The 68,523-nt window shown below is 55.5% G+C and overlaps 6 protein-coding genes and 2 long non-coding RNA genes across 9 annotated transcripts in view; 4 read left to right on the top strand and 4 right to left on the bottom strand.

Moving 5' to 3' along the window:
- Positions 1–80, bottom strand: part of TRIM17 (tripartite motif containing 17) — an 8,733-nt gene extending 8,653 nt beyond the window's left edge. The window contains exon 1 of one of the 2 annotated variants that reach the window (XM_036119158.2): positions 1–80. This exon is cut by the window's left edge and continues 70 nt beyond it. The gene's annotated coding sequence lies outside the window, so the exon portion shown is untranslated. The other variant, XM_036119159.2, reaches the window with a different exon arrangement.
- A 10,676-nt stretch (positions 81–10,756) lies between these two features.
- LOC144380998 (uncharacterized) lies at positions 10,757–43,945 on the top strand. Its single transcript, XR_013445389.1, has 3 exons — positions 10,757–11,400; positions 43,075–43,223; positions 43,906–43,945. It is a non-coding gene; the product is annotated as an uncharacterized LOC144380998 (long non-coding RNA).
- H3-4 (H3.4 histone, cluster member) lies at positions 11,880–12,305 on the bottom strand. The gene has a single exon (XM_036119162.2). It carries the CDS (start codon positions 12,303–12,305, stop codon positions 11,895–11,897), a length of 411 nt encoding a protein of 136 aa, XP_035975055.1. The 3' UTR covers positions 11,880–11,894.
- H2AC25 (H2A clustered histone 25) lies at positions 30,227–30,762 on the bottom strand. The gene has a single exon (XM_036119163.2). The coding sequence runs from the start codon at positions 30,747–30,749 to the stop codon at positions 30,357–30,359; it is 393 nt and encodes a 130-aa protein (XP_035975056.1). The 5' UTR covers positions 30,750–30,762; the 3' UTR covers positions 30,227–30,356.
- LOC118552631 (histone H2B type 3-B) lies at positions 31,062–31,536 on the top strand. Its single transcript, XM_078067709.1, has one exon. The coding sequence runs from the start codon at positions 31,062–31,064 to the stop codon at positions 31,440–31,442; it is 381 nt and encodes a 126-aa protein (XP_077923835.1). The 3' UTR covers positions 31,443–31,536.
- On the bottom strand, positions 35,515–35,925 carry LOC144380997 (histone H2B type 1-F/J/L-like). Its single transcript, XM_078066431.1, has one exon. The coding sequence runs from the start codon at positions 35,922–35,924 to the stop codon at positions 35,544–35,546; it is 381 nt and encodes a 126-aa protein (XP_077922557.1). The 5' UTR covers position 35,925; the 3' UTR covers positions 35,515–35,543.
- Positions 43,946–52,542: 8,597 nt separating the features above from the next.
- LOC118537035 (uncharacterized) lies at positions 52,543–56,246 on the top strand. Its single transcript, XR_004917929.2, has 3 exons — positions 52,543–54,641; positions 55,560–55,717; positions 55,879–56,246. It is a non-coding gene; the product is annotated as an uncharacterized LOC118537035 (long non-coding RNA).
- Positions 56,247–62,279: 6,033 nt separating this feature from the next.
- RNF187 (ring finger protein 187) lies at positions 62,280–66,127 on the top strand. The gene is made up of 5 exons (XM_036094352.2): positions 62,280–62,359; positions 62,527–63,370; positions 64,727–64,819; positions 65,012–65,233; positions 65,819–66,127. The coding sequence occupies exons 1-5, from the start codon at positions 62,280–62,282 to the stop codon at positions 65,819–65,821; spliced, it is 1,242 nt and encodes a 413-aa protein (XP_035950245.1). The 3' UTR covers positions 65,822–66,127.
- Positions 66,128–68,523: the final 2,396 nt, after the last annotated feature.

Raw genomic sequence — 68,523 nt, 5'->3', positions numbered from 1 at the left:
CCTGCGTTTGCGCGCTGAAGACCATCGGAGCGATGGCCACGGGGGAGCAGGGCTTTGTGGCGTCAGCAGGGGCGGGGGCGGCCGCAGGGGCAGGGGCGGGGGCGGGGGTGTGAGTTGTCAGCAGCCTGAGGGTGGGGGCGGGAGCCTCTTGACAGGCGAGGGCGAGCGCTAGCGCAGAGTTGGCGGGGGTGGGGGTGGGGGGTGTAGAGGGTTCTGGCAGCGGGGGGGGGGGGGGGGAGTGGATGGTAGGGACTGGATGGGGAGAGGGCATAGGCCAGTCGGGAGGATATTTCTGAGAGGTAGGAGATAGCGGGGTGTGGGCCTGCGGGGCGGGGAGCCGGAGGTGGATCCCCAATGCGTAAGACTAGAGAGGAAGAGAGCAAGTCTGGGCGCCCCGTTGGGGGAGGTGAAGGGGTTGAAGAGGTCTCTGCAGGGGAGTGGGTAGATGAAGGGGGTCGCGGGGGTTGAGAGCAGGGTGGGTGCCCCGTTGGGGGAGATGAAGCAGTCGCTGGGCGGCGGGAGATGAAGGGAGGTCGCCCCGTTGGGGGAGATAAAGGGGTCTCTGGGGGGGGCAGATGAAGGGAGGTCACCCCATTGGGGAAGGTGAAGGGGTCGCTGGGTGGGGGGAAATGAACAGGGGTCGCCCCTTTGGGGGAGATGAAGGGGTCTCGGGGGGAGATGAAGGGAGGTCGTCACATTGGGGGAGGTGAAGGTGTCTCTGGGGGGCAGATGACGGGGGTCACCCCATTGGGGAAGGTGAAGGGGTCGCTAGGTGGGGGGAAATGAACAAGGGTCGCCCCGTTGGGGGAGGTGAAGGGGTCTCTGGGGGGGATGAAGGGGGGTCGCCCCGTTGGGGGAGATGAAGGGGTCTCTGGGGGGGAAATGAACGGGGGTCGCCCCGTTGGAGGAGATGAAGAGGTCTGGGGGGGGAGATGAACGGGGTCACCCCGTTGGGGAAGGTGAAGGGGTCGCTGGGTTGGGGGAAATGAACAGGGGTCGCCCCGTTGGGGGAGGTGAAGGGGTCTCTGGGGGGCAGATGAAGGGGGTCACCCCGTTGGGGAAGGTGAAGGGGTCGCTGTGTGGGGGGAAATAAACGGGGGTTGCCCCGTTGGGGGAGGTGAAGGGGTCTCTGGGGGGCAGATGAAGGGGGTCACCCCGTTGGGGAAGGTGAAGGGGTCTCTAGGGGGGAAATGAACGGGGGTCGCCCCGTTGGGGGAGATGAAGAGGTCTGGGGGGGAGATGAACGGGGTCACCCAGTTGGGGAAGGTGAAGGGATCACTGGGGGAGAAATGAACGGGGGTCGCCCTGGTGGGGGAAATGAAGAGGTCTCGGGGGGGAGATGAAGGGGGTCACCCCACTGGGGGAGGTGAAGGGGTCTGGGGGGAGATGAAGGGGGTCACCCCATTGGGGAAGGTGGAGGGGTCGCTGGGTTGGGGGAAATGAACAGGGGTCGCCCCGTTGGGGGAGGTGAAGGGGTCTCTGGGGGGCAGATGAAGGGGGTCGCCCCGTTGGGGAAGGTGAAGGGGTCGCTGGGGGAGAAATGAACAGGGGTCACCCCGTTGGGGGAGATGAAGAGGTCTCGGGGGGGGAGATGAAGGGGGTCACCCCATTGGGGGAGGTGAAGGGGTCTGGGGGGGAGATGAAGGGGGTCACCCCATTGGGGAAGGTGAAGGGGTCGGTGGGTTGGGGGAAATGAACAGGGGTCGCCCCATTGGGGGAGGTGAAGGGGTCTCTGGGGGGCAGATGAAGGGGGTCGCCCCGTTGGGGGAGGTGAAGGGGTCTCTGGGGGGCAGATGAAGGAGGTCGCCCCGTTGGGGGAGATGAAGGGGTCTCTGGGGGGCAGATGAAGGGGGTCGCCCCATTGGGGGAGGTGAAGGGGTCTCTGGGGGGCAGATGAAGGGGGTCGCCCCGTTGGGGGAGGTGAAGGGCTTCTCAGCCAGGCCTGCAGCAGCCCTACCTCTCTGGTGGTGGCTTCACTAGTGGTCAGCGCCGGGTAGAGGGGAGGGGGCGGCTTCCAGATCCCGGGGTAGGGAAGGAGGGGCCGACCGGAGGGGTGGGGGGGCTCCAGGCAGGGTCGACCCCTTGGGGTGTTGCCACCGCCGGAGGTGGCTTTGGCGGGTCGCTGCCCCCAACCCCGACCTAGCCCTGGCTGGTGGCTGCACACCCCCAAGTCCTGGGTCCTGGGGGAGCGGACAGATGAGGGAAGTGAGCCTGGGCCCCCACAGGAGGGCAGGAAAGCAGTTGTGCAGGTGTAGACGCACGCTGGGACAGTCTGGCCGCTCATCCCCGTGTGTGCACGCGCCTGGGCAGTGCAGGGGCGAGGGGCGACAACTTGCTGATTCTAATCTCCCCTCCAGGAGGCCCCAACCCCTCTGCTGTCCTTTCCACCAGAAGGGCGGAGGGTTTCTTTCATTTTAGGACATGGAGTCACAGAATGTTTAAAACTTTAATTAAAAATTTTAGGAAAACACAGGAAAGCAATGGATCCCATACTAACACCTTTTAGGGTGGTTGCTGTATCTGTCGTCCTGTCTTGTCTGGGAGGAAGAATGTTTGTGTTGTTTGAGCAAACCCCCGACACCCCTGCACTCACCTCCACCTGCTGCTTCCTGTAGGGCAGGAAATACCTGGAGCCTACCGGTTGCAGTGACAGCAGACCGAGTATCCGGAAAAAACACTGCGTGTATTTTGCATGCGTTGGGAGCCCGCCAAGGAACTAGCCGGCTTGTTAAATGGTAGAAGGCTTTTCGGAACATAAGGTGTACACCTGACTTAGTAGGGGAAACGGAGGGGAGCAATGGCCTCTATGGGTCCAACAAGCAGGTCCGTTTAGGAAAGGCAAGTGGGTTTTGAGGAGAACGGGAGGTAAGAAAGCTTGTGACCCTGTTTGTCTGTACGGCTATGAGTGGTCCATCTCCTTCGGGTGGGAAACCGCTCCCAGAGGGGTTTAGGGCAGCCTCATTTCCCAGACTTGCTTTTAGTCTAACAAGAAAGCTCCCAGGAGGCTTTCTTTTGCATCTGTTGAATCTTAAGTGTCTTTATCTTAAAATAATGTGGCTATTTTGGGGTCTGGAGTGGCCCCCGCACTTCCCACGCATCTCCAAAACTGTGTTTCTTGCATAACCACCACACAGAGTAACTCCTTGTTTTATCTGCCCTCTGGTCGTTACCCAGAGTCCACCTGTTATCTCAACAGTGGCTGTTAAAAAAGTTGGTTTGAATCAGGATCCAAACAAGGTGATGAGGTCTTTTAGGACTTTAGGTTGGTACTGTTCCTGTTCTTTTTCTTACATATTTTTCCTCGTCCTCCATCATCTAAATGCCAGTGACTGCAGGCCTCAGGGCAGGTGCCCTATGAGTCTGTTACCTTGCTTCTTTAGAGTGTTCCTGATGTTATCCCTCCATCCTGGGAATGCCTTGCCAAGGGAGGTTTGCTTTATTTTTTTAAAAGATTTTATTTATGTATTTGAGAGAGAACACGTGAGAAGAGGGGAGGTGCAGAGAGGAGAGGGAGAAGCAGACTCTGTTGAGCAAGGAGCCCGATGCGGGGCTCGATCCCAGGACTCTGGGATCACGACCTGAGCCGAAGGCAGACGCTTAACCAACTGAGCCACCCAGGTTCCCCTAGGGAGGTTTGCTTTAGAGCTGAGTTTTGCACCAGGGCTACACAGTAGGATCCCCCCCATCTTGCCCCGGGATTTTTTTTTAAGTAGACTCCATTCCCAGGGGCTCTAAATCATGACCCTGGGATCAAGACCCTAGCTGAGATCAAGACTCAGATGCTCAACCAACTGAGCCACCGAGGCGCCCCAGCCCCCGGGAAGCTTTAAACAACCCTGTGTGGGGGCAGCTCAGAATCTCTACGGAGGGGCCTGGCACCGCTATTTGTAAAGCTCTCAGAAAGCATCTCACTGTAAGAACAAACACAATGAAAAGTAAGAGGTTTAGGTCTCCTTGTGGAACATAAGAGACTCCCCCACCCTTCCCCTTCAGAATTTCTTTTTCTGTCCCTTGGAAATGCATGCAAATCTTTTCAATGGCTAAAGAAAGACCTGGGAGTGTCTCATGGGTGTTCTGGTTGGATGCTCATTCAACAACAAACTTGCTTTCTCCTTGCTTTTTGTGGAGACGTTTTCTGGGTTGGGAGCAGATTTCATTGTATGTCATTATATTTCTGCGGCAATAACGTGCCACCACAGTTGGAAGTAGGTTGGTTTTGGACGTGATCCGATTCACTCAAAGATTTGGATGTTTTGTTTGCCACTTTTAGTGAGAGGAACAGAAACACAAAATTAAAGTCTGAAAGGAAATATAAAGTTTCAATTGATGATTTTTGTGCATTCAGAGCATTTGTTCTTCTAAGGTGTAGGAAAGGGAAATCTTTCTCTCTACCCTCTTAGGTTCTAACCCTGAGGCCTGTGAATTAAACAGGCAAACCACAGAATAACAGAGGAAAAGCATATGCATTTTTACTTGATGTTAATTTTTTATGTGCCTGTGGGCTTCACAGTAAGATTTCCAAAACCCAAAGCAACAGACTCGGGGGCTTATGTACAATTTTAACAAAGGGTGATCTATTGTGCAGAACCGACAAGACAAAAGGGAGTTTGGGTGGTAAATTGTGGGTGGTAAATGTATGTGGGGAAACCAACTAAATCAGGGTTATTTAATAAGGTTGGCTTATGCAGACTCATCTGGGTGCTGCCTCCATCTCTGGTGATAGGGTTATTCTCCTTTTCCTGGTACAGGGATGGTGGAGACACCTTCACAAGGGGGATTTACGTCCTGTTTTAGGCAGGAGAAGGGCAGAAAGCTCATCCTGTGTCTGCTTTTTCTTACTTGCCTTCGGCTCAAAATCATCCTTATGCCAAACTGGCCTTTCCGGGGGTGACATGTTTTGATCCCCTTCAGAGGTTATAGTCAGAGGTAAACTGGGCACTAGGTAAAGGGGGTAAAGACAGTTTTTACTCAGCACCATTGCAAGAGCGCAAAGATGCACAGACTACAACAGAGCTGAGCTGCAAACACAGCAGAGATGGCTGGAGATTTGGACCAGCAAGCCGAGAGAGGGGCTCAGCTCCAGCAGGATGCTAGAGACGGGGTGGCTTGTAAACAACAGAAACGTATTGCACACGATTTCGGAGGCTGGGAAGTGCAAGATCGAGGTGCTGGCAGATCCAGTGTCTGGTGAGAGCCCAATTCCTGGTTCACGGACGGAGTCTGCTCCCTGTGGATGGGGCAAGGGTGCTCTCTGGAGTCTGTTATAGGGGCGCTAATCCCATCATGGGGGCTCTATCCTCAGGGCCTCGTCACCCCCCAAAGCCCCGTCCTCCAAAACCCATAACACTGGGGGTTTGGTTTCAACATCTGATTTTTGGAGACACAGCCTTCCGCCGATGGCATTGGCCCATCAAGATCCTTGCTCTGGCAGAGATGCATGAATATGTCAGAAGCGGGGGTTGAGGAGCTAGATCAGGCATCAAGGAGGGGGTGTTTCGCCAAGCGGACCCAGCAGGATTCTTGCTACAACTGGGCTGTGCAGGGTTGGACACGGAAGCCCACGGATGAGGTCTTGAGGAGGACAGGGCTCAGAGGAGCCTGGCTGGTTGGGTCAGGAGAGTCTTTGTGAGATTAAAGCTTGAGCTTGCACGAAGATCCCCTGCGGTCTGTGGGAGCGGAGGGCTATGTGCACACTCTGCAGGGATGTCCGAGGCCGCTGGGGGCGGCATCCGCATTCCTGTATACCTTAGGGGCAGTATTGTATGGAATAAAGCATGGAGGAAATTGAACTACGTTCAGTGTCACTTTTGGGTGTCATTTCCCCAGAGCTGTGGACTCTTGGTGTCAGACGGGGCCCCGGTGGTCCAGCCACCTCGCAAAGCAGGACCCTTTCTGCAGTAACCCTCACAATGGGCACCCGGCTCCCAGTGAATGAGATGCTTGCCTGTCCTCTCGCAGGAATCTGGGGGGAATGATCTTAGGTCAAGTGCACAACCGTGCAACCTCAAGGCCTGGTTCCGGTTTCGCCTGTCTTCTTCTACCTCATGTTGTCCTTCCAATGTCTGGAGGTCTCAATTTCTTTTCAAAGATTATTCATTTATTTGAGAGAAAGAGAGAGAGCACAAGCGGAGGGAGGGGCAGAGGGAGAGGGAGGGGCGGACTCTCCGCTGAGCAGGGAGCCCGACACAGGACTTGATCCCAGGACCCTGAGATCTTGACCTGAGCTGAAGGCAGACGCTTCACGAACTAAGCCACCCAGGTGCCCCTGGAGGTCTCAGTTTTGTTGTTCACCCCACACCTTTCCCCTGGCCCCTCTCTACCAGATTATAGCCCCAATACTTGCGTTGCTGTCGCCATTTGTTGCTGATGTGATTGTTTTTATCTGTCGTTACCAGAGAACCTGCTGTATCTGTCAGGATTTTGTGGCCAAAACAAACAGTCCTGCAGCCCGGATGCAGCAGATAGCCACAGCAAAGGTTATTTCTCACACTCACTACATGTGCACCATGGGCCTTGTGGGGGGGGAAATCTTTCCTTCTACCCTCTTAAGTTCTGTACCCGGGGTCTGTGAATTAGACAACAGCCAGATTAATAGGTAGGCATACAAATTTTATCTTATGTTTTTAATTGTATGTGTATGGGGACTTTGCAGAAAAGAAGTGAAAACACAAATTGGCTTCTATACCATTTTAACAAAGGCCGATAAGCTGTGAAGTACCAAAGAGTTGTTCATGCAGACTCATCTCAGTCCCATCTCTGGTGATAAGAGTCACTGTCCTCTTCCTGGCACAGGAGAGGGGGCACCTTTGCAAACAGAAATTGTCTGTCCAAATAGGAATTTCTGCTTTGCTTGTAGAGAGAGAATAGGCAGGAGGGCAGAGAGCTCCCCCTGTTTGCTGTTTCTCAGTTGCCTTCAGCTCAAAATCACCCGTCTGCAAAGTGGTGTATTGTGGGGTCACACATCCCGATCCCCTTCAGCCTCTTGGTGATTGCTCTGCAATCCATCCTCACGCCGGAGGCCAGGTCACGGCCTCTACCATGGGATGGGGGTCACCAGCGAGCAAAGCCAGTTATTCCAGAACATGCAGGAAGGTTGGTCCTGCGGCCTAACGAGGGCGCAGTTACTCTGAGCCATTGGGACCCGAGCCACAGGCTCTGTAGTGATGGCTGGAAGCGTCTGTTTGGGTCTCTGCTACCTTAGCAGGTGGCGGCAGCCTCCACAGGCCATGTCTCTGCTCCTTCCCACATCCCAGTGTGGATAGCTAAACCACGGAGGCTTCCTTGCTTTGGGATCTGCTGTTACCCCTTTCTGGGTAACCCTCTTCATGGCAGAGAGTCTGTACCCTCTCGCCCCGGGCAGTGGTGGGCGTGGGTCAGATCTCTTTCTTGGGGTACTTCTAGTCTCCACCTGCCTCTCTTCTTGGGGACCGGGTCGCCGGACCATCGGAGGCAGTTCCCGGTGGGGCCCGTCAGACAGGCAGGGGCAGGTGCACAGCTGGAAAAGCCTGGAATCCAGTTCCTGGCTTCCTGGACCAGCCTCATGCGACAAGAAATGCAATGACCCACGGCCCCCCGAGGCTCATGCCTTTCAGCTTTACCCCCCAGAGCGAGAGCGAAGGAAGTCTCTCTTGCCCCCACACCTAGAAACTCCTTTCTAAGCGGGAGGGAGAAAAAGAACTAATTCTAATGCTACTTTTAAGTGTAAGGATAACGTATCCATCAGCTGAGGCTGTGTAACAAAGACCACAGCCTGGGCGACTCCAACAACACACGTGTACTGTCTCTCTGTCCTGGGGGCTGGGAGTCTGAGCTCCAGGCGTGTGCGGGGCTGGTTCCTCCCGAGGCCTCTCTCTCTGGCGTGCACACGGGCTTGCACACGGGCTTGCACATGGGTGTGCACACGGGCTTGCTGTGGAAAACATGCTTCTGTGTGTTTCACGGACTTTCAGTCCTCTGCTTCACTTCTGACGCTTCTGATCCCCAAATGTGTGTGGGGGAGGGGTGCTTCTTCCATGCCAAGCAAGCCTGTGACAGCAGCGGGGGGCCCTGCAATGTGACTCAGCTCTGACCATCTACGTGCGGACAGTGTCAGACCCCACAGCTTCGGGGTTCAGGCCCACAGACCCCCTCACTGCAGATGCCAGTCTCAAGTGTGGGGTCCCCCATGCTCTGACCCGCCGGCTACAGATCCGAGGTTCCCGCGGCCCCCTCCTCAGGTTCCATTAACTAGCTGGAGCGGCTCACAGAGCTCAGAGAGACATTTCACTTGCTCACTTCCCAGCTTGTTGCAAAGGCATGAAAGGATATGAATCAGCAGCCACAGCGAGATCTGGAATGGTCCCACCTGCAGGAGCTTTTCTCCCCACGGAGCTCAGGGTGCACCACGCTCCCAGCATGTGCATGCATTCTTGTCCCCCAGCCCGAAAGCCCTCTGAACCCCATGGTTGTGTCCCCTGGCCACAGCTGCCATCGTCAGGGGCTTTCCAAAGTCACCTCATCAACACACTCAGGTGTGGTGGGCAGGGGCTTGCTATAAATAGCAAAAGTCACACTTATCACCCGAATCACAGAAATGTCTGAAGGTTTTGAGACCAAATATATATTTCTTATTATAAGCCACAGTATCACAGCTGTCCTCTCTCCATAGCCTCACGTGGGCGTCCCTCTGTGCGTCTCTACATCCTAATCTCCTCTTCTTGTAAGGACATCAGTCCTATGGGATTAGGACTGACCATAGGGACCGCATTTTCTCTTTGTTGGGGTGCAGCACAGGGATTTTGCAGGGTTTGGCGGTGCCCACAATTTGGTCCATTACAGACAGTGGACACACTGAGCCTCCGTCCCCTTACTTGGACTGTCTGATGTGATTTTCTGACAGTCCTCTGGGCCGGGTGCTGCTGACATTCTTATGTCTGGGGCACAGACTCAGGAAGAAGGGAGCATCTCCTGCAAGGACCGCAGGACAGGCTCAGTGGGTTGGTTGGACATGATGGGCAGTGGGGCTGGCTGGAGATCACGAGTCGTCTGTTGGCTTGAAACCCTCCCGGGAATGCCGCAGGTGTGGTCTGAAACTGGGCCCTGTACTCAGAGGGCAGGGAGAGACCCCAGAGACGGGCTTGCAGACAACAGTTGTAAGAAGCAGAGGGAACTTACACATAAGGCTTGTCTTGGGCAGCAGCAAGGCCAATAGACCCCCACACCGGCCTGCCAAATCTGGCAAGCTTATGAAGAGGCCTTAACTGGGCTCAGTGACCATACCACGCAGGTGTCTTAACTGCTCATCCGCATCTGAAGGCTCCATCCTTGGAGCAGCCCCTGGGGGTGGGAGAGGCAAGTGGAACCCACACTCTTAGGACCCAGGGTGGTGAGAAGCCTCCGAGCGCCTGGGTCCTGCTCTCGGGTCGATAGGGGGTCATGCCGTTTTTATGTCATTCCCCAACGTTGCCCCTTAAGAAGGGTCAGCGATGAGGCCAAGAGGAGGGTCCCCTGATTCCTCTGGACTCTCCAATCAGGAAGCTGAGCCTGCTCCCTGTCGTGCCCGAGCCACAATGCAGCCCCAGCTACTTACGTCCCCTGTCCCACCCGGGAGCATCGGCCCCCCAGGAATCTTGCTGAATACACCTGCTGTGCCCTCCCCTCCGTGACATCTGTCCGGGGGCTCCAGGCCAGGACTCTTGTTTCCTCTGGGGATTGCGAGAGTCCCTGCAGACCATTCTTTTCTTTCAGTGTGGCAGGGGATGCTTTTCGGTATGCTGGCGAGGTTTCAGGCACGGAGGGTCCGTCCTGCAGCCCTGCTCCCCCATACCGGCGTTCACAGCCCATGAGTAGAGTTAGAAAGACACACAGGATTCATTGTATTACGTAGTAACTGCACACACCAGGATGTAGTTTGCAGAAGGTGTGAAGAGTAAGAGAGGTAGCCTCCCTGGCCCACGAGACACGCCTGAACCACCATGCGCCCCTTCCTGCCCCCTCCCCACCATTAACCGCTCTCTGGACGTATCATCGTCTAGCTTGTCTTGTTAATTCGACCCTGTGTGTGCATCCCCCATCACAGGTGTCTGTCTGAGCAGCCCCACTCTGACCCCCAGCCAGCGACCAGGTGCTGGCCTACCTTCCTTCATTTATGTCTTGGTTTTCTGACAGATGGTTCATTCTACTCCTAAGCATTTCACACTCAGGCACGCGGCCCGACGACTTGGACACGGGGCAGACAGGTGTAGAACTGAACGTTTAATACGTGCACGTGCTTGGGACAGGCAGACAGACACAGATACCAGTCTGCACCATCGTCCGAGGGCTACTAGGTCGGTGCTCCATACAGACCCCTGAAAAAGGGACGGTCATGCTCTTGAGCTGCACCTCGCATGGCAGCACTCCCGTGCTCTGTATTTAGTTCTCGGATAGATCCCAGCTCCACCAGACGCCAGGCGACTCCTGGCATTTCCTGCCGAGGGGCTGTCTCCTTTCCGCGCCTTTCCTGTGGTCTTCACACGTGTGCACCGCATGCTGGGAGGGTGCTGGAACGTTCTCCGGAGAGCGAGGCTGCAGCTCTCCCCAAGGGTGCCTGGCGGCTGATACTGTGCCCCCACCCCCTGGCAACGGTTCTGCCCGGGTCTCCGGGGGGCGGTTGTGAGCAGAGGATTTGCACAAGGCCCCAACAGGGACACCGCCAAGTGTCAGAAAGGCTTCCATGCCTGTCCATGTACGTGACCCTGAGGGACTTCAGTTACTTTCTTCCTCTGTCCTCAGGTCTTTGCTTCTCTCTGCCCCTGTCTTGGGTCCTTGGGCAGAACAGGCACCGCCAGAGGCTGTGATGGACACAAAGAGCAGAGTGACGTGGACCAGCCCTCCCACGGCATGGTCTAAGGAAAGTCTCTGCACAACAGTCCAGCCCGTCCTGCCAAGCATACGTCATCTGCCGGTTCCCCCGGATGCAGCCAGTCGGCCCACTGCCTTCATCTCCAAGGCCGTCCAGCAGGATGTGCGGAAGCTCACGGAGGTTGAGCTCTGCGCTGGGCAAGGCTGTCCTAAGGACTGCATGAGGCACAGAACAGGACAGTGGCCATGCATGGACTTACTGCAAAGGAGCCTAGCATTGAAGGGTAGCACGGGTTTTGGGGCCAGAACATGGGCTGTCCCTGAGCACTGCAGGCATCTGGATGGCCCCTCCAGGACTCGTCACCGACTTGTACACATACCCAAACCGGACTTCTCTTCAGCTTTCAAACCAGCTGCGTGTACTCCCTTAGTTGGCGAAGCTTTAGGAATGAAGTCTACCGGAAAAAACTGGGTCCAAAGAAACTTCAAGAACCCACTGTCACATGGAGAGCATCGGGCTGGCTGTCCCTGTCACAGAGGGCTTCTCTGCCCAGGCCTTCGCCCCACTGGGAGCCCCGGGTAAGTACCCACCGTGGACTTCGGGTCACCGCTACTGGCCGACGACCGAGAAAGTGCTTGCAAACAGCACCAACGTCAGAAGAGCCCCCCACCCCTGGCCTCCGGCCTCCTCGGCGGTCAGCCCCATCCCCGTCTTGGGCTCATGGCTGGCTCACCACCCCGCTATAGGGTTTCCCCATAAGTGCGGCTCCTACCGCTCACCCCCCAACATCGCACTTTGCAGGGCTGGGAGGCTGGTCTCCAAGCGCGTACACGCGGGCCGGCCACCGTTCGGTAACTTGGGAGGTCCAAGTACCCTCCTGGGGGCGGGTCCACAATCCCGGGGGGAATCCCACTTACCACAACCCCCCGACCAGAGACCAAGGAAACACGGACTAGTCGGGAGTAACCCCGGGTTGGTACAGCATCCTTTGTGGCTAGGTGGTGGCTCTGAAAAGAGCCTTTGGGGTGAGCGCTGCGGCTCCGGCGGGGCAGCCTGCGCATGTGCGCGGGGCTTACGCCCTCTCCCCGCGGATGCGGCGCGCCAGCTGGATGTCCTTGGGCATGATGGTGACGCGCTTGGCGTGGATGGCGCACAGGTTGGTGTCCTCGAAGAGCCCCACCAGGTAGGCCTCGCACGCCTCCTGCAGGGCCATGACGGCCGAGCTCTGGAAGCGCAGGTCGGTCTTGAAGTCCTGCGCGATCTCGCGCACCAGCCGCTGGAACGGCAGCTTGCGGATCAGCAGCTCGGTGGACTTCTGGTAGCGCCGGATCTCGCGCAGGGCCACCGTGCCGGGCCGGTAGCGGTGCGGCTTCTTCACGCCGCCGGTGGCCGGCGCGCTCTTGCGGGCCACCTTAGTGGCCAACTGCTTCCGCGGCGCCTTGCCGCCCGTGGACTTCCGCGCCGTCTGCTTCGTGCGGGCCATGGCTCCGGCGTCGCTGAAGAACTGAAGCCGTCTCCGCTGCGGGTCGCCTACGGCTGGCGCCTCCGGCAGTGCCTGCTTTTATAGAGGCTGCGGCCTCCCCATTGGCCGGCCGCCGGGTGGCGCGATGGCAGGCTGCGCTGTGATTGGCCCGCTGCACGCTCCGCTCGGCCGCCTGCCCCTTATCTGCGCCCCGCGCCCGCGTGACAGCCAGTCCTGTCGGGATCTCGCGCGGGTCAGGCGAGCTAGTTCCCGCGCTCGCAGCAGCGGGGCAGGGTCGGGCCACCTGGCCGCGGGCGTCGCCTCTCCCCACGCAGCTCCCTCCTTTCTCCCTCAGCACTCCCCCTGGCTCGCCAACGCTCGGGGGGTGGGGGTGGGGCGGCGGGAAGAACCTTCTAGAAGGTGCATTCTGCGTTCGGCCTTTCCGTGGTGACAGTGTTAAATTTTCCCAGCCGGCGGTGAAAGGCCCAGGTCTTTCAGGGCTGGGCACAGACCCTCCGCGTCCGCATCCTTCCCTCGGGGGTGATTAGTGCGCTGCCCGTCCCCACAGCTGGACCCCAACGACCCCAACAAGGTGCTGCTGCGCCCAGATTGGGTTCAGTGGCCGTGCTTCCCCAGGTGCTGACCTCTGGCCCCCCCGGGGGCCTAGCCTCCCAGCCCCTGTCGTCCCCCTGCAGCACTCGCTGCTTCTAGTCTGTGCCCTCCTCCCTGTGAGAGAAGAGCCCGCATTGCCCGACCCTTGAGGCACTTGCGGACCCCAAGATTACAGCCCACGGGTGGGCCAAATTGCCATCCCAAAACGTGCAAGGTCCACGCAAGGGTTATTTTGAGCTAAAGGCACTTGGAAATGCAAGCAGATGCAAGGGGAGAGCTCAAAGCCCTCGTTTTCTTCCCGGAACACAGAGCTAAGATTCCCATGTGAAAGGTGACAGGTCTACAGCTGGAGAGAAGAAACACTTTTGTCATCATGGAGGGGAAGTGAAGACCAGAGAGGACTCTGCACACACAGACCTTGTTGACAGAACTCTGGTCTTCCTTAGGGCTCCTGGGGTATCTTATTCGCTTTCCCACAGTTGCCTCTCTTTGTTCAACCCAGTGTGAGAGCATTTAGGTTTTGCCCCTTCTGTGGGTCTTCATTTCCTCGTGAAGGTTCCTGTGTCATAATAAAACTTAAAATGCTTGGGGCACCTGGGTGGCTTGGTTGGCTAAGTATCAGACTCTTGATTTCGGCTCAGGTCACGGTCTCGGGGTCATGGGATGGAGCCCCACATGGGACTCCACCCTCAGCGTGGGGTCTGCTTGAGATTCTCCCTCTCCCTCTGCCCTTCCTCTACCCCCACACTTGCTCGCTCTCTAAAATAAATAAAATCTTAAGAAAAATAACTTAAATGCTTTTCTCTTGTTAATCTGGTGTGTTTTTTTTTTTTTTTTAGAGCCCCTACTGAGGCCTAAGATGAGTAAAGACTTTTCCTGCCCTGTTGCAACAGTCCTCTCCCTCCCTCATAATAGTCCTTTCAGATAAAAGTCTCTCCTTACTAAATCTGGACTTTTTTTAGTTGGTCATGATTGTCACACGGAATCTCTGCCATCGTCCCCGAGTCGGGTCAGATTGGCTAGGCACCAGGGAGAAGAACCGAGGGACGGCCCCGAGGTTGCCTGGCCTATAGGGTGTGCATCTGACGCAGTCAGACGTCCAGAAAGAGAGCCCATGCTTTGAGTCATTTGACCTTGACCAATGTATAGCTTCCCTGGGAGCCCAGAAGCAGGGCCCACACCCTTGAAAAGCTGAGAATTTCTTTATCACACATAAAACCTCTTTTTAGGTGGTTCAGTTGACAGTTTTCATGATCTCAGGAACTGAGTTTCCTGTGGTTCCTACTCAGAGGCGCCAAGGCCCAGGCGGAAATCATCCCCTAAGAAAACTCCCCAAGAGGAGAGAGATCATCTCTCTGAGGACAGCTTCAGAGGCAAACATTCCCCCCGAGGTCCTGGCTTGTCTAGGACACGTGCATTTTATAGATCAGGTTGTGTGTGTTCTGTGCATACATTTGGTGCCAATCACTGTGATGAGAAGAACAAAGGCAAGAGAAAACCCGCTATAAGGAAATCCCCTTACAGCTTGCAGCCCACTGATAAATCCCTGAGCGGGCCAGAGCGTGACCTACAACTCTGCAGGAACTCGCGGATGCCCTAATGTTGATGTTTCATTTCGGACTAGAAACAACTTTCTCTTGACAATAGCCAGACCTCCGGGGTCCTGTAGACCGCACTTTCAGCCTACAGAACTTCCTTAGAAATGTACGTTATCTCTACCTTCCCTCCACACACTGAAAAATAAGTCATCGGCCACCCCTGCCGCTCTTTCTGCCCACGGGTCTTGTTCCTGTGCTTTAAGATAAACACCTTTGTCCACCAAAGACATCTCAAGAATTCTTTCTTGACCATCGCCTTTGGTGACCCTGCTCCAGCTGCTCATTATCCATCCTGCGTCTGAGGGAATCCCTCCCTGAGCTAGAACATTCTTTCCTTGCTCTCACCACTCATGGTGTTTGCAGGTGCAACTCGGGAAATACGGGCTTGTGTGTAGCACTTTGTTGTAGGTCCTTTGGGATTTGAGGTCACAGGTGGTTGACCTTGTGCGACATTTCTGTGGGGTCGTATGGGAGCTATCGGGACTTCCAGGAGCTCACTCTACAGGTGGAGTGGGGTCCTTCCAGGGGCAGGTAGTCCTGGATAAACAGTGCATGAAGGCTCCCCCAGAGCTGACAACTACAGCGGATGCTCAGGCTTCCAGGTGCTGGGAGGACCCTTCCGATACCCCCCAACTGACATCCTGTTTCTCTGGCCCACTTTATGGGAAATTCCTGCTGAGCATCTACAGGTCCTGCCGTCCCATTCTCTGGGCCCTGAGCACAGTGAGCATTGAATTCACGTTGCCCAGAACCCCATGAGGTGATGGCATTCGGTGCCAGGGGCCTGGGGTGCACCCCAGTCACCCACCGTCACCCACTGTGGAGGGTTTGGAGGACCCGTGAGGCACCAGAGTGCCTCCCAAACTGCAGACTGGGCCTGGTTCTCCAGCCATGACGGGGTTCCCGTAACAGGTGTGATCCCTGTTTAGACCCATTTCATAAGAGGCTCTGCTTGGGGTTGTCTCCACCGCGGTGATTCCCCTCGGCCTCCACAATAGGAAGGAATTCTGCCACGGGGTTCAATCCATGTCCTGCTAACGCTTTGTAACTTTTTCCTTTTTAGGAAGTCTTGTTTTCTGTTTTGGTGATAGGTGGCAAGAATTTAATTCTTTTTCTGTTTTTGGCCTCAGGAATCCCTCTGGCAGTTCGGTGAAGCTCAGAATATTTTAAAACATTTAAAAATGCATGCAATGAAATGTCTCAGAATGTTTTTAAATACATGACATTTCTTAGAACTGCAAAGGAAATCGGTGATGCTGAAAGAAATTGTCAAAATGTATACAAATTAATTTGTCATGTAGTTATGTGTATATTATACGTACGGTTGTACGTGTATAAATGTGCATCTTATTACTGCAGTAAATGCAAAGTTCTACCAGGGAAGGACTTGTTACTACTGTCATTTGGAAGTGACTGTGGGCATGAAGGACATTTAGGCATCCCTGTACTGTGAGGACCCCATCTGCTGTCCTCTCCTTAGCATATCGGTTATACTTGTACGTAAACTTCTTTTTACGTTATTGGCCTAGAGTTTGAAATATACATTTATGACCAATCTAAGTCCACTTTGCTTTTTATTTATTTGATTTTTTATTCTTAACAATATTTAATTAATTTATTTATTTAGAGAGCGTGTGAGTGGGGGTGGGGGGCTGCGGCGAGCAGAAGGAGAGACAGAATCTCAAGCAGACAGCATGCTGGGTGTGGAGTCCAACATGAGGCTCAATCTCACGACACTGGGATCATGACCTGAGTCGAAAGCAAGAGTAGGAAACTTCACCCACTGAGCCACCCAGGCTCCCCCCAGTTGCATATATTACTCCTTTGGTGATTGTCACGTAGTCCTTGGCTACTGTGGGTTTTAAAATAAAATAATATTACTCCATTTTCTTTCTGCATTTCAGTTTGGGAGGTTTCTACCGGCCTTTCTTCAGGCTCTCCGATTCTCCCCTCGGCCACAGCCGGCTGGCTGAGCCCGTCGGAGGCGGCCTTTGCTTTTGCCTCGGTGATTCTGACCACGTCTCTCTTGGCATTTCCGTCCCTCTGCGTACATGCGCGTCTGTCTACTCTGTCCCCTGGAGCCCTTAGCATAATATCACAGCTGTTTTAAATCCCCAGTTTGCTAATTCCAACACCTGTGTCGGCCTGCGTCTCATCCTGACGGCTGTTTATCTCTTCAGACGGAGTTTTCCTTGCCTGTGGGCATGTCTGGTAATTTCTGGTTGGAAGCCAGACGTGAAGCTCATGCTGGGTGATGAGAACTGGAGCGAGTCAGCTTTGAGGGGGAGGATCTGTGCTGCTCGGGGTGTGGGGCTGGGCTGTGTTTAGCGTGTACGGTAGCTCCAGGCCCCAGAAGCTCCTAATACCCCTAGGGTCCTCGTTGTGTGCCCTGCTGTCTTTGGGCTTCCCGAAGAACCCCGTCTCCGATGGAGCGGCTCTTCGGCCCTCCCTGCTGTGACCCCCTGGCAGGATGCTGCGGGGACGGTGCTAGGCCGTGGGCAGGTGGAGCGTGCCCCTCTGGTTGTCTCCATCTCTCCACAGCCCCATGTCGCTGGGCTGTGACCCTCCCAGGTGCTTCATAGCGGAAGGCTGGTGTTTGCACAGGGCCCGAGGTGGGTGGGATGGGCCTGATCGGAGCGCACAGCTCCTAATTCTGCTCACCATAGGGAAACTCGGGACACGGGGGCACCTAGAAAAAGAAGAAAGCGCAAATAGCACCTGGTATTGGTGACTTTTGTGCATCAGCTTGACTGCCGTGTAGGGCACCCGGATTACCCACGAATCGGGGTGTGTCAATGAGGTGTTTCTGGCTGAGATTCACTTGTGAATGGATGGACTCAGTACAGCCCATGGCTCGCCCCAATGTGGGTGGGTGTCACCCAGGCCACTGAGGGCCGGGATAGAACAAAAGGTGGAGGAAGGAGCCCTTCTGTCTGGCTGATGAGTTAGGGCGTCCATCCTCTCCTTGATGCTCCTCATTCCCAGGCCTTCAGACTCAGAGTGCATTATATATATAATTATATATATGTAATACAGATATCTTACTAATAAAAGGATTAATAAAAACGATATATCTAAATACCTTATTAATTCTATTTGTAGGGAGCACCCTAACTAATACACACCTTTTCAGATAAAAGTGAAGATAAACGGAACAAAGGCCTCCTACACCTAGGGGTCGCGGCATTTGAGAGCATGCTAGATGCCGATGCAGGTGGGGGCGGGGGTGAACTGGGCGGAGGTGCCAGGGCCCATTGGGGAAGTCAGGGAACCCGGGCTGGGTTGTATAGGTTACAGGCAGTCCAACTTTGGACTATTTTAGGAGAGATGAGTGCTTTTACGGATGGCACTTCCTTTAGTGCAGGCTCTCACCGGGCGCATGACTTACAAGAGCTGTTCTGCCACTTCAGCCCTCGAGGGGCAGATGAGCTGGCCAGGCTCCCTGTGTACGGGGCCACCAAGGATGTCACCAAGTATAGCAGCTCCGAGTGCGTTTTCGGAGCTTCAGAGCAAGGGTCAGGCCCTGCAGCAGCTCTCTCCAGAGACCCCTGCAGCTTTCTTCCAGTTTCCAGCAGGAAACACAGCGACACAGCATGTGGATTCAGAAAACCAGTTTATTTGGCTTATAGATAGTGCTCCTCCCCTGTGACCGGCTGAACTGTATCCTGCCCCAGGTTCGTATGTGCGAGAACTAACATCCAACCCCTCTGAAGGTGACTGTGTTTGGAGACCGAGTCTTCAGGCAGGTCATTAAGGTAAAGTGAGGTCATTAGAGTGAGCCCTAGTTTAATTCGACAGGTTTCCTCATCTCAAGGGAAAACCTGGGGGGCACCGGGGGGGAAGGGGGGGGCTCAGTCGGTGAGCATCCGACTCTTGATTTCGGCTCCGGTGGTGATCTCAGGTCTGGAGCAGATATGGCCCTCACAGCCCCGAAGGAACCAACCCTGCCAACACTTTGATTTTGGACTTCTAGTTTCCAGAACTGTGGCGCATTACATTCTCTCTCTCTTTTTTAATATTTATTTATTTATTTGAGAGCGAGCACGCACGAGCACAGAGGGAGAGGCAGATTCCTCCCTGAGCAGAGAGCCGGAAGGACGTGGGCTGCATCCCAGGACCTTGAGATCATGACCTGAGCCGAAGGCAGACGCTTCACCTTCTGAATAAATCCTAAATACCTAATATCCTAAATACCCTCAGATACGTTGAAGTATATATGGTTTCCCCAAGAAAACTGACAAACACCCCACAAAGACACCCCCAAACCCTCTTTCTCTACATTCTCTGATATTCCAGAACAAAGTACCGGATTTCTTTGTCACTCGGAAGGTGATGGGTTTCACCGGTATATGTCATGCTGGGTCTTCATCACAACGAGGAGCCATGAATTTACTATCAACCCCAAGAGTCCCATTTACAGCTTTCACTTCCCCGGTTGAAAAGCACCTGCGCTCCTCGGGAACCCAGCTTCGCTCTGGCGGCGGGAGTAGCAGCCGGAGCGCTATTTGAAGGGCCTCTGGGGCATCTGTGTTCTGATTGGCTGGCTTCCCCAGCTATTTGATCCAATCAGAGAGCCGAGCTGCCTCCGGCTATTTAAATATGCTCTTTGATCCAATCCCATACTGCCTGTTCCCAAGCCCTCATTTGCATGTAAGCCGTATAAATAGGACGGCGGTGCCGTCCACCCTCCCCGGGGGCTGCGCCGTCGGCCCTGCACCGGGAGGGTGTGACGGTAGGCTGTGCCTGATATTCAGGACGGAAACGCCCAGATCTCCAGGTTCAGCAGCAGCGAGGGGGCTGCTTCTTTCTACAGTAAATTCCGAGACCCCCTCTATTAACCCACACCCTCCCAGCTACTTTGAAAACAGACTTCATAATCGGTTTCCTATTGCGGCCGTAACAAATTACCTCCAAGACCGCAGCTTAAAGCAAAGCGCATGTATTCTGCGGGTCTGCAGGTCGCAGGTCCTGGCTCAGCTGGGCCCCTGGAGAGGCTCGGCGGCTCAGTTGAAGGTGTTGTCGTCGAGGCTGCTTTCCTGTCCGAGGCTCTGCATAACCCCCGCCCGGGGGGCTCACGGAGGCGCCGCAGTCCCTCGCGGCTGCTAGCAGACCCGCTGTGGGCTGTCTTTTCCCCCCCGACCCGGCCCGCATTCCTTCTCTGCCAGCCAGGTGGTGCCCTCCAGCAGGGGCCGGGCCCATCCCCCCTCCCGCTTCCAGTGTGTCTGAGTTTGCGCCGCGCCTTTCTTACTCCAGCGGAATAAAACTCTCTGCTGTTAAGCCGCCTGTGATTAGATTGGGAAATCTAGGATGATCTCCTCCTCTTCAGATCTGTAGCCGTAATGGCAGCAGCAGGTCCCTCCAGGGGCAGGGGGTTGCAGTCTGTCTACCAGAGACATCTCTAGTCAGATTTTCCTTTAGGACCTCTGTAGTCGTCTGTATTGCAAACCAGCGAGGTTATGTAGTAAAAACGAAGCTCATTCCTCCGCAGGTGCACCCATACGGGCAAGCCGGGTTCACATCCTCGCTCGAACATCCACAGATGGCTCAACCAAACGGGATATAACAAAGCTGGAAGGTGTGTTTGCTTTGTGTTGGAAAAATGACCTGATGAAACGGGGATGTGTCGGACAACCCTAACTCGGAAGGCGTGCTATGTCTGAGTTTTTCCAGGGTGGGGATATTTGCCTGCCTGAGTGAATGAATATGACCATCATGGTGGATGCACAGGAAGCTGGAGTGAGCAGACATTACAAAATGTGTTCACAGGGGCGCCTGGGTGGCTCAGACCTGCCTTCGGCTCAGGTCATGATCACAGGGTCCTGGGATGGAGCCCCACATCGGGCTCTCTGCTCAGGGGGAGCCTGCTTCTCCCTCTCCTTCTGTCTACCGCTCTGTCAACCTGTGCTCTCTCTCTGTCATATAAAAGACAACAACAACAACAACAACAACAACAACAACAACAACAAAAAAACCCAAAATGTGTTCACAGCAGAATACGTCTGCTCTCAGTGGCCAAGTGTGGAAAGAGAGGAATCCCAAGTGTCACCCTCCTGGGATGTATGCTACACACATATACGGCCATGGATTCGGCGATGACCATATGATCAGGGTCAGGCTAAATCAGGCGACCTCAAAGTCTTTGTGTCTCGCACTCAAGAAGAACAAAAACACAGTTGACCTTGGAACGATGCAGGGGTTAGGTGCCCGATCCCCTGAGCCCTTGAAAATCCATGTATAACTCTTGATTTCCCCCGAGACTTAACTACAAATAGCCCACCATTGACAGGAAGCCTTACTGATAACATCAACGGTTGATTAACATGTATTTTGTATGTTATATGTATTATATACAGGGTTCTTTTAATAAAGTAAACTAGAGAAAATAAAATGTTATTAAGAAAATCATAAGGAAGAGAAAATACATTTGCAGTATTGTCATGTGTTTCTATAAAAAAAAAAATCTGTGTATAAATGGACCTGCACAGTTCAAACCTGTGTTGTTCAAGGGTCGACTAATTTGTTAAATAACTAGGTTTTTCCCTTTAAAACCTGGGAAATTTCAAACACATACAAAGGTAGACAAAGTAGTAAAATGGACTAGATTTCAGCAATTATCAGCCAAACACCAGCTTTGACTCATTTACATCTGTATCTTTCTCTTGCTCAGGTTATTTTGAAAAATAAAATCCAAAATATTGTATCACTTCATACATAAATATTTTCCCGAGTTCCTAGGCCACTCCAGGTGACTGAAAGATTGTTGTTTAATATATCAGGGATATAACGAATGACACTCCTCAAGAAATGGCAGATCCTGTGTTCCAGGTGTTTATCAGTAACAAACCTTCTCAATGGTATGCTACACAGAGCTTATAAGCATTAATAAAGGAAAATTTTCTTTTTTTAAAAAGATTTTATTTATTTATTTGACAGAGAGATAGAGAGCACAAGTAGGGAGAGAGGCAGAGGCAGAGGGAGAAGCAGACTCTCCACTGAGCAGGGAGCCCAACGCGGGGCTCGATCCCAGGACCTGGGATCATGACCTGAGCCGAAGGCAGACGCTTAACTGACTGAGCCACTCAGGCACCCCTAAAGGAAAATTTTCAAATTCTAACCTGCATGGGCCCAGGTCCTGGCCTCCCAGGGAAGCTATACTTTAACATTTACCAAGGTGAAAATGATTTGGTAAAACCTCAAAGCATGGGCTCTATTTCTGTATGTCTGCCTCGTTAAAAAAAAAAAAAAAATAACCAAGAAGGAATATTCTAACCATAAAGATAAGAAAGACAAAAAAAACCTCCCTGGTTCCCACATTAAAGGCATACAGACTTGCACATGCTAAAAACATAAGATAAAGCCTGTGACTTTCTGATTGTCCTGAACTGTGAGCTCTTTCCTTGGTCCCCAACCTGCCCTGCAGATTTCAGACTTGCCAGCCCCCAATCACAGGAGCCAATTCCTTAAAACACATCTGTCTGTCCGTCTGTCCTATTGTTTCTGCTTTTCTGGAGATTCCCCCCTGAGAAAACTTGGAATTACTACTCTCCTTTGTCTTTCACCCTTAGTTGTAAATAGGCCCAGGTTTTTTCTGGTGTTAGCTTCCCAGAGCTGCCCCAGCAAACTACCACAAACAGGGGGGTTTACAACAGGCGTTAACAAACCCCCCCCAGGCTGGAGGCCACAAGTCCCAGATCAAGGTGTCATGGGGCCATGCTTCCCCCGGAGGCTCTAGGGGCCAATCCTTCCTGCCTCTTCCAGCTCCTGGAGGCCCCAGCTGTCCCTCGGCTGGTGGCTACATTACTCCAGTCTCTGGATCCATGTTCACCTTTCCCCCACTGTGTGTCCACTGTGTGTCCTCTGGCTCTCTTCTATCAAGAGACATGGGATTGCATTTAGGCCCAGGCTAATCCAGGAAAAGCTCCTCCTCCCAAGATCCTTGATTTCCTCCCGTTTCCCACACAGGGTAGTAGTCACAAGGTTCTGGGATGAGGAAGAGAGTAGTTCCTTCCTTGGCGGTTTTTGGAGCCAGCCACAGAAGGCCACACCCAAGGTCAGTGGAGCAGGGCAGCTCACCCCTGGGGTGAGGCGTGCAGCTTGAGGTGGGCGAACATTTGCTGAACGCAAAGCAGCACAGGGAGATTTAGTGCAGGGCAAACCGACCTCCTATCAGGAGCACAAACTAAGTAAACTGCACATTGGTGACCTTTCTTAAATTTGTATTGCTACATGGAGTGACTCTGATGGAAGAAATATACACGTGTCGCAGCCGGCTCTGCCGAAGAGAAAGGGCTCGTTGAGAGTCAAGTGGGAGCAAGGAACGTTCTTCTCATCTCTGGTGGCACCGAAGGACCAGTTTTACCCAGTGTTGGCTGTGGAAACGTAGAGGACCACCAGCGACCCAGGACTCTGAAGATCAGTCTGTCTCCGTAGGAGGGTCACGGATGTCACCATGAGGAGAGGACAGTGACCAAGAGAAGCAGACATAATAGAAGCAGCACTGAATACCCCCCCGCCCCGCCCCACAGCCAGTGAGGTGTGCACCCAGCTCTTCACTGCGTCTGCAATACTAATTTTCATCAAGAGCAAAACTCCTTGGAGTGTGGTTTCATCCACACCCTGAGTGCAAAAACCAGAAACAAAATAGCTGAATTCATGTCTTGAGTAAAACAAAACAAAACAGAACCTAAATCCAATCTGTGTTTGTCAACGTCCCTAAGCAATTCTCCCGGCCTCAGAGGACATTGCATGTCCCACAGGTTTATGTCAGTTGTGACCCTATCTACCTGGAGACAGCATCAGACCCCACAGGCTCAGGACTCAGTCCCATAAGACCACCCCCAACCCCAGATCCGACGCCAATGGCAAGTCCGGGTTCATGGTTACACAAAGATTACAACTATAAGGCTACGGAAGGATGTAAATAAGATTGTGCTGCCTGTTTACGGACTTCAGTGACCAGGAAAGCGCTGACCTATATGGGTATTTAGTTCTTAAGCGTATGTCTATCTGAAACGTTCAGATGTGGACATGCGCGTATCCCTAGAAGCAGCAAAGAGGGAAACAAAGCGTGGACAGAGATCCGATGCGCTCCGAGCAGAGGGGAGGAGGGGAGAGACGCAGCGAAGGGGCGAGGGGAAAGCCGGGTGCTAAAGGGTGCTGGCGGAGCTCCATCCGTGCGCGCCCTGAAGCAAAGGCCTCAGCGAGCCGTCACTGGACAGACAGAACGATCCCTTTCCGGAAGAACGCACGTAGCGCTTACATCTAAGGAATGCGCGCCCCTGCGAGAAATCAGTGACGTGCAGCGTGCAGAACCCGGTCAGCATCGAGATTCGGAGCCCAGAGGAGCAGCGCTGAGGCGGGGCGGCCGCCGGGCGCACGATGGCGCTCAGCATCCCAAGGCCACCCGGGCGAACTCGCCTCCAGCGCGGTCAGGCCGAGAGCTTCTGAAATGACCAACCGGGAAACGTGCCCGAGCGTAACCAGGGCCGCAGAGGCTTCGGGGCTTTACCCAGCGAGTCGCGAGCGCAGCCCGCAGGAGCCGGGGCCTCCGAACCCAGCGCCAGCCAGCAGCCCGTCCCCTGCACCCCCGCGTGCGGGCGCCGTGGAATCCCCGTGCGCCCCTGCACCCCCGCATCCCGGGATCCCTGCCTCCTTTGCGCCCTTGTATTCTCGCCGCCCCGCATCCCCTCACTCCTGCCTCCCTGCCACCCGGCACCCCCACCGCGGCTCCCCGCAGCTCCGCCACCCTCAGGGGTTCGCCAGGCCTCCCTATCGCGCGCTGCCTTCCCGGACCTACGATCCCAAGGCCGAGCCTCGCCGCGATGAGCCGCCCGGCCCGAGGCACTAGGCCCGCCAGCGCGCCACCCCGCCCGGCGCGTCCCCGACACGCCCGGGGAGGCCCAGCGCATGCGCCGCGGCCTCGGGGAGCGGCCCCGAGATGGCGACCCCGGCTTCAGAAGACATCATCAAGCCCAGGCCCTTTTTCCGTTTCAGCAAAACAGCCGTGCGCGCTCTCCCCGACCGCCTCTGAAGCTTCGCAACCGCTCCGTCATATCTCGGAGCCTGCGGGACGGTGGCCCTCATTTTCTTTTCTTGGTGACTTGTCCCCAAGCAAAGCCGGCATGTGTGCTGCGTCTGGACGGTTTCCGGGCAGTGATGCCTTCAAGGGCTCTGGGCGCTAGAGCGCCTGCGGCCCGACACACACGTGGCGTGGAAGATGGCCACGTTTCACACACACAGACGCGCACCCGGCGTCCGGCACACCTGTGGGGCGCTCACCGCGCCGCGCCATTCCACGTGCACACGTGTCCTTGGGACTCAGGGCACCCAGGGTTTCGCCTGCTGTGGGCGAGCTCTGAGAGTCGCGCACACCAGCCAGTGCAGTGAGGGGAGGAAGCAGCAGTTCCACGGTGTTCCAGCTCACCTGCCCGGAGGTTGCTTCCAGCTGCCCGGTGGAGGGGACACTGGAGGCCAGTGGGCTCTCCGAGGTCGCTACCGGTCTTGGCACGGAAGGGCTCGCAGGCCCCTCAGAGCGCTCAAACCAGGTGGGTTATTAAATCCATTGAACACTCCCAGCAGAAGCAAGGTGGAGGAGACGGTGTCAGTCAGACCCCTCCCGGTCCCGGGCACACCCGCCCCGTGCTCCCCCCCCCCCCCCCGTCCCGGACACACCCGCCCCGTGCCCCCCGCCCCGGTCCCGGGCACACCCGCCCCATGCCCCTTCCCGTCCCGGGCACACCCACCCCATGCCCGCCCCCCCCATTCCCGGGCACACCCACCCCGTGCCCCTTCCCGTCCCGGGCACACCCGCCCCATGCCCGCCCCCCCCATTCCCGGGCACACCCACCCCGTGCCCCTCCCGATCCCGGGCACACCCGCCCCGTGCCCCTCCCGATCCCGGGCACACCCGCCCCGTGCCCCTCCCGGTGCTGGGCACACCTGTCACGTGTCCAGTCGTTCCCCACTGCCTCAGCCTTCCCGCTGATGTGGGGCCACCGGGGTTGCTGGGCCCACGCACACAGGTGTGGGGTCCCTGCCACTCCGGGACGGCTCACCTGTGGAGAGTCCCAGAGGTGGCTGACTAAGACCTAACGGAAACTCAGTGCCTCAAAGGTGATTGCTTAGTGTCTACTGCATACTTAATAATCCGGAATATTTAGCTCCTCCTGTATACTTACACTCACGAATACTTAGTGCCCAGAAGCCTCACGTTTAACTACCCTGTGTCTTGGTTCTCTTGTATCTTTAAGCCCCACTCTCTCACCTCACTTTTATCTATGCTCCCATCTTAGGACATTCATCCATTCTCCTCCCCCCACCCCACCTGCCCCCCCCTTTTTTTTCTTGTCTTCTCCAGCAGAATGGAATATTCTAAGGCAATAGCACAAGTGCTCCCTCCAGGAGGCTGCAGCCAGGCGGAGGGAATGAGGGTGCACTGAGCGGATGAAAGGCAAAAGGGAGGCCTGGCCTGCCAGAAGCCAAGAGTGCTTCTCCACTGTGGAGTGTTGTGAGTTCTTGGCATGTTCGAGTCTCGTGCCTGATCCAGGATGACCTTCTCATCTCAAGATCTTTAAATTACACCTGGAAAGACCCTGTCCCCAAATACGATGACAGTCACAAGTTCTGGCCGTTAGAATGGGGTCCTATTTTTGGGGGGAGAGCACTACAGGTGGGATCCAGGACTAGGGTGTCTCCACGGAGAGGATCTGCCTCCCGACTTTCCGCATGTGCTGATAGTCTCCAGGTGGGCATACCTGGCTGGGGGGACACTGAGGAGGGGCGGCCATGCGGGTGTGCCTTCGACGCAGGGTGCAGGCGGGGCCTCAGGGGTCCTGGGACTCGTCCTCGGGGGACAGTGTCAGGAAGCTGAACTATCCTTGGAGCGAGAGTATATATAAGAAGACACCAGGCACCCAGCCATGCGAAGGAGGCGCCCTGCCCCTCCAGCAGCTGGGACATTTTGGGCTGCTCCATCATCCCGCTGGAGAAAACTGGCAAGATGGCACCCAAGTAGGGCTGCCCCAGGGCTGGGGCGAGCCGTGGACGGGCAGTGGGTAAGGAAGGGTGTCCTGGAGGCCCGAGGGCAGAGTTGGCAGGAGGGGTGGTCACAGGTTCCACGGTCTCTGGGGAGGACGGAAGTGCCAGGACGTGGTCTCCCCAGAGAGATGCCTGGGACCCAGCCACCCATGTGGAGGAGCGTGGGCAGAGGGGACGATGCAATTTTAAAACTTTTGCTGGGTGGGTGCGGGAGAAAAGCAAAGCCTCGGTGAGGCTTGGTGAGCAGTGCGTAGAAACAGACCCTCCTGGGAGCGTGAGGTCGATTCTGAGGACCAGGTCTGGGACCTCCATGCGAGAGAGCAGCGTGCGGGCCAAACAGCTCCACTCAGCCCAGACCTCACAGCTCTCAGGCTGGGTGACCGAGTCCTCCTCAAGGCGTGTCCCCTAACACTCTAATTCAGGGTCTAAGCAAACACAGAAAATGAGGCGGTCCTTTTATGCTTGTTCACTTGAAAGATTCTTTTTTTTTTTTTAATTTTTTATTGTTATGTTAATCCCCATACATTACATCATTAGTTTTAGATATAGTGTTCCATGATTCATTGTTTGTGCATAACACCCAGTGCTCCATGCAGAACGTGCCCTCCTCAATACCCATCACCAGGCTAACCCATCCTCCCAACCCCCTCCCCTCTAGAACCCTCAGTTTGTTTTTCAGAGTCCATCGTCTCTCATGGTTCTTCTCCCCCTCCGATTTCCCCCCCTTCATTCTTCCCCTCCTGCTACATTCTTCTTCTTCTTTTTTTCTTTCTTAACATATATTGCATTATTTGTTTCAGAGGTACAGATCTGAGATTCAACAGTCTTGCACAATTCACAGCGCTTACCAGAACACATACCCTCCCCAGCGTCCATCACCCAGTCACCCCATCCCTCCCACCCCACCCCCCACTCCAGCACCCCTCAGTTTGTTTCCTGAGATTAAGAATTCCTCATATCAGTGAGGTCATATGATACATGTCTTGAAAGATTCTTTTTTAAAATTTTAAAAAAATTTTTATTTTTTCATTTTTTAAAGCTTTTATTTATCCATTTGAGAGAGAGCGAGATCACGAGCAGGGGGGAGGGGCAGAATTGAGGAGAGGGAGAAGCAGACTCCCTGCTGAGCAGGAAGCCCCGCCACGTGGGGCTCAATCCCAGGACCCTGAGGTCATGATCTGAGCCGAAGGCAGACCCTTAACTGACTGAGCCACCCAGCGTCCCAGGCGCCCCCCTTGGGAGATTCTTGAACATGTTGGAAATGAACAGAGCAAGGAAAGACCAGATGTGGGGCGGGGGCTGGAGACAGACCCATGCCCAGGAGAGGGGCAGGGTGAGTTATGGGACCTGGCCAAAGTGAGCGGAGAATTCTGGAAGCTGGGAGCACCTTCCTGGCAGTGGGTGTGGATGTTTCTGCATTCTTCCTGCGGGACTCTGTACCTCCTTGGCTCACCTTTCTCAATAAACTACTCATCCCACAGGCACGTGGGGAGCACGACAGAGATAATCCCATGGCTCTTGCCGCAGGGAGCCGGGAACTGGCCTCAAAGCTCCGGGCTCCGCAGAGGCTGGTGGTCTGTTCCGCCATCGGCCCTCCTTCCCCAGCCCCTGGCAAGCACTGATCTGCTTCCCGCCTCTATGGATCTCTCTTCTGGCCATTTCTTATAAATGGGATCCTACCCTGCGTGGCCTTGTTGTCTGGCTTCCCGGACATGTTTTCGAGGTTCCGCCACGTGGTAGCACTCGCCGATGCGGCTGTTGGCATTCCACTGTGCGCACAGAGCGCAGTCTGTGCGTGCATCTGCGGGGACCTTTGGGCTGTTTCCAGCTTTGGGATGTGCTGCTGGGAATGTGCGAGTCACCGAGTCATTGGGAGTGGGCCTGCTGGGCCACGTGGGGCTTTCTTCCTGGAGCGAGGGTCTGATGGGCTTTCTCTTGCAGAGGTGGGCAGCTCTGAAGATTTTATCACATTCCTGAACCAGGAAACCCTGATAGACGATCAGACGTTAGACCAGAGCCGTGCAATGGAACTTGAGGCGATGATGGAGCTGGTCTCTTCCCCCGCTGTCCGATGTGTGGCTGGCGCGGCTAAGAAACTGTGTCCGTGTGTTTTGTTTTGTATCACTGAAAACCGAACAGCCCTTGTTGCTCCTTGCTCTCTGCAGGGGACAGCTCAGCCACCGTAGGGCTGCCTCCCTCTTAGCGTCCCATTTCAGGAATGAAAAGTCGGGAGCTCCACGGAGAGACTCGGCATACCCAAGCCCCCCTGCCCCCGAAAAACATTTCTTAAATACCACTGAGGGGTTTGACGACATACAATGATCTACACCGACATCAGCGCATAAACACAAATTTCAGCTGGAACTGAAGACCGTCACTGGAAACACAAGGGCCAGCTCCATCTCCAGAAGGCTCTATCGTCTCTTGGACAGTCCATGCAGCCTGCATCACAGAAATGGGGCCCGCTCGGCCACATGCTCTGCTGCGTCCCTCCACTGCAGGGGGTCCTATGCTCAGATGCACGTGGACAGAGCAGGCTCGTACATCCCTGGTGTGAATCCCTTTCACAGCACTAGGATATTTTCCTAAGACCAGCAGATGTGTGGTTAGCTCCAGATGGTGTCTAGGCAGCCCTGGTTTGAGTAGACCTAATTTTAGTAAATACAAATTATATAATAATCCTGAATTGTCTTACCCACCTGTCTTTATTGCTATAAAAAAGTAATGAAAACAATAAAGATATTGACAATAGGAACAACAACAGTTATCAGGCTCTTTCTCTGTGCCAGACATTGTTTTAAAAGAATTATTATGAATCAACCACTTAATCCCTCCTCCCCCATGAGGTGGGTGCTATGTACATTCCCACCACCTTGCCAGGACCCCTGGGATTATCCAACTCCTGTTTATTACACAATGAGCAGCTCATGAACAGTCCTCTTCTGAAATAGCCACACATATATTACATAATCTGATCCTAACAATGTTCGCTGTACCCGTACTAAATTCACAAACCTAGTTTTCCTGACTGAACTCAATGGACAAATTATTCTAGTCTCTAATTTTAGCTATCAGGTTAAGGGACTCGGATTCATGTTTGGCCAACCCAGATTGAATAATCTAAATTCTCTTAAATAGTCATTCTATTTACAGTAAGATTTTCTTTAAAAGTTTACCCTCCCCTTAAAAACGACTTTCTTTTAAATGTTGCAAACGCCTCTAGAGCAGAAACCCTTTCCAAGACCTTAATCTCCAGATTAGCTCATAACTCCGATGGACCTGTTTCCAGAACTTTGCAACGTCCGCTCAGTCAAGCACCGTTCCATTTTTAAATGTAAATCGTAAGGTTTACGTAGGAGAACCTCAAGAATCAGATTGTCTCTACACAGTACATATTTTCAAAACCAGGTGAATCCGCCCAGTTATCCAGGCCCGGGAAAAGGAACAGCCTGTCCTTGGCATCTAAACGTGACCGCATGACACTTTGCGCGGCCGAAAGCAGCGGTCAGCCCCCGGAACAGATACCCTCACGATGAGCCGGACCGAGCCCGAGGCTTGGGGGTGAGATTCAAAGGCAGACGACGGACACGTGTCCGCTGGCGTTCCCTGCGGCAAACCGACGCGGGAGCCCACCGTGCGCGTAAGCGCGCCCGGATCGTGCCTCGGCCCCGCTCCCCGTGCGCCCGCGAGAACGCAGCCCTAGGACAAGGCAAGGATGCGTGCTCAGTGCGGCTCTTTTCTCGAGACTGTGGGTGGCTCTGAAAAGAGCCTTTGGTGTCACGGGGCCCCCGGGGAGCACGGCCGCTGCCGGCCCGCCTCCGCAGTCTCACTTGCCCTTGGCCTTGTGGTGGCTCTCGGTCTTCTTGGGCAGCAGCACGGCCTGGATGTTGGGCAGGACGCCGCCCTGCGCGATGGTCACGCGGCCCAGCAGCTTGTTGAGTTCCTCGTCGTTGCGGATAGCCAGCTGCAGGTGGCGCGGGATGATGCGCGTCTTCTTGTTGTCGCGCGCCGCGTTGCCCGCCAGCTCCAGGATCTCGGCCGTCAGGTACTCCAGCACGGCCGCCAGGTACACCGGCGCGCCGGCCCCGACCCGCTCCGAGTAGTTGCCTTTGCGGAGCAGGCGGTGCACGCGGCCCACGGGGAACTGGAGGCCGGCCCGCGACGAGCGCGACTTGGCCTTGGCGCGCGCCTTGCCGCCCTGCTTGCCTCGGCCGGACATTTCCAAGTCGGGCGCCGGGAGAGAAAAGAGCCGAGAATGAACGGGCGAAATAACGAGTCCGCCGGCCTCAGTGAGCCCTTATATATGGTCCGGAGGTAGTCAAGCCGGCCTCGTCCGATTGGGTAGCGATGGCGACCAATCAGAAAAGGAGGCCGCCATCCCCTAATTTGCATGCGCCTTTTCAAGTAGTGACGTGAGGCGGCATTTGAGCCTATCAGAAACGAAGAAGTCTGAATCCTTCATTTGCATACGGGACGTATAAATACAGTTCCTCAGGACGTCTGCTCCTTTTGTTTGGAGAGATCTGCCATCATGCCTGATCCGTCCAAGTCGGCTCCGGCCCCGAAGAAGGGCTCCAAGAAGGCCGTCACCAAGGCGCAGAAGAAGGACGGCAAGAAGCGTAAGCGCAGCCGCAAGGAGAGCTACTCTATCTACGTGTACAAGGTGCTGAAGCAGGTGCACCCCGACACGGGCATCTCGTCCAAGGCCATGGGCATCATGAACTCGTTCGTCAACGACATCTTCGAGCGCATCGCCAGCGAGGCGTCGCGCCTGGCGCATTACAACAAGCGCTCGACCATCACGTCCCGCGAGGTGCAGACGGCCGTGCGCCTGCTGCTGCCCGGGGAGCTGGCCAAGCACGCCGTGTCCGAGGGCACCAAGGCGGTCACCAAGTACACCAGCTCCAAGTGAGGCGCTCCGGGCGCCCGGAACCCAAAGGCTCTTTTCAGAGCCACCCACACAATCGAAAAAGGGTTTCGAACACGGTGAAGGGTTGTCATGTGAACCAATTCCGTTCTGTGCGTCCCAGCGGTTTCCTGGTTATCGGGTCTGTGTGTGCGCGCGCCTGTGCGTGTGTGAGCGGAAGGCAAGAACGTGTAGCTGTTCTTTACGGCGGTCTGGGATGGTAGCCGTCGCGGGTGCGACCAAGGATCCCGTGTCCACCCTCCCCTTTGGGGCTATTAATGCATTGCTAGTCGAAGTAGGATCCTCGAGCTCTGCGTCCTCTGGTGGCTGCAGAGCGTATCCCCGGCGTTTGCGCGCGTGGGCTCCCAGGGCCCGCACTGTCCGCGCGTGGCGTGCGCCTGTGGGTGAGGGGCGCGGGTCACCTCTTCCAGAAGGACCTCATGCCAGCCTTCCTTCCCCGGTGTCCCTGATGAATGGACCCCGGAGGTGAGGACTTGGTTGTTGCGCAGCCCGGGCGGTGGCGCCTGGAGCTGCATCCCTGCCTGGACCGGACATCTTTATTCTCAAACAGGGGACATTTCCGGGAGGATGTTTGCGTGGCTGGATCTTGCAGCGGCATTGAAACCGAGAGGGAGACGGCAGCGTTCTGTGCGCGGGAGTCAGATGTAATAAGCCGCTTCCTGCTGCGGGTAGCTTTAACCTACGTGGGGATGGGGGAGATCAGCTCAAGACAATAATTCCCTTTCTCTGTAATTTCCCCTTTTCTGAGCAAATTAGCTCCCTTCCCTTTCAGCCACATTGTTATTTTCTGTGAAGCGTCAGTGATGCAGAATTCCCCCTCTCTTTGGATTTATGACATTTAATTTGGAAAGTGTCCTTTTGGTCAGAGAAAGCGCTTTGGCACGAAAAGTCTTCACTTGGGAAAAGACATCGCTTTGCCTTTCCCTTCGCTTGGCTCTTATTTGTAAATAAGGGATTCTTCTTAACAATCGCTTCCTTGAGCCTGTTTGAGTCTTAGATGTATTGGAAGGTCGTGGCATCCTGTCTGGCAGGGAACAGACAGACACACAATGAAAGAGAACAGTCGTGTTTTTGCAAATCGTCTCTCGAAAGGAGGCCGGTCGGGTATCGGGCTGGGCGGGAGGGTCTGGAGGGAATGTCGCCATCCGCGCGTCCCCCGCCCCAGCGGCTGGAAGCCCACCCACCCGTTCCTTCTGCGTGGGTCTAATCTAAAGGGATTTAAAACCTCACACGTTTTTCAGTTGACATCTAAAATATTTTTATCCTTAGTTCTAATAGTTACAAGGACGCAAATCCCAACACAGGACGTTTTAAAAAGCAAAATGGTCACAACAAAAAATTTTAAAGAAACGTTGGAATATTTGTAAAGTTCTTGAACTGTTACACATTTTCCAAAACATTTTTTTATTGAGATACAGTTGACACGATCACATCAATCTTTTCAAGGTATCTATTGAAATAGCAATTTGATACCATAATCAATTCATAAAACACATGATCAAATTCTTCGTTAACACTGAGATGGTCTAGATGATTCTTTTTTTCTCCCTGAACTCATTCCCATTGCACCTCTCAGATTTTCATCCAAATGTAAGATATGTTTTTAATTAAGTGTTTTATCTACTACGTTTCCTTATCCAAAAAAATAAATAAATAAAAGGTATGTAAATTGAAACTTAAAAATACTTAAAAAATCACCTGGGCAGTATGCAATGGATGAAAACAAGTTTTGATACATAGTTATCAAAGATAGATAATTGTAAGTAATTCTCAAACAATCAGAATTTAATTTTGGTGAAACCTACGTCATTGAGTGAGATTGGTGGTGACGCTCCCTGCATTATTGGTTCAGTTTATGCCTCGATGGGCACATAGAGTATTGTTATGGTTAAAGTGATATCGGTGTGCATCCTTGCTTTCCCTTTACTATGCTCTGAACCAATATTTACAGACAAAACAAAACAAAAACACCCCCCCCAAAAAAAAACCCATAGTGACAGAAATTTTGTCATGGCTATTTTACTCCATTCTTTCACTCCTAGTTATCATCCCAAAATTTGAAAACGGGTGAGGTATCATCAAAATCAACACCTTTAATCTTAAGAGATGTCTGATTCATATTGAACACTACAGGATCCAGCCCTCCACTATGAAGCAGGGGCCTCCTGATTGGGTCTGAGCCCTCAGCCCACTACCCAGGTAGATTAGGAGTCAGTATGTTCATGAGCACCTCTGGCAACAGGAAACTAGTCTCCCAGACCCACGTGATTCTCTGCCTGAATAATGAGCTTAAGACATAGGTTTAATGAAATGAAACTCGTCTCCACCAGTGTGTGAAATTGCTAGCAGTAGGCAACAAAAATAAAATCAAGAAGCAAAATAAACAGAAATCCCAAATACAACAGTATGAGAATGTTTTGTTGTGGATAATGCAAAATGCAGATTAATTTCTCAGTCTTTTCAGGGCCCTGGCACACACACTTCATTAGCGTGAATAAAACAAAAAGAAGACTGCCTCTGTTTGCTCAACAGTGTGGTGGAGGCTGCAGAGACAGCCAGCAACAGCCCCGGACGGAGCACGGGCCCTCTTGGGCCCTCTCCTCCCAGGAAACCTATTAGGGAAGATGCAGGATGACAGAGTCCTACTGCTGAGAATTTATAATCAAGAAAATGGAGGGAGATTGAATACAGAGCCCACGTTTGTAATACTGCTACAACACAGAAAAAGAACGTTATTTATGTTAAGCTGGAGGTTGGAGGAAGAGGCTCGCTGGGTATTGACAGCGCATAGCCTTGAAGAGGGAGGACCCAACACAGTGGAAGAATTCTCTGGGTTTGAGATAACCAAGTAAACGCTTAGATCCGGAAGGCACTGGAGGGATTTCGCAGGTTATCTTACCTGAGATGCATTTAAGAGACTCTCCCCAGCCCCCATCTCAGCTAAAAATTTCAAGTCAAATTTGAGTGGGAGGGGCTATCCCTTTAATAAAAACTACAAAAGCAAATAAACAGCTTACTGTATAATAGGTTAAATGTTGACGGAAGCGTGGCAGTCACCAGAGATGGTGTGAGTCCCCTAGGTGACAAGAATCAGGCCAAGGCCCACCTGAGGGAACCAAGGCGTCTATCCAGATCCTGGGAGGCCTGCTGGCTTTCGGAGACTAGGATGCTCTTGGAGGCGTGCTTTGTAGTTTGGGAATCACCAGTACTAGACGTTTTTAGGGCCAGGGAACCGGGCCTGTCTGGCCTGGTGCTTCAGTTATGAAGCAGGCACATTTTACCCCCTTTGCGTATTGTTTACCTGTTTGTTTTGTTTTTGTTTTCCTTAAAAGCCCTCCATTCGTTTTGTTAAAAAGGCTCTTTCCACTGGGTGTTATACAGAAAACTGATAAATTATATTAAACATACCTGAAACTAATGAATACAGTAAAAAGGATCTTTGGCCGCTTACTGGGCTTCCGTTAAAAGCATACACGTTTTTCGAAAAAAGAAATAGCAGTCTCCTAATAGGAAGGATTTTGGCGGAGTAGGAGTTCGGAGACCACGATCTTTGCTCCCACCGTTTTGATTTTTCCAACAGAAACGCACGATGCCCATAAAAAGCTGCTTCAACTTAACACTGCTTGAGGGGATTGTGACCAGAAGCTCCTGGTGCCCAGTGAGGCCAGGGAAGGACGCCACCACCAAGGCCGCACAACACCCAGGGCCTCAGTACCATTGCGCCCAGCGGATCCCGACCTCACCCATTAAGGGGCGGGGCGGGGGGGTGCTGCTGGGGAGGGTGGCCTGAGGACTTCCTGGAGGTGACGCGCGCCCTCACCCCATCGGGCCCCCGCCTTTATAAAGCCAAGACCGCGCTCCCTCTCCCGCTGCTGGCTCGGTGGAGACTGAGCCGAGAGGCCTTTGCGGGATACACGCCTTTAAAAGAACTCAGCTTCAGGCCAGGTCTTGCGCCCCGTCGCGCACTCCAGTGCCCCAGGACCCCCATGGAGCAGCACATCACAATCAGACCGGGTGGCACGCTCCTTTCTGAGCACAGAGGTGGCTCTGAAAAGAGCCTTTGGGTTCCGGGGCGCCCGGCGCGCCTCACTTGGAGCTGGTGTACTTGGTGACCGCCTTGGTGCCCTCGGACACGGCGTGCTTGGCCAGCTCCCCGGGCAGCAGCAGGCGCACGGCCGTCTGCACCTCGCGGGACGTGATGGTCGAGCGCTTGTTGTAATGCGCCAGGCGCGACGCCTCGCTGGCGATGCGCTCGAAGATGTCGTTGACGAACGAGTTCATGATGCCCATGGCCTTGGACGAGATGCCCGTGTCGGGGTGCACCTGCTTCAGCACCTTGTACACGTAGATGGAGTAGCTCTCCTTGCGGCTGCGCTTGCGCTTCTTGCCGTCCTTCTTCTGCGCCTTGGTGACGGCCTTCTTGGAGCCCTTCTTGGGCGCGGGCGCCGAGCGGGAGGGCTCCGGCATGGCTAGCGGGCCGGCGGCGGGGCGGCGCCCAGATGAGCGCGGGCCGCGCCGGCAGCGCTATTTATCGTCTCCATATTCAAATGAAGGCTCCAAATCGCTGGAATCCGATTGGACGGCCGGCTGCGCCGCCGGGCCCGCTAGGAATTTATGTAAATAGCAGACGCCGGCTCTTCTTTCCTATTGGGCGGCAATCCGACCAATCCGAAGACGCGTGTGCCGCGCGCGGGGAGTCAGGTTGAGCATCTTCGTTCCAGCCGGGAGAGGGCTCTTTGTCTAGTCGTAGGTTCTGGATGGGACAAAATAGGAACAGGAATACGGACACTAAAATTCGGAAATAAAAACCGGTTTAACCCCGCGTCTCCATCTTCTCCGGCCAAGGGCAAACACATTTCTGAGGCCAAAGACCGGGGAGGAGAAGCTGATACTTATTGAGCAGAGGGGAATGGGGAATAACTTAACTATTTCCCATCAGCCCCCCCCCCCCCCCCGCCCCAAAGAGACCAGTTTAAGAGTTCATGAGCAAATGCAAAGGACTCTTTAGGAAACACCGAAAATACATTAAGGTACTTATACTGGAAGTGTAGCTACAGGGCAGGCGTTCAAATGGAGGGAGGAAATGAATCGGTTTCAAGGGAAACAGTCCTCCTTCCAATTGTTTATTTCAACGCTGACGACTCCCCTTTGAAGTGACAGGTACATGCTAAGTGCTTGATACATAGGATCTCATCTAGTCTGCTAAAACGTCCGACGGTTAGGGGCACCTGCCTGGCTCAGTGGGTTGCGCTGGACTCTTGGTTTAGGCTCAGGTGGGGATCTGGGGTCGTGATCTAGGGTCGTGATCTCTGGGTGGTGGGATTGAGCCCTGCAACAGTCTCCGTGTCAGTGGGGAGTCTGCTTGAAAATTCTCTCCCTCTGCCCCCCCCAATGGTGGGCACACGTGGGGGCCCGCTCTCGCTCTCAAATAAATAAAACTTAAAAAAAAAAAAAATCCTGCAGGTAAGTGCTATTGTTCTCTAACTAGGCATCAGAACACAGGCTCATAGACCTGTTAAATGATAAGCTGAGGCCTATTAAAAATGTTAAGAATTTATCTGAGCAAAAATTGATTAGAATCAGGCAGCACCCAATTTAACAGATAGAAAGGAGTTCCAAGGAGCTGTACAAAATGAAAACCGTGTATAGGCAGAACTGAATGTGAACAAGAAGTCACGCGAAGCAAAGAAAGCAATATTGCAGGGCACCTGGGTGGCTCAGTCGTTAAGCGTCTGCCTTCGGCTCAGGTCATGATCCCGGGGTCCTGGGATAGAGTCCCACCTCGGGCTCCCTGCTCTGCTGGAAGCCTGCTTCTCCCTCTCTCATTCCCCTACTTGTGTTCCCTCTCTCGCTGTGTCTCTCTCTCTGTCAAATAAATAAATAAAATCTTAAAAAAAAAAAAAAAAGAAAGAAAGCAATATTGCAAGGTCCCTTTCCTTTTCCAGGATGGCAGGGGGCTATCAGACCAATGACCTCACTAGAGCTGATCAGGGAATTCCTGACACCATTCTGGGAGAGCTAACACTTTCAATAAATTAAGTCTTGGTTAGCTGACCAGAAGCTTATCATAAGGCACTCCGTTTTGGACCTTTTGTCCTGTTTTTATCAGAAGTTACCAGATTAATTCTTATAAACATGAGTTAAGTTTCCCTATATGTTAAATGCCAAGAGGGAAAGAAAAGGTGTTCAGAATTCACATTTCTCACTTACTTCAGCATCACCTGGGAAGCTCGTTAGAAATGCAGAATCTTGGGCTCCACCTCAAAGGTATTGACTCAGAATCTGTATTTCAAACAGCTCTGTTCAGGGGGTCACTTTTCCAAGCATTCTCCAAGCAGGCCAGGAAACTTAACGGTGCCCCAAGACGAAATGCCTCACCAGGGCATTCTCCAAGCAGGCCAGGAAACTTAACGGTGCCCCAAGACGAAATGGCTCACAACTTCAGAGCAGTTAACAAGATACCCTTCAAGATACCAACACAAATGCCCCCCATATACAAATATGTCCTCTGAGGTCCATGGGCCTCTTGACGTTTGGGTGCCCTGAGCTGCTTTGCACATACTCAGCATTAAACCATTTTATCTGTTTACCTTAAAAATATGTAGTTGATTTAACAAACATTTCTATGGAGCTCATTAGGAGATAGGTAACCATTTATTAAATACCTAATTCAATGTGGTGCCCATAACAGCCTTTCCAGGAGTGCACTATTATCAACCCCGTCTTACAGATGGGTAGCAGAAGGCCGGAGAAAATATGTCCCAAGTTAAGCAGCCCGGGAGGCAGGAGCTGACCCTGGAAATCAGGTTGACTGGTGCCAGGCACCAAGCTAATGCAACCTAGAATTGGAAAATTTTTGGGTAGTGACCTTTATTTCATTTTGAAGAAGGAAGGAACACCACTTGTGATGTGGTGTGTAGAAGAAAAATATTAAAACACAGATGCATTGCTCTGTATTTAAGTTTCTGGCAAAAAAAAAAAAGTCAGAAATTGTATAATTTCTCCTGCCGTAGAAAGATGATATTATCGATGAAATCGCACCGACTTCCACAGTCGCGGATTCCATTAGGAAGATAAAGTCTTTGAATACAAGGCACTTAAGAAAATAGAGAAAGAGCTTGTTTCTGGATCATCTATCCAAACCACTTTTGCGGACATCGTTATTGTGTTCTCCGGGAGATGTAATGGGTAATGCATAGAGATGGTTCGTCTAGGCTCCCAGCACCAATGGAAGAGGTCTGAGGCTTGATCTCGCACAGGAGGTGAACTCCAAGCAAGAATGGCTCTCCTTTGGCCTGCAGATTTAGTTGGCTCAGATCTCTCCGACATATTCTCGAAACTCACCGTTCAGAGGCGGTCTTTCGGTCTCAGCTGGGGCTCATGGGAGGCAGACATTGGGGCTGTTAACATGTTTGCGATGTCCGGGAGGAAAGAGTTTCTGCGACTGAGGAGCTGGAGATTTGGGGGGGACATGCTTTGAGTATGTCACAGCGCTAGTGACAGGATTTCCAGGAACTGGTGCAAAATGAGAATCTCGGCATCTTGTCCAAAGACTACTGAGACTTGTAGGATGCTCACTGCAGAACATCAAAGCAATCTCGGGGCGCTTCTCAGGGCAGCCGTGGTGTGGGCTCAGGTTGCTGGCCCATGAAGCCGGCCCTGGGTGCCCCTCAACCTGCAGGCCCCCATGCGGGGGTGGGGGGGTGGTCCTAGCCACTTGTCACCCACAGTGCCCTCCCCCGCCCTGGTCCTGCCAGCCCTTGGAACGCTGGTCCTCCACCAGGTCCTGCTGGGGTTTCTTGGCTTCCTTGGGGTGTGGGATAGGAGGTGAGTATTTCTAGGAATGGCCTCGAGTAAGGGGCTGTGTTTCTGTGTAGGTGCTAAGTTTCGGAGTCCCTCTACCCCACATAGTAGCTGGTTAGTGCCAGAAAATCAGGACCAGACTCTCCAGGGTTGGTACTACGGACTGAATGTGTGTGTCTTCCCCAAATGCATATGTTGAAACCCTAATCCCCAGTGGCTTGATGTCAGGAGCTGGGGCCTTTGGGAGGAGAGTAGGATTATAGGAGGTCATGGCGCTGGGGACCCTGTGGTGGGGTTAGTGTCCTTATAAGAAGAGCTAGGACAGTACTGGCTTCTGTCTCTCTGTTCCATGTGAGGATGTGGTGAGAAGGGGCCCTCTGTAAGCCTGGAAGAGAGACCCCATGAGGAACCCCCTTGGCTGGTACCTGATCTTGGACTTCCAGCCCCCAGAATCCTGAGGATGAATGCCTGTTGTTCAAGTGGCCTGGTCGGTGGTGTTTGTCACAGCACTTGGGGTCAAGAGAAACATGGTGTATTGACAGATGGAACAGTGTAGGGCAAGCTGAGATTTTCTAAGAAGGAATGGGGGGAAAGGAGGGAGTGAGGGGACACAGAGTGGTGAAAGAAAAACTCTCTACAGTCTGGACATGTAAGTCCAGTTTAGATTTCTTCTCTTTTTTTTTTTTTTTTTTTTAAGATTTATTTATTTATTTGATAGAGGGAGAGACAGCAAGAGAGGGAACACAAGCAGGGGGAGTGGGAGAGGGAGAAGCAGGCTTCCCACAGAGCAGGGAGCCCGATGTGGGGCTCAATCCCAGGACCCTGGGATCAAGACCTGAGCCGAAGGCAGACGCCCAACGACTGAGTCCCCCAGGCGCCCCCCAGTTTAGATTTCTTTGTAAGGCAGCCTGACTTTGTTCAAACCAAGCATGCATTGTGCACCTGCTTCGTGAATGAGTAGCCTAAAGAGAACCTTTGTTTTGTCCTTAAGATAGAGAGACCCATGCCCCCACTACCAGCATTCACTCCCCGACGGTAATGCTTGCGATTGCTGTCTACATGTTACTTTAGAATCTTCGTGAGGCTTCACAAAGGTGCACCTCTGACCTCATGATTTCTGGATCCTTGTGCAAAAGCCGATACTGCTCTGTGGATGCTGTCCGTTCTCTGGAGCACCTCCGTCCCTGTGTGTGCCCGGCAGTGGTCTCGGCTGGGACGTGCATACAACTATTTCCCTGTAGAGAGTCTAAAGCATGTGTTCATTCTGCGCCGACAAGAGAAAGGCCGGAAAGAGCACAGAAGAAGAAAGAAAAGCCAGGTAGCCGTGGCCTGCAGCTTAGCCACTAGGGTCCGTGATGGCCCTACTAGAGTAATTGTAAAGGGGCTTAGGGGCACCTGCGCGGCTCAGTTGGTTAGGCCTCTGACTCTTGGTTTCGGCTCCAGCTACCTTCTCGGGGTCGTGGGATGGAGCCCTGTGTCCGGCTCTGTGCTCAGGGCAGAGTCTGCTTGTCCCTCTCCTCCCCCTTCTGTTCCTCTGCACACCTCTCAAATAAATAAATAAATAAAATCTTTTAAATAAAATAAAAAGGGGTATGAGGATTAAAAAAAATCAAAACTTTTTTTTCTTAGTTGTTCAAGCGCATAATGCCTGACGCTGGCAGCAAGTCTGTACACATGTTCACCGAGTGACTGAATGAAATAAGCCCATTTTATCACTGTGTATTATTATTATTATTAATGCTATTATTATTATTATTATTATTATTATTATTATTATTATTATTTTGAGGAGGAGGAGGAGAGAGACAGTGGGAGGGGCAGAGGGAGAGGAAGAGAACGAACCTTAAGCAGGCTCCACGCTCAGCTCGGAGCCCGATGCAGGGCTCGATCTCACAACCCTGAGACCCTGACCTGAGCCGAAATCTAGAGTGTGGCCCTTGCCGAGCCGACTGGGCCACCAGGCACCCCTGCCGCCCCATGTTCCTGTGCAGCGCACGCGGTGCCATCCTCTGCCCACTGGGAGGACGGGCACGCGGTGCGGCCGCCCTCTCCCCAGCCCAGCCGGGAAGCCTGGAGTCTGACGCGTTCTCACAAACCAGCATTTACTCCACAGCAAGCGTGGCAACGGCGCACAGACGTGTTTGCCTTCCCTCCCGCCGCACGAGCGGATGCTCTCCGTTCCGGGAGAGCGCGAGGAACGCTCGCTCCTCGCGGAGCCTGCCGAGACTGGGGGCTCTGCCGGGGGCTCACCTGCCGCCGCAGAAGACACGCTCCCGCGGAGGCTGGGCACCCACCCCTCCAAGGTCCTGCCCTCCTCTGCACGCGGATGGGGGCTCCGGGCCCACCTGTGCGGTACCCGGGTGAGACAGCTACTGCCCCGCATCCTGTGCAAGGAGCCTGGGTTTGGGCCTCGTGTTGGCCACAGCATCTTCTGTGCTCATTCCGTTATTTCAGCAAGCACAGCGAGCGGACCGATCTGCGATCAAACCGCAGCTCCGGGTGTGACTGAGAGACGGCGGACCAGGCGGCAGAGGTGGGACCGGGTCAGGGAGCCCAGTCTGAGCCCACCGCTGTCTTGCCACGCCTGGTGGTGGTGGAGAAGTCCTGCTCACGTTCTGCTCTGAGCTTCTGTGTTACGAGCTTCCAGACCAGAAAACGGCTGAAGTCAGACTGGGCCCAATGTACAAACCTGGCGAGGTCTGGGGCTGGACTGGGTCCGACTGAAGCTGCGCTGGGTCCAGTGTGAGGTCTCAGGTGAATCAAAGTTTATTTAAAGGCTGAACAAGCAGGTGAACCGTACCAAACATCATCTTTTTTCTTTTTTAAAGTTTTTATTTTAATTCCAATTAGTTAACATGCAGGGTAATGTTAGATTCAGGGGCACAACATAGTGATTCACTATTGTACTTCCATCCAACACCCAGTGCTCATCACGACAACTGCCCTCCTTCATCCCCATCGCCTGGTTCCCCCATCCCCCCGCCCACCTCCCCTCTGGTGACCATCAGCTTATTCTGTGTAGTTAAGAGTCTGTTTCTTGGTTTCTCTCTCTCTTATTTTCCTTTGCAACTTTGCTTTTTTCTTTACTTTCACATATGACTGAAACCATATGCTAATTGACTTTCTCTGCTTGACTTATTTCACTTAGCATAATCTCCTCCAGTCCCATCCATGTGGATGTAAAAGTTGGGTATCCTTTCTGATGGCTGAGTAATATTCCATTGTATATATGGACCACATCTTCTTTATCCATTCATCTGTTGAAGGGCATCTCAGCTCTTTCCACAGTTTGGCTATTGCGGTCATTGCTGCTATGAACATTGGGGTGCATATATGGCCCTTCTTTTCACTACATCTGTATCTTTAGGGTAAATACCCAGGAGTGCAATTGCTGGGTCATAGGGTAGCTCTATTTTTTAATTTTTGAGGAACCTCCACACTGTTTTCCACAGTGGCTGCAACAGTTTGCATTCCCACCAACAGTGTAAGAGGGTTCCCCTTTCTCCACATCCTCATCAACATCTGTTGTTTCTTGGGTTGCTTCCTGAGTTGTTATTTTTAGCCATTCTGACCGGTGTGAGGTGATAGCTCATGGTTTTGATTTGTACTCCCTGATGCCAAGTGATGTTGAGTATCTTTCCATGTGTCTGTTGGCCATCTGGATGTCCAAAGATAATCTTGAGACACAGTGGCCACAGGGGAGAACTTTTCTCCTAGATGAGCTCATCCATTTTGAGGTGTCCCAGACAAAAAGGGTCTCAGCTAAGCACTCACCATAAAGGCTAGACAGAAAGTTACTTTTCTTCTTTTACAGTTTCTGGTGACCAGGATGAAACTCGCTGGGACACCTCACTCGCTCCAGAATCTGCAGACAGAGGAGGTCCTGGGAAAGAAGGCAGAAGCCACCACAGGCTGAGAAATCTTACCAGACCTTCACCTGCGGCACTTGGTGGAGAGGAGTAGGTAAAATCTCACATCCTCCCTTCTTTTCCAAATTCGGATCAGCAGGAGAATCATGCTTGTAAAACTGAGATCTTGGAATGGTGACTTGTGGATTTGCGGTCGGGTACCCATAGATTGTCAGTCCTTTCTCTCCCAGGGACAACTACTGTCTTATGTTTGTCTTGTTCTGTGTCCTGGGAACTTGGTTTGGCAGCTGTCAGGTTGGGGACCCCAAAATATGGCTGGACAGAACTGTGGGTTGTGTTCCATTTGCAGCCGGGGTCCCACCCACTGTCACCAGCTTTAGGGGAAATTGTCCAAATCTTCCTTTCTTTGGGAGTGGCTGTGCATCTCAGGAGGGTCGCATATTTTGCATGCTCTTTGGGGACCCCCCCCTTGCATCCAAAGGGTTGTTTAATATCGCCAAGAATATCTACTGTTTGCCCACCTGAAGCCTGACAAGATATGCAAAGGGATTTTTTTAAATGTGGCTCTGTGGTCACAGGCTGGCCAAACTGGAACCTGATATTCAGAGTCCGGTAGGAACTTTGGTTTAGGCCTTCTCTCCTCAGTTAAAATGCAACTATGTACCCAGAGAGAAAGAAAAGGATTCTGAAGCCTTTTGTGGAAGGATCTGCTGAAATATTCCAAAGACACTCAGCTGTAAATCTGGAACATAGGAATCCTTTGCTTTCCATTGCAGTTGGGAATCTCCTTGATACCAAGAGGCAAAGTGAGGGTGATGTTGGATGGCTGGGTCGGCTCCTTGATATCACTCAGGCTATTACACCATCCACTGTCCTGATCTGGCAAATCTTTGCAAAACCAGAAATACAGCTCTAGAAACAATTCCATGTGCACCTATCTTTACGGTTCCCCAAATGTTTGCTATTCATCTCAAAATGCTTGCAGACACCGTAAAAGATTAGGACTTTGGAAACAGAACTGTCCTGTGCCGAAGGAAAAATTTAAACAGTAATTACCCTAGAGTTCTAATAATGGACGAATACACCCCAAACTCCTAGGAGGAAACTTGCATTCTTTCTGTGTCCCTTGGAGATGACCATCTTACCATGTCTTTGAATTGTGAACACCCCAGGACATGACCAAAACACCGCCCACAGACCCCTGAGACTGAAGGGAAGAGAGGAAGGAGGCTTTTAAAAATACAAACCGTTATAAAAGTTCTCTTGCCCAAAATCAAGTCCACACCCCCCTGAGATTACTTGTTGAGGCAAATACAAATCTTAAAAATCTCTTCCACACGTACAAAGTGGTAGAAAGCTTTGGCAATCTGCCATCTGAGAACATAAACATAACATCCGCCAGAAACATAATTTGGATCCACCTGTTGTTTTATAAACTAGTGAGTTTACATTATCCTACCTGTCTCACGGCTAAAATTTTAGAGTGAAGACTGTAGGATCTCTTTGCCTCTGCCTCTATGTTTTTGTGTGTCAATGTGTGCATGTTATAAATGTGTGATATTTTTCTACCTCTGGATGGTAGTGCCAAAGCCAATTTGTAAACCATTCTATTCAATTGGCTGAAAGGCAAACAAGCATTTATAAAGATCTAGTACACTCTCGGAAACATATTTTTCTTTTTTTTTTTTTAAGATTTTATTTATTTATTTGACAGAGAGAGACAGCGAGAGAGGGAACACAAGCAGGGGGAGAGGGAGAGGGAGAAGCAGGCTTCCCGCGGAGCAGGGAGCCCGATGCGGGGCTCGACCCCGGGACCCCGGGATCACAGCCTGAGCTACCCAGGAGGCCCAGGAAACATATTTTTCTAGTTCATGCAATTTAGGATCATCATTGGTAAATACGAGCTAGCTTAAATTTGTTGGTTTACCTAAAAAAGGCATTTCTTTAGAGTTGACAATATTAAATAGAATACTTTTACTCTGTCTAGGTTTACTAAATAAGCTCATGCTATTTCTTTTACACAATTTAGATAATGGGTAGCTGCTGAATATCTCGTCAGATTGTCCTGGCTAATCCGACCATAAGTCTTGGGAACAAGTGAATTAAATAGATGCAAATAACATGACAGATTATAAATGAGCTTTTCAACAATTATTATGCTTTATGGTATGTCCACTGAAGAACAGCTTCCAAAATCTTTTTGGCAGCCCGAAACCTTCCAGTCATACTGAGATAAGTTGAGTGATGGGCGTTCGCTGAATATCCAGATCTTTTCTAAGTAGGAGAAACACGCGGAATCATGAATTGCTGAACAAAGATTTATCCACTTCTGGCTTCTCTTTATGGAGGAATGAAGGGTATCTGGGTCTCTTAGTAAACACGTTTGCAGCCACATTTAAAAGCTGGTATGAAGAAGAATATACTTCTAGAAACTAGGAAACGTATTTATAAATGTCCCAGGCCAAAGCATGCCAGAGTGACAGTCCGCACATCCTCCGTTTTCACTGGAAACCGAGAATTCTGAGGGCTAACAGTTCTAATCAACACACCTAATAACGGGGTGCCTGGCTGGCTCGGTCCGAGGGGTGTGCAACTCTCCATAGCAGGGTCTTGAGCTCGAGTCCCACCTTGATGTAGAGATTACTTAAATAAATAAAGCTGTAAAAAATGTCGTAAAGCCACTTAGAAATAAAAAGGGAGAAAGAAAATAGTATGAAAAGTATGTATGTGAGGAAAGTAAAGCGATGGTTTGCTCTGAAATGAGAAGGGAGAAGAAAAAATAGGATGAAATCTGAATGGATACATATGGAAAAAAAAAGTTGTAGGAGGTTTGTGAAAAAGGAATTTTATGCGTGGTCAAGACTGGAATGGACTTACTGAAGTTTTTCAAGAATGCCTTCTAATATCAAAAGTACACAGTACAAAATTAGAATTTGGTTTTCTCTGCCAAAAGGACAAAGTTTTCTTAGATGATTGGTTTGCTCTTTTTTTTGTTTAATTTTTTTAAGATTTTTCTTATTTATTTGAGAGAGCAAAAGAGAGAGCACGAGCAGGGGGGAGGGGTAGAGGGAGAAGCCGACTCCCAGCTGACCAGAGAGCCTGACGCGGGGCTCGATCCCAGGACCCTGAGATCAGGACCTGAGCCAAAGGCAGACGCTTAACAGCTGAGCCACCCAGGCGCCCTTGGTCTGCTCTTAATAAGAAATTATAGCCATGATGTTCTTTAAACCTTCAGTAATCTGCATAGACAGCAAAGATTTTGTGTCCTACCAAAATAACTTGCCGTGCTTCACGTTGTCTTTATGTTGTCTTTATCAGGTGTCTGAATCCTTAAGGAACTCCCGTTTTCTCAGTAGTGCGAGACGTAGGTTTTGTCCACACCCCTGTAACCTTCTGTCTTTGCCTTTACCCTCCTTGATTGTCACTTTGGTCAAATACATGAGTAAGTATTATTTCATAATAATCTGTGATCCTATGTAATCGAATGTCCAAACCTTTTGACATTTCCCCCAAATCAAATTTTAAATGGAGCCTTTTGACCTCACACCAACTTTGACATTTCCCAGCGGGATCCTGGAGTATCTCAAAGGATGTGTCTCTCACCTTGTAGAAGAAAGATGTTAGATTAATTAGGTTTCTTTGGTGTGCTAAATTACATAGGAAACATTGTCAGATACGTGATGTCAAACCTGAGGTTGAATGAGTGTGTATATGTGAGTAATATAGGTATTCCAGGGATTGTTCAAAGTTCAGAGGCATTTGTCAATATGCTCATTGTCCAGCTATCACCTTATACTGTGGCATGCCACAGAAATAATTACATTTCCTTATCGAAGAAACACTCACCACATCTTTACCCACGGGCATTAAAACACTTTTTTTTTTTTTAAGATTTTATTTATTTATTTGACAGAGAGACACAGTGAGAGAGGAAACACAAGCAGGGGGAGTGGGAGAGAGAGAAGCAGGCTTCCTACGGTGCGGGGCTCGATCCCAGGACCCTGGGATCACGACCTGAGCCGAAGGCAGACGCTTAACGGCTGAGCCACCCAGGCACCCCTGGGCATTAAAACACTTAACTGCTTTACTCTGATGCTCTTGCAAAAGCAAGATTCACCAAAAGGACCCTACCAAGTATTCCCGATCGCTGACGCCATTGCCCAACCAGCAGGTCGAAACTGAGGAAGGCTCCACCTGACATCTGGTCCTGTGTAAACGCTGGACAAGACCACTGGCCACATACCTCTGGCCACTGCAAAGGGGGAAAATCCACCCTGCAAAGTCTGTTGGATTTGCCAGGATGCTGGTGATCTTGCAGTTCTGCCCATCCAACCCCCCTCCATGATTTCCAATGCCGCAGTTTCTCAGGAACAGACTCACCCCTCCATCTCTACTGTGCCAGGCTCACCTGGGGGTCCATCTCCCTGCCTCTGGTTAACAACCCCAAACCCAGGGCACCTTCCATCCAGGCTCTGGACAAAGAAAGGGACACAAGGCAAGGGTAACCAGAATAAAACCACCTTTCCTCCCTAGAGCTGACCAGGGAGGGAGTCCTGGGCCACAGATCCAAATGGGCATGACCAGGAGGCAATCATGATTCAAAATTGGCTTCCTTTGGCAGATCCCTACTCCCCTGGCCAGGAGCAAGCACAAAGGAGGTGATGACTGGGGACGTCCCCTTAACTCATGAAAATGTTGTGGAATCTGCTACTGAACCAGGAGCTGCCCAACCAAAATCCCTTGACTCTCTGGCCAAACTCGTTCCTGATAATAGGAGAGCCCTTGATGATCCCTTAGCTGAGCAAGGAGTCTGCCCTGTGGCCACCACCACCCCCTGCACTTGGATCCCCAGTCCTGGGGGAGCTGAGACTCAGCTGTGTGAGATCTCCTGGTGTAGGAAAATATTTGAACGGGATCTTTCCTTGATTTAAATTCTGATCATGTCTCTCAGGCTGGGGGATTGCGGAGGGGGGTTAAAACGAGACACCAGGTCCCAAATGGAGACGCGTGTGCCCAGCCCCAGGCCACCAGCCGATACTCAATGACAGTGTTGGCTCTCCCCGAGACCAAACCTTAAACCAGTCATCAGGATCGCCCCCTATCAGCCCTAGGGAGGAAATCTGCCCGACAGGCCCCTGCCGCCCCCTCCCCCGAGGAAAATGTCCTTGCAGTAACCTGCTGTCCTGCCGAGAATAACGTCCTTGTTCGTTCCCCTCTGCCTCTAAGTCTTTCATCTCCTACAGCTCCCTGGAGCTCCCTGCTCTCCGCTAGCCTGGAGGACGCCCAATTCCAATCAATCTGGGCGCAAATAAATTCCAAACGTTTTCAGTAGGCCTCAGTTTACCTTTTAACAGAAGACACGGAGAAAACGGAACACACATATATCTGAAAATACGAAACTTGAGATTTTATGAGGATAATTTCCCCATACTTTATATTTTATATGTTTAAGTTTCCGGGAGAGGTGGTCTGGATCTGGGAAGGGAGAGCTGTGGAGAAATGAGCAGGAGGGGTTTGAGAAGGGAGACAGGGGGACGGGCGGGAAGGGTGGGGAGGAGACTTGGAGCAATGTAGGCAGCTTAGCTGGGGGATGGGTGGGAGGGGTCTCGGAGGGGAGGGGAGGGGAGGGGAGTGAGTGCGAGGGGTAGGAAGGGAGATGGGGAAGGGGTGGGGTCTAAGAGGCGAGGTGGGGGTGCGTGGGAGGGGTGTACGAAGGGGGATGGGGTGGGGGAGGAGTCTTGCAGGGGAGGTGGGGGAAGCCAGGAGGGTGTAGGGTGGGGGCTGGGCTGGGCAGACAGCCGCCTCACCCGCAGGACCATGCCTTGGGGACACCCCCGCCCCGCCGCGCGGCTTAGTCCAAGGTCCCCCTCTTCCCGGTCAGAGCAGCCTAATTGCCTAAGTCACCCGCTTGCCAGGAAATCACGAGGACAGCCAAAGACTGGGGTGAAACCATTAAGGCACCAACGTGAATAAAATACAAGCGATTCCAAGTTCATAAACCAAACTGAGGGGGCGCTCAGAGGCAATGGCATCGAGGGGAGGTTTGGAAAGCTCCAGAAGGTGCCTCAGCCAATCGGGCGCGATTAAGTTTGCACCAATCGGGATGGGCTGCTCGGATAAACACACAGGCGACTGCTCTTCCTGCTCGGCGCCGGGGCCTCCCAGGGCTGTGCGGGTGGGGGGGCCCTGAGGCGAAGGTCCTCCGCCCCCCACCTCTGCGCCTCCCGGCCCCGCCTGCAGTCCTGCGCCCCCGCGCCCCCACCTCTGCCCCTCCCGGCCCCGCCTGCAGTCCTGCGCCCCCGCGCCCCGCACCTCTGAGCCTCCGGGCACCGCCTGCAGCTCTGCGCCCCCCGCGCCCCCGCGGCCCCACCTCTGCCCCTTCTGGCCCCGCCTGCAGTCCTGCGCCCCCGCGCCCCCACCTCTGCACCTCCCGGTCCCGCCTGCAGTCCTGCGCCCCCGCGCCCCCCACCTCTGCCCCTCCCGCACCGCCTGCAGTTCTGCGCCCCCCGCGACCCTGCGCCCCCCACCTCTGCCCCTCCCGGCCCCGCCTGCAGTCCTGCGCCCCCGCGCCCCCACCTCTGCCCCTCCCGGCCCCGCCTGCAGTCCTGCGCCCCCGCGCCCCGCACCTCTGAGCCCCTGGGCACCGCCTGCAGCTCTTCGCCCCCCGCGCCCCCGCGGCCCCCACCTCTGCCCCTTCTGGCCCCCACCTCTGCCCCTTCTGGCCCCGCCTGCAGTCCTGCGCCCCCGCACCCCCACCTCTGCACCTCCCGGTCCCGCCTGCAGTCCTGCGCCCCCGCGCCCCCCACCTCTGCCCCTCCCGCACCGCCTGCAGTTCTGCGCCCCCCGCGACCCTGCGCCCCCCACCTCTGCCCCTCCCGGCCCCGCCTGCAGTCCTGCGCCCCCGCGCCCCCCACCTCTGCACCTCCGGGCACTGCCTGCAGTCCTGCGCCCCCGCGCCCCCCACCTCTGCGCCTCCGGGCCCCGCCTGCAGTCCTGCGCCCCCGCGCCCCCCACCTCTGCGCCTCCGGGCCCCGCCTGCAGTCCTGCGCCCCCGCGCCCCCCACCTCTGCACCTCGGGGCACCGCCTGCAGTCCTGCGCCCCCGCGCCCCCCACCTCTGCCCCTCCCGCACCGCCTGCAGTTCTGCGCCCCCCGCGACCCTGCGCCCCCCACCTCTGCCCCTCCCGGCCCCGCCTGCAGTCCTGCGCCCCCGCGCCCCCACCTCTGCCCCTCCCGGCCCCGCCTGCAGTCCTGCGCCCCCGCGCCCCGCACCTCTGAGCCCCTGGGCACCGCCTGCAGCTCTGCGCCCCCCGCGCCCCCGCGGCCCCCACCTCTGCCCCTTCTGGCCCCCACCTCTGCCCCTTCTGGCCCCGCCTGCAGTCCTGCGCCCCCGCGCCCCCACCTCTGCACCTCCCGGTCCCGCCTGCAGTCCTGCGCCCCCGCGCCCCCCACCTCTGCCCCTCCCGCACCGCCTGCAGTTCTGCGCCCCCCGCGACCCTGCGCCCCCCACCTCTGCCCCTCCCGGCCCCGCCTGCAGTCCTGCGCCCCCGCGCCCCCCACCTCTGCACCTCCGGGCACTGCCTGCAGTCCTGCGCCCCCGCGCCCCCCACCTCTGCGCCTCCGGGCCCCGCCTGCAGTCCTGCGCCCCCGCGCCCCCCACCTCTGCGCCTCCGGGCCCCGCCTGCAGTCCTGCGCCCCCGCGCCCCCCACCTCTGCACCTCGGGGCACCGCCTGCAGTCCTGCGCCCCCGCGCCCCCCACCTCTGCACCTCCGGGCACCGCCTGCAGTCCTGCGCCCCCGCGCCCCCACCTCTGCACCTCCCGGCCCCGCCTGCAGTCCTGCGCCCCCGCGCCCCCCACCTCTGCCCCTCCCGCACCGCCTGCAGTTCTGCGCCCCCCGCGACCCTGCGCCCCCCACCTCTGCCCCTCCCGGCCCCGCCTGCAGTCCTGCGCCCCCGCGCCCCCCACCTCTGCACCTCCGGGCACCGCCTGCAGCTCTGCGCCCCCGCGCCCCCCACCTGTGCCCCTTCCGGCCCCGCCTGCAGTCCTGCGCCCCCGCGGCCCCCACCTCTGCACCTCCAGGCCCCGCCTGCAGTCCTGCGCCCCCGCGCCCCCCACCTGTGCCCCTTCCGGCCCCGCCTGCAGTCCTGCACCCCCGCGCCCCCCACCTCTGCACCTCCCGGCCCCGCCTGCAGCTCTGCGCCCCCCGCGCCCCTGCGCCCCCCACCTCTGCCCCTTCCGGCCCCGCCTGCAGTCCTGCGCCCCCCACCTCTGCACCTCTAGGCCCTGCCTGCAGCTCTGCGCCCCCTCGGCCCCGCGCCCCCCACCTCTGCACCTCCCGGCCCCGCCTGCAGTCCTGCGCCCCCCACCTCTGCCCCTCCCGGCCCCGCCTGCAGTCCTGCGCCCCCCGCGCCCCCCACCTCTGCCCCTCCCGGCCCCGCCTGCAGTCCTGCGCCCCCCGCGCCTCCCACCTCTGCCCCTCCCGGCCCCGCCTGCAGTCCTGCGCCCCCGCGCCCCCCACCTCTGCACCTCCGGGCACTGCCTGCAGTCCTGCGCCCCCGCGCCCCCCACCTCTGCGCCTCCGGGCCCCGCCTGCAGTCCTGCGCCCCCGCGCCCCCCACCTCTGCGCCTCCGGGCCCCGCCTGCAGTCCTGCGCCCCCCACCTCTGCACCTCCGGGCACCGCCTGCAGCTCTGCGCCCCCCCGCGACCCTGCGCCCCCCACCTCTGCACCTCCCGGCCCCGCCTGCAGTCTTGCGCCCCCGCGCCCCCCACCTCTGCCCCTTCCGGCCCCGCCTGCAGTCCTGCGCCCCCGCGGCCCCCACCTCTGCCCCTCCCGGCCCCGCCTGCAGTCCTGCGCCCCCGCGCCCCCCACCTCTGCCCCTTCCGGCCCCGCCTGCAGTCCTGCGCCCCCGCGCCCCCCACCTCTGCCCCTTCCGACCCCGCCTGCAGTCCTGCGCCCCCGCGCCCCCGCGCCCCCCACCTCTGCCCCTTCCGGCGCCGCCTGCAGTTGTGCGTCCCGGCGCGAGGTACCCCTGTAGCCCGCACCTCTGCACCCCTGCATCCCCTAGCGGCTGTGGCCCCAGCCCCGTTTCCACCCGCGCCCGGCCCTCCCAGCGCACAGGACCCCGGCGCCGGCCGGCCGGGACTGGCTCTGCACCATCCCAGCCGGGTGCGTCCCCGTCACGACCAAGGACCCACAGCGCGCGCCACGCCCGCGGGTGGCGGGCCGCAGATGGCCGCCCGGGCCGGGGCTCGCTCTTCTGAGAGCCACCAGCGGTGCCAATTAAGTGACTCGCGCGGTTTTCCCGACGCGCTTGGCTCCTCTTTCGTCGTCTTGGGAGAGATGGAGCTTTTCAGACACATTTGGGAGCGAGATTGGGAGTGGGGTGGGATGGTAGGTGCGCGTGTGGAATTCTGGACGCGTACATCCGTCGTGGGCCTGGACTGGGCAACGGGCGGTCACCAGGTCGCCCTCAGTCCCCTGCCTGGCTCCCTCTGCCATTGTCGGCAGCCCCAGGTTGTGGCCCGCCTGCTCCACGAGCCCTCTGCTGGAACGCCACATACATTCTTTCCCTAGCAGGGAGCTAACAACCCTGTAATTTCTGCAACGTAGGAATGGGCTCAAGAAGTGGCTCTCCATGGGGGCTCGGAGTACAGCGGCCCGTGGGTGAGCCGGGCGGTGCCTCTGGTGGTTGTTTGAGCCCTTGTTCCCCGTCCGCACACCTGCCAGCATCCCGGCTTCTCGCGCCCTCTCCCCCCACACCTGCGGTTTGCCTCTCCACCCCTAGAATTCCCATGAATTCTTCCCTATTAGTTACACAGACTTTTTGTTGGTTGGCGGGCAGTTGTTTTCACAGGTGATTCTGAAATACACAGATTTATCTAGCTGTTCCTGGGACCTCCCTTCAGGGAAAGCCCTAGTTCTTTCCCAAGGAAACCAGTGTTCACTGTTGAATTCAGCTTGCCTCTGTGCATTGATCTCCCCTTTCTTTCAAGGGCTTGTTTTTTTTCCCACAGCCAGTAATTGTCTTTACAAGTAAGCAGTTTTAATGCCTTTTGCAACTTCCACGGATTATAGAAAAACCGCTCCTTTGGCCTCCCTACAGCCTTGCATCTGGGTACAGGGACCTTCTGGATCCTGGCCATACCTCCCTCCTGGTAAGGCTGGCCTATCCACGTGGCCACTGGACATCCACACATAATCCGGAGCTGGGAGCCCTACTCTGCTGCCTCCTGCAGTGAGCCTTTCCTAGCTGTGTGAAAATACCGGGGTCGTATTGTTACTGTTGGGGTATGCCCAGGCAACAGATGAGGACAGCTGTCACACTCAGTTCCCCAGAGGAGGGTGCACAGGGCACCACCAAGTCTGCCAGAAGGCAGGGCCGGGGGCAACGTGGGCAAGACCTTTACTGTGGTTTCTGCAGGAAAGGTGAGATATGGAGGAGCTAGCAGGCTCAAGGCTGGCTAGTTTGAGTATCTCCGTGGGCGCTGGAGTGCAGGGGCTATGCCCGCTGTCTGGCACCTGCCTGGGGGACGAGGAGGGCAGACAGATCGTGTGAGAGGCGGCAGTCGGGGGGCACGTGGGCTCTGGGTTGCTGAGTTTGCAGATGAGAGGCATGCTCCTGGGTAAATCTGTTTCCTATCCGTAGGGTTGAGTAGTCCTGGGACGGGACATGCTGGGGCCACAAAGCCCCGGATGTCAGGGCATCAGGTTGCAGAAACTAGGAGGCGTGGTGACTACCAGGACTTGCTCTGCTCTTCCCTCCAGGACCTCCATCTCCTCTCTTCCTCAGGGGGCTGCTTCTGTGGGTTCCCCGGTCTCGGTCCACCTGGGTCTCCCTCTCCTCTTCTCCACGCCTGTGCAGACGTCCCTGTGCTCTGGGAAGTCAAGCCTGTGCTGGACTGCAGCAGTGAGGATGGGCCTAGGTGGGCTGGAGCATGCAGCCCAGAGCCTGGCTCTCCAGGGGCCCTGACAGAGGGCAGAATCGGAGCCCTGTGCTCATGACGCCCCACGGATGCCCTGCTCCTCGGGTCTCCTGGTCTAGAGCTGAGCCATCACCCTGCCTGGCCCTCGGGTGTGCTGGGGATATGGCTGTCATCCCCATGGCTCAGCATGTGCTCCTTGGAGTGTGCAAGAATCCAAATGTCCCAAACTGGAGCCAGGAAGGAAGTGTGTTGGTGTTCTTGCCCGCCATCAGGGCCGGAGTGTCATGGGGTGATTTTGTCGTCCTCCCCCTGCCCCCAAACTCATGTTTGGACCTTGGAGTGTGACTGCATTTGGTAATAGGATCTTGAAACAGGTGATTCAGGTAACACAAAGTCACTATGGTAGGTCCTAATCCAACAGGACTGGTGTCCTTTTGAGAGGTCAGGGCAGAGACACACCCTGAGGGACAACCGTGTGAGGACATGGAGAGAAGACAGCGTGTGCACGCCAAGGAGAGAGGCTTCCAGCTGAACCAGCCCCGCCCACGCCTGCATCTCTGACCTGCAGCCTCCAGGAGGGGGAGACGGTAAATGTCTGTTTTCGACCTGCACGGGCTGTGATTTTTGCGTCTAAGAAAGGATTTTAAAAGTTTTAGAGGAAATTCAAGAATAGGATCTTGAGTCTGAAGGATGAGCAGGGTCCAAAGCAGCCCCTTTAGAGTCTGAGTCTCTATACTCGTCAACATCCAGGTTACAGGAGAGAGTGATGACACGACGACAGGGAAGCAGGCAAGAAGAGCAGGACGAGGCCCCAGAAGGGAGTTAGCGCAGAGTGAGCAGCTCTGTACCTGTAACAGTTACGTCTTAGCTGTCCCTTCCATGGTCACCCTGGGCTCCACCCCGAGATGGCAAAGCTGTGTGAGGGAACTGGGACGGCTCCGGGGCCTGCAATGCAGAAGGGGCAGTCCCCCCTCCAGGTTCCCATCTCTTTGCCCAGGGGGCAGGGAGTAGATGGCTTCTCCCCTGGGAGACCCTCATTCTTCCAGTGTCTGGGTTTCCTGAAGTGTGAGCAGTTCCCAGTAGGGGTCTTTTTCCCAGACGACCTGCACCATGGAGGCTAGAATGGCCAGGCTGTAGGTCAGCCAGCAGCCACGCTGGTCTCTCGCCCTTCCTTTGCTCCCTTCTCTCTCTAGCCCTTTCCTCCTCCTCTAAATCCGTGTTATAAACCACAGAAGAGGCTACCTTCAGAAGCTCAGGCAGGGGGGCTTCTGAACTTGCCTTTGGATGTCGGGGGCTAATTGGCTGAGGAATTGGTTGGCCGTTCCAAGTCGGCCAGCCTCAGATTCAGGGTCCAAGCTGGGATGGGCACTTTCTCGTGGCCCTGGTTTACTATGGTCCTTTTACTGGAAACTAGAACCCATATATTTTATTATATGGGTTTAGATCTACTCTGTTTCAAGCCTCCCAATAGGGAGACGGAATTGTGATCTCTTGCCCATCTATAGGAGAGATACACAGCTGACAATCCTTTGGGGCTAGAGGCATCCCTGCTGAGCCCCAAGTCACCCTGGAGAGCCTGGGACCCAGACATGTCTCTACGGAACCTCCAACTATCGTTTCTGGTGCAGATGAGCATCCCTGAGTTGTGAACGCCTTTGGCCTGGTGAGCCTCCCCAAGAGGGACCCCCATCCCTCCTCCCCCTTCATTGATGTGTGTTTCCTCGCAGGGCGGGGAACTGTCTTCCCTGTTCTAAGATAGCATGTAGTTTGTTATTTCTTTCTCGGTGTTTGTTATTTCTTTCTCCTTCCCAATCTCCCCACCAGGCCAATGATCCCATCAAAGATCTCCCCGCCGGGGCCTGAAGGGACGAAGGCGGCCATCCCTCTCCCAGGCCTCCGGCAAAATGTACAACCAAATATAAGTGATCAAAGGAGTGGAGGCTATTTGAAAATTATGGGGTGTCCGTGCACAGGGCTTGGGAAGAAAGCATAGGAGGTGCCTAAAGAGACAGGGCGGGCATGAGAAATCCGCGTGGGGCGCGCGGGGATGCGGCAGAGGCAACAGAGGCCAGCCCCCGGACAGCCCACAGAACCGCGACGGAGGGTTGAAGGGCTCTTCCGAAAGCCGTGGGCCTTCCCGGGAGCTGCCCAGGACCTCCAGTTTCCCAAAGTCCAGGTCTACTACGAAGGGTAAGTGGGGAACCAGTGGGGTAGGGGCCCCGTGCGCGCAGCCAGCTGCAGGTGGCCGGGCTGCCCTGGCCGGGGAGGGACACGGCCGCGAGCCCGACGGGAGGACGTCCGAGGAGTGCCAGCGAGGACGGGACGCGGCGGACCCCCACGCCCGCGGCCCCGCAGCCCCGCAGCCCCGCTCCGGCCACAGGCCGGCGGACACCCCCTCCTGCGCTCGGAAGCACTCGGAGCCGCCCTCTTACGAAAGCGGGCGTTTCGGAGCAGTTACAGCGGGAGCGCACCGGAGACAAGGGTGCGGCGGGCTACTCGGGACGGACGGCGCCCCGCACACCCTCGCCTTCGCCTCTGCACCGCCACTTTCCCGCGCGGCTCCAGCCCCGCCTCCCCGCCGCCCCGGCCCCGCGGTACTCCTTCCGGCGCGCCATTTTGGGCCTTTCCCATCGTGCCCCGGGAACCCGCTATGTAAATGTATGATAATGAGGCCGGGGGTTCTTCGGAGCGGTGGTTACGGGGAGAGCGCATGCGCGGTCTGGGGCTTTAGGGGGACTTTCTCCCCGACAGTTTGAAACGTTGGCCCTGCTTCGGTCCTTTGCCTGGGGTCGGGAGGTCCGGCTCGCTGCGCGCCCCCTTCCCCCGGTTGGCTCGCTGCACCTCCCCCCCCCGCCCCGGCTGGCTCGCTGCGCGCCCCCCCCCCCCCCCCGCCCCGGCTGGCTCACTGCTGGCTGGCTGCGCCCCGCCCCCCCGGCTGGCTCTCTGCGTCCCCCCCTCCACCCCGGGCTGGCTCACTGCACCCTCCCCCGGCTGGCTCGCTGCGCGCCCCGCCCCCGCTGGCTGGCTGCGCACCACCCCACCCGGCTGGCTCACTGCTCCCCCCCCATGGCTGGCTGCGCCCCCACCCCTGGCTGGCCCGCTGCGTCACCCCCCACCCCGGCTGGCTCGCTGCCTCCCACCCACCCCCGGCTGGCTCGCTGCGTTCCCCCCCACCTCCGGCTGGCTCGCTGCGTTCCCCCCCACCTCCGGCTGGCTCGCTGCACCCCCTCCTTCCAGCTAGCTCGCTGCCTCTCCCCCCCCCCCCCCCCCCCCGCCAGCTGGTTCGCTGCGTCCCCAGGCCCACCCCCGCGCTGGCTGCCTTCTGCATCATGCACGTATCATGGCAATGAAAGTTACCTACTTCCCATTCCTTTTCCATAGGCCAGAGGTGACATTTGCACCGAGCCAGATTTTTTTTTTTTAAGTAAAAAGTCTCCCCCAGACGTGGGGTCGAACTCTCCACCGTAGACCAAGAGCCCTGCGCCCCGCAGTCAGCTCTCCGTACACACCCTGGGGTCCTCCGTCAGTCGCCTGCACGCAGAGCTGACAGGGTCTCTCCCGTCCCCCTGCACAGCCTGGGTGACCCCAAATGCCATAGAACACAGGTCAAACACGCAGGGTGGACGCGGGATAACTATTCCCTGTGATGAAAAGCGTTAGGGTCGTTGGCTGGGGCCCCCAGAATTAGACTGACAAAGTAAACACGTTAATGAGAGAAAAACAGTTGATTCCTACCCGTGGGACACATCCCTTGGAAGAAACCCACGTGATGACTAACGCTGGGATTGTCAGGACTCGGGCGTACAAGGCGTCTTAACAAGGCATTTGTGAAGAAGGGACATGGGGAAAGAAAGGGTTTCGGGCTATGCTATGGCAAGGTGCACGTTTGGGGGCAGCTTACAAGAGTCATTAGTGTAGGTCCATGGGGGCGCCCACTTTCTGTGTTCTTCAGGCCTTGGAACTTCCGTGGGAGAGGGGATGCGGGCCACTTCTCGTTTCTCATAGCGCCTGCCTCTAGTCAGATGAGGGGAGCTCAAGGAAGGCCTCTTTCTGCATCTGCTGATGCATCTGCAGCTCAAAATACTCTTCATGCCAAAGTGGCACCTGTTGGTGGCCTTTCTGTTCTTACCCTACCGAATCCTTTACTTATGTCCTACTGGTCTATTGTTGTTGTTTCAAAAACAAACTAGTTTGTCACAGTCTTACAGACAATACTCAGATTTTTTTCATCACTGCCAATCTAATCCCAAAACATTTTTTTTTTAAAGATCCTATTTATTTCTTTGACAGAGAGAGACACAGCGAGAGAGGGAACACAAGCAGGGGGAATGGGAGAGGGAGAAGCAGGCCTCTCGCAGAGCAGGGAGCCCGATGCGGGGCTCAATCCCAGGACCCCGCGACCATGAGCCGAGCCGAAGGCAGACGCCCAACGACTGAGCCACCCAGGTGCCCCGGGAACAAACATTTTCTATGAATCCATTTAGAATATGATCTTGAGAGAAAGGGAAGTGGTTCGGAACGCAGCCTGATGAATTGAGAATTCTGCCCGTTTGTGGGGAGGCATTCTCTTATTTAATGCTTTGGGCTCAGTGTGGTGGGAATTCAAGACACCCAGAGCCAGCCCAGCAAATGTCCCGCTGTCTTGTGGGTGTTCATGAAATGTAATTCTGAGCAATAATCCAGATCATCGCTCACACTGATTCTGCCTCTGACCTGGAAGTGGGAATCTTCCATTTTCTGGATGGTTCTAGAAGCAGATGAGGGAGAGCCTGGGCAGCTTCTTTGCCCCGTCCACCCAACACTTGTCCTCAAATAGCAACCACTAAATCTCTCACCTGGAAGGTGCAGAGGGAGGGGGAGAAATGCCGGGTGATACCTTTTAGTCTGTCTTGGGAAGTGAGGATGCCATACAACACAATTTGGATTCTGCTAGTCCTAAAAGAGGATGGGATATTGTGATTGGAACCTCTGATCTACTGCCATATCAGTCAGAAGCACCGGTGACACCTGGACTGGCAATTGGCATCTGAATTTGGGAAAAGTCTTGTAGGACTCAGCCTTTAACCTGTGGGGTCTAACATGATCCTTGGGAAGAATTCACTTACATTGTACAACACGAAGCTGGTATCACAGAGAATGGCATGATGTGGGGGAAAAGCCCACACCGGAATCTGGAGCAGACCTAGGGGCTCTGAAACAATCTTTGCTATTCCTTATTTCCAGAAATCTCTCATGCATACATTTTCTCTCTTTTTAAACATTTATTAGTTTCAGAGGTAGAATTTAGTGATGCATCAGTTGCATATAACACCCAGTGGTCATTACATCAAGTGCCCTAATTAATACCCGTCACCCAGTTACCCCATCCGCCCACCCCACCTCCCCTCCAGCCACCCTCAGTTTGTTGCCTACAGCTAAGAGTCTCTTATGGTTTCCCTCCCTCTCAATTTTCATCTTATTTTTCCTTCCCTTCCCCTATGTTCATCTGTTTTGCTTCTTAAATTCCACGAATAACTGAAACCATATGATAATTGACTCTCTGCTTGATTTATTTCACTTAGCATAATCTCCTCCAGTCCCATCCATGTTGATGTAAAAGTTGGGTATTCATCCTTTCTGATGGCTGAGTAATATTCCCTTGTATATATGGACCACATCTTTATCCATTCATCTGTTGAAGGGCATCTCGGCTCTTTCCACAGTTTGGCTGTTGTGGACATTGCTGCTATGAACATTGGGGTGCAACTCACGCACACATTTTCAAACTGATGGCTACTATGACTTGCTTATTCTGTATGAGTGGAAATTTTGAAGCTTTTGTGTTTTCCCCAAATAGTGATGCGACAAACATTTCTCCAAACCAAACCAAGCCAAATCAGGAACAGCTTTATTTCCATGTTGGGTTATTTTAATAGTACATATTTTGAAAAAAGGAATTCCAAAAGGTTATGAAAAATCTGAAGGTCCTTATTTTTGCCGTATTTGCAAAATCCAGTTTTGGGGAGTCTGTTAACTTAATAAAGAAAAGTCCTACTATTTCTTAGTAACTGGTCAGTGTGGTTTTTTCCCCCCACATCTATGTTCTGAACAAAAGATTCAAAGCAGCCGTGTCTTGATTTCAAAAAGGAAAGAAAATTCTGTTATTATAGAAACCTAATAGAAGAAAAGAATCTACACATCTGTGTGATCCAAGCGACAAATGCGAATTAGGCAAAGTAACATCCTATCAGGCACGTACAACATCGAGCCTCATCAGCTGGGGGTGCCCCGTGGAGACAGCCAGGCTGGAGTCCCGACTGAGGCCTCAACAGAGCATCCTCCCCATCAGGTGAGACTTGCCACGGACCGGCCCCATAAGGGCCCTATTTATAGGGCAAATGACGGGGTCTGAAGTCAAACATCTGTTCGCCTAGGAGGAGCGAGCTGCATTTCCATGTTTTCATGTTTTTGACGGGGTTTTGTAAGTGAGGGTCGGTGGGGTGAGGTCCGGAGCTGACAACCAAGATAGAATTCTTGAGATACCTGTGGTGCAAAATGGTGGTTTTCTTAAAGCACGGGGACAGGACCCGTGGGCAGAAAGAGCTTGCTGCCCCCGGGGCCTTATAATTGGTTAATTATATACTTGGCAGTTGGGGGAGGTAAGGAAAAGGGAGGTTTCAAAAGGATTTTTGTATGTTAAAGAAGACTCACAGGATACTGGAGGCCTACCATTGTCAAGCTAAGGTTGTTTTTCCGTCTAGCAAGGCATTAAGGGTGAGATAGTTGGGAGCTTCCTGGAGGAACATTACACTCTGCTGCTTCAAGGATCTGTCAGTGGGCTGCAGGTTGTAAGGACATTTAACTGTATCTACATTTCCTTCTGGAAGCTAGACCATTGATAGAAATGCTTTGTTCTTGTAAATTGCTAAGACTTTTGTAAACAGAGGGAGACCCCATGTCTTGCAGGATTGTGATCTCTGTAAGTCAACTATTTGTTTTTCCTTTAAGGCAGTCGGGAGTGTCTTGAGGAATGTCACATATATCCCGTAGTGGGGGGATTTGTGGGGTGTCAGGTTCTGCCTGTCCCCAGCTAGCCTTCTGCGCCCTCATTTCTGTATTTTCAAGGAGCCTGGGCTAGGTGTGACTGCCTCCCCTCCCGATTCCATCCTGGGGGGCAAGCTCAGCCTGGAGCAGAAGGGGATGTGAGAAAAGGTTTACAGCTCTTGGCGTCCAGAGCAGAAGGGCCAGTTCTGACCTGGAGGCCAGATGATATATTTTAAATAACCAGGCTCCCAAGGTTATTCACACAGTCTCACAAACAACACTTAGCCCGGCCGTGTGTGTGCAGGTCCCGGTGGCCGGTTCTGAGGGACACATCACAGAAACATCTAGCCATATAGAACAATCTATTCAGCAATTGCTTTTTTCTGTGAACTGACAAATCCTATGGGGGGGGGGTGCTATTTCTCCAGTAAATATTTCTATACCAAATTTTATGAACTCTTTGTATATTTGTGGCTCAAACTTTGCGAGTTGGGCTACTTACCTTTATTGTTGATTATTGTTTGACTCACTGAGTATCTTGGAATTTGCTGAACTCCTTCCTCCCTTCCTCTCTCTCTCTTGCTCTCTTAACTTTTCTCTCCCGAGTTAACTTACCCAACGGATCAGGTATGCTGGGCCTGACGCCCCTTCCTGACCATTACTCCACAGAACTAACGTTAGTTTACTAGTTACACTGCCCATTTCTCAGGTCTGTGCCAAAATTTTAAAAACACAAAAAACTGGAAGCAATGTAACTCAGAAGATTTTGCATTCGTCTGGAGTAACAGGCTAATTTTTTAAAATTTAAAGATTTATTTTTATTTATTTATTTGAGACAGAGAGAATGAGAGAGAGAGAGCACATGAGAGGGGGGAGGGTCAGAGGGAGAAGCAGGCTCCCTGCTGAGCAGGGAGCCCGATGCGGGACTCGATCCCAGGACTCCAGGATCATGACCTGAGCCGAAGGCAGTCGCTTAACCAACTGAGCCACCCAGGCGCCCAATTTTTTAAAATTTAAAAAGTATGTAGTGCTAAATCACAGTGATTTTTTGTTTTAACTGCGTGCTTGGTTGTCTTCAAAATAACAGAACAGATTGCTCCTCCCCCCCCGCTAAAGAATTGCGAAGAAAAGTCCTGGGGCCCGTAGCTCTGGGTCTCACGGGACAGCTTCAGCCCGCCGCCTCCGGGATCCTCCAGTCGGAGATGCGCGGGGCAGCGGACGGGAGGCCGGTCCCCGGGGGACAGGTGGGGGGCGGGGCGAGCGGGGCGGTCCAGGCGAGGAGGTGCGTGCCGGGCGCGGGCTCGCGGGGAGGGCCCCCGAGGGCCGTTTGCAGCCCCGCCCCAACCCCGCGGGGGCGGGCGCTCCTCGGCTCAGGTCCTAGCAGCTTACAAAAGACCTTTAGAATGGAGTCTTCATATAATAGTAAAACAGTTTCCCTCTCGTCCACAGAGTCATTTACGGGGTAAGTGACAATCCTGGTAAGATTGCAGGGTGCGAGGATGTGGGCCGGCCGGCGGACGGCAGTGTGCAGGGCACCGCTGCCAGGACCTTTCGAGGCGAGCTTCCCGGCCAGGACCCGGGAAGGGTGGCGCGTGCGCACCCCTGCCAGGACCTTGTGCGGGGAGCGCCGCTGCCAGGATCCCAGAGCGAGAAGCACACCTCTGCCAGGACCCTGCGTGGAGCGCACCGCTGCCAGGACCCTGCGTGGGGCGCCCCGCCGTCCCCGCCCCGCGCGTCCCCGTCGCCATCCTTGTCCCCGGCCTCGGCTCTCCGGCCGTCCCCGCTGTCCGCCGCGTCTCGGGCCCGCCTCGCCCGCACGCCCTGGTCACCGTCCCTGCGCCGCGTCCTCGGCCTCGCCCGCCCTCCGGCCGCGCCCTCCCCAAGGGCCCCCGCCGCCGCCGCCCTGGCGCTCCCCGCGGGCCCCGCCGAGGCCGCCTGCGCCCTGTGCCAGCGCGCGCCCCGAGAGCCGGTGCGCGCCGACTGCGGCCACCGCTTCTGCCGGGCGTGCGTGGTGCGCTTCTGGGCCGAGGAGGACGGGCCCTTCCCGTGCCCCGAGTGCGCCGACGACTGCTGGCAGCGCGCCGTGGAGCCCGGCCGCCCGCCGCTCAGCCGCCGCCTGCTGGCGCTCGAGGAGGCGGCCGCGGCGCCCGCGCGCGACGGCCCGGCCTCCGAGGCGGCGCTGCAGTTGCTCTGCCGCGCCGACGGGGGCCCGCTGTGCGCCGCCTGCCGCATGGCCGCGGGGCCCGAGCCGCCCGAGTGGGAGCCGCGCTGGAGGAAGGCGCTGCGCGGCAAGGTGCGCGCGGGCGGCGACCTGTGCGCGGCCCGTCCCCATCCCCAACCCGGGCCCCCGCCCCCGGACGGTGCCCTCTCCCCCTCCTCGGCCCTCAGCTGGTGTCCTGTCCCCCATACCCCAACCCGGGTCCCCGCCCCCGGACGGTGCCTTCTCCCCCCCCCCCCCCGCCCCCAGACGGTGCCCTGTCTCTCTCCTGCGCCCTCAGCTTGTGTCCTGTCCCCCATCCCCAACCCCGGTCCCCGCCCCTGGACATGGTGCCCAGTCCTCCATTCCCCCCCACCCCCACTCTGACGGTACCCTGTCCTCTTTCCAACCCGGGTCCCCTTCCCCGGATCATGCCTTGTTGCCCCTCACCCGTCCCTAGACTGTGCTCTGTCTTCCCTTCTCATTTGGCACACGGTGCCCTGTGCCCCACCTCCCCATCCCCTGGACAGTGTCCTCTTCCCTTATCGCCGGCCCCCATCCCTGGGCCGTATCCTTTCCCCCCACCTCCCACACTCATCCCCATATTACATCTTCGGACTGTTGTACCCCTCCCCCCATCTGAAGACAGTGTCCATCTGCCGACCCCGCCCCCATACCGCGCCCCCAGCACCTCATTGCCCTGCCTCCGGGCGTGACGTCACCCTGCAGCAGCCCCACCCCCGCTGGCTCTAACCCCCGAGATCCTGTCCGGTGGACCAGGCAATGAGCCTGGCCGTCAGCTGCTGAGGTCCAGTGCGTCCCCCTCCCTTCCCCCAGACCGCCTTCCCACTCCCTCTCCGCGACCCCCACCTGCTCGACATGGAAACCTTCGCTGTGCTGTCGACCCTGGGTAGACACCCGCTATTGCAGACGCTGGTTGTAGCTGGGGCCTGGGGACCCCCCATGGAGGTGGGGTCACAGAGGGAGTAAAGACAGCCAGGACCTCCTTCAGGGCAGAGACAATGTGTGTGGTCCCACCGCCCTAGGGAAGACCGGGGAGGGAAGCATTCTGTCAGGTGGTGGGTCCTGGGTCCCCATGGGCACTGGGGGTGGCTGGACGGGAGCTGGGGTCTGCTCCTGCTGGGGGACCCTAGGTGTAGGGTCAGTGCACCCTTGAGAGGCCACTCGGCATCGCTCCCTTGGCGACATAACAGTAGGGACCCCAGAGCCTGGTCTTTGTCCAGTTGCCTGGTTGTAGTCTTAGCAGGTGTTTCCTATCAGAGTTCCTTCTGGAGAGAGCTTCGTGGGGTTGCTGAGACCCCCTCTGGTGCCTTTGGTCGGCTTGTGCAGAACTGACAGGCCACGGTCACATGCTGAGTCTGCCCCTGACCGGGCGAGGGGACCCTGGAGCTTCTGACCGTACGCCCACCAGTAACCAGCGTGTCTTCCCAGGAGAACAAGGGGTCTGTGGAGATCATGAGAAAAGACCTGAACGACGCCCGGGACCTGCACGGCCAGGCCGAGTCCGCTGCGGCAGTGTGGAAGGCAAGTGGCGGCAGGCCTGCGGTCGGCCCGAGGAGGGGACCCTGACCCCATTTGGCAGGGATGCAGCTGAGTGCCGTGCACCGAGCAGCAGACCCTTCTCCCCGAGGTGGGCAGCGGTGGGGGCGGGAGGCCCCAGGGTGTATCCTGGGGACACAGGTGTCCCTCCCCGCCGTCTGCCTCCCTGCCCTGCAGGGACACGTGATGGACCGCAGGAAGAAAGCCCTGACCGACTACAAGAAGCTCAGGGCGTTCTTTGCCGAGGAGGAGGAGCGTTTTCTGCAGGAGGCGGATAAAGAGGAGGGGTCCCCGGAGGATGAGGACGCTGACCCGGCCGAGCGCTTTGGGTCCCTGCTCCAGGCTGTGTCAGAGCTGGAGAGGAGGCACCGCAATCTGGGCCTCAGCATGCTGCTCCAGGTGAGCTCTCCGTTGTGTCCAGACCCCAGGGCAGGGTGCCGGGGCAGCCCGGGGCGACGGAGGGCTTCAGACCAGCCCCTCATCTGGAGATCTGGAGATCTGGCAGCCCCTGTCCTCCCCTCCCGAGGTCCCCAGGGTGCCATTCTGATTCTGGAAAGGCTGAGTAATCTGCTCCAGGGGGTGGAGTGGATGTGATAAGCTCCGGCCTGGGCGAGATATGTGGGGCTGGTGGGGGCTGGTGGGGGCTGGTGGGAGCTGGTGGGGTGGTGGGCTGTGGGGGCTGGTGGGGGCTGGTGGGGGCTGGTGGGGCTGTGGGGGCTGGTGGGCTGTGGGGGCTGGTGGGAGCTGGTGGGGCTGGTGGGCTGTGGGGGCTGGTGGGGGGTGGTGGGGCTGTGGGGGCTGGTGGGCTGTGGGGGCTGGTGGGGCTGTGGGGGCTGGTGGGCTGTGGGGGCTGGTGGGGGCTGGTGGGAGCTGGTGGGGCTGGTGGGCTGTGGGGGCTGCTGGGGGCTGCTGGGGGCTGCTGGGGGCTGGGTCCAGCACGGCAGCTGCCTCTCTCCTTCCCCACCCCTCCCCCTGCCCCTGCAGTGATGTCCTGCCCCCTGAGCCGGCTCCAGGCCCAAGAAGCTCCATCCACCCTGGCCTGGCCCCCAGCAGCTCCTCCATGGCCGCCTTCTGGACACACAGCATCCTTCAGCCACGAGGGTGTGCACCTAGGTGCACACGTAGGACGCATACCACAGGTGCCCACCTTGGGTTGCTCGAGACGGTGTCCCTGTTCCCTTACCCTCTGGGTGTGGATGTTCCCCAGGCTGTACACGTTTCACCGTAGAGACCTGTAGCAGGGGTATCAACCCCCGGGTATCACGACTCTTCATAAAGCTCTTGTCGTTGCCACCGAGTCTTACTGGCCTGGCGTCTCTGGGGCCGTGGTTGTCCCTGGGCAGCCTGGATCGTGCAGACTGGCCCTCACCCCATGGAAATGCCACTCGGGCTGGTGCGCTGGACGCGCAGACCCCCGGGGTATGCGTCGGGCATGCGCACTAAGGGTCCGTTTGGGGTGTACGCTGAGGGAGAGGGACGCTCCGGGCATCTGGGTGGGGAGGGCGGGCGGGTCAGACCTGTCTCTGGCTTGCACCCGCACGCAGCCTGCACCTACAGCTTCAGCTCTGTCTTCGGGGTCTTTGTGGGGTCCGTGTCCTCGAAGCTCCGTCACCCCTCTGTCACCCAGTGTGTCTGCTCAGCTGTGCTTTCTCTCTGCACCGTCTTCCCCCTGGTGCCGTGGTTTTCCGCAGGGACCTGCCTTATCCTCAGCCTCCGTCCACCCCCTCCACCTGCCCGCCCTTGGCTGACCTGGGTGTGTTTCCTGGGGAGACCAGAGGGACTGTGCGGGGCACGGGTCCCCCCCAGGCCTGGACGCCGAGTTTCCTCCCGCTCTGCTCCTTGCTCCCTTTGCTTCACACTCCCTGCGATAGACGAGTGTACCGAGACCACGACTTGCGGTCACCTCATGGTGTACATTTGTGCAAGCGAGGGCACAGAAAGCAGTGGGGACGAGCGCCCCGCGATGTTGACGCACGGGGCTGCTAAGGACGCTCGAGGCTGGGAGTCGGACCACATCGTGCGGACTTAAGATCAATGGTGCACTTCCAGACGAGTTCTCCCAGCACCGTTTCTGTGAGTTTGGGGGTGGCGTGTCTGGCGCGTGGCCGGCACTCCGGAGCCCCGCACAGAGGGCTTGCTTCAGCCGCTTTGCCTGGCGTCCCTCCTCCTGTCTCCGTCGTGGCCCAGCCAGTCTCCAGGGAGGCCCTGTGTCCAGGCTGCAGCATTAAGGGGCTTCCCGTAGATGGGACTTATCCTGATGGGCCCCACGCCTCCACCGAGTGACATGGGGGAGACTTGCTTAGGCCGAGGCCAGCCGCAGTCCTGCCTCCTCCCTGGGGACCCGTTCTCTGTGGGCAGACCGTGTGACCATGGCCACGTAACCCTGATAAGTAGTCCTGAGCCCTCCGAGTCGGGGGCAGTGCTAGGGGCGTCCCTGTTCTGGATGGGGGTGGAGGACGGGGGCAGGCACCTGCGCAGCAGGCCAGGAACATCCCAGTGCGGCCGGCTGTTGACTCCAGCCAGCTCCACTGCCCACTCGTTCGCTCCCCCAAGTGCCGGGGGTGGAGGCTCCCCATCGGCCTTCGGGCCTCGAAACCCGGGCCCCACCCCAGCTCCCCGCCGGCCGGCCGGTGTCACTCCGCCATGAGCCCCCAGTCCCCGTGGAATGGTGTCGCTCCTCCGGATGTCTGCAAGCCCGTGCACAAACGGCATGTTACAGAACCAGTGGGCTGTCTTCACAGGCTCCGGCCCCAGGATGCAGCCCCGCAGGGTTCTTGCGAGCGCCCCGCGGCACCTCGCTGGTGCCGGGGCGCGTCATTCTGCGTGTTCCAGCTGGGCGCAGGGCCACGAGGGGAGGGAAATCGGGCTGGGCTCTGCGTGGACGGGGAGCAGCAGAGATTTGTCCGCTGCAAGAGCCGGGGTGCTTCCGGTTCCTTCCTTCACAGCCCCGATGCGTTTCCCTCCGGTTCCCATTATCCCTCCTGGTGCAGTGGGGCCGTCTGGGGTGTTCAGGCCTGCGGCCTGTGTTCGGTTTCAGGGTCCTGAGTACAGGGGAGCAGGGCGACACGCTGAGGGTCCTTCCACACTGTGTGGAGGGGCTGTGTCATGCGGCGGGGCACAGCAGCTTAGGGAGGGACGCACGCGCCTGTGGTACCAGAGACCCCCCCCCCCCAAGGCCAGCCAGGTGAGGCTGCAGCGCTAGGCCTGCAAGTGAGAGCCCCAGGGCGTGTGAGTCAGGATGTGGTGTGGGGCCCTGGGCTGGGGCCTCTGTCAAACTAAACAGGAGCCTCAGGCCAGGTGGGAGGTCGGGGGGACCCCGTGCCCAAGACCTGGCCCCTCTGGCTCAGTGATGCGCCATAAAAGCTCCCAGAGCTCACTGCAGGCGGTCATGCCTGCGGCGACCGTGTATCCGGGAGGGGAGAGGGGTTACCATGAGCCACAGGGAGAGGTAGGGGACAGAGTCCAGGACAGGTGCCAAACACGGACGTGCCATGGTGTGGGGACCGTGTTGCTTCCCTGGGCTCGGCATGTGACCACCCCTGTGGAGCCGGGCCCACCGGGAGATCCCTGATCGGGTCCGTGCAGCCGGCTCGCTGACTCCACACTGACTGACCTCAGGAGGCCCCGCTGAGGACCAAAGAAAGCCCCCCCCCGCGTGACAAGGGCAGACCCCCTGGAGTGGCCAGATG

This window comes from Halichoerus grypus, chromosome 2 (assembly GCF_964656455.1).
Source record: "Halichoerus grypus chromosome 2, mHalGry1.hap1.1, whole genome shotgun sequence".
Taxonomy (NCBI): Eukaryota; Metazoa; Chordata; class Mammalia; order Carnivora; family Phocidae; genus Halichoerus; species Halichoerus grypus.
This window is presented reverse-complemented; position numbering and strand designations above follow the sequence as displayed.

Coding starts and splice junctions, on each gene's coding strand:
- H3-4 (XM_036119162.2), bottom strand. CDS start 12,305: ATGGCCCGCACGAAGCAGACGGCGCGGAAGTCCACGGGCGGCAAGGCG.
- H2AC25 (XM_036119163.2), bottom strand. CDS start 30,749: ATGTCCGGCCGAGGCAAGCAGGGCGGCAAGGCGCGCGCCAAGGCCAAG.
- LOC118552631 (XM_078067709.1), top strand. CDS start 31,062: ATGCCTGATCCGTCCAAGTCGGCTCCGGCCCCGAAGAAGGGCTCCAAG.
- LOC144380997 (XM_078066431.1), bottom strand. CDS start 35,924: ATGCCGGAGCCCTCCCGCTCGGCGCCCGCGCCCAAGAAGGGCTCCAAG.
- RNF187 (XM_036094352.2), top strand. CDS start 62,280: ATGCGCGGGGCAGCGGACGGGAGGCCGGTCCCCGGGGGACAGGTGGGG. Junction 62,360..62,526: donor GGGGCGGTCCAGGCGAGGAG/GTGCGTGCCGGG, acceptor TCTCGTCCACAG/AGTCATTTACGGGGTAAGTG. Junction 64,820..65,011: donor CCGCTGCGGCAGTGTGGAAG/GCAAGTGGCGGC, acceptor CCTGCCCTGCAG/GGACACGTGATGGACCGCAG.